The following is a 72,089-nucleotide window of genomic DNA, read 5'->3' on the forward strand; positions in this document are numbered from 1 at the left end:
CATGGAAGTGGTATGCTATCCCTTCAATATACTACTGGGTTTGATTTGCTAATAAATAATTATTCAGCTAATTTGTTTATTAATATTCAATGTTCTTTCAAAAATAAGTTAAGGGTATTTTATTTCTATTATCTTGGATTTTTTATTTTACTAATTTTACCTTTTATGTTTACTAATTACCTTCTCCTACTTTCTTTGTTTTATTTTGTTCTCTTTCTAGTTTCTTAAATTGACCACTTATTTCATTTGTTTTCAGACTTTTTCAAAAATAATGAAAGCATTTAAGGCTATACGTTGCCATTTGAGTATCATGCGACCTGTATGCATAGGCTTAGGTATGAAATCATTTCCTAATTGTTCCATTGTTTAATTTTGCTTTGTTTTTAAAATTCAGTTTTCTTTGATTTTTTTTTAAGTTTCTTTATTTTTGACAGAAAGAGAGAGAGGGAGAGAGACAAAGCATGAGCAGGGGAGGGGCAGAGAGAGAGGGAGACAGAATCCAAAGCAGGCTCCAGGCTCTGAGCTGTCAGCACAGAGCCCGATGCGAAGCTGGAAGTCATGAACCGTGAGATCATAACCTGAGCCGAGGTCTAATGCTCAACTGACTGAGCCACTCAGGTGCCCCTAAAATTCAGTTTTAATATTCCTGATTGCTTAAGGTTTGTTTTCTTGTTTTGCTTTGTTTTTCTGCAGGGTGGGGGTGGTGGTGGTGGTGCCTGGTCTCTGGAAATAACATATTTCAAAATTTATTGAGGCTGTCTTTCTGATCAACTATATGACCAATCTTTGTAAATGTGCCTTAAATATAAGAGTAGAAGGTATGTAGGAAATGAAATTTCAGTTACTCATGGGTTTTCCAAGAAACCTCCCTATTCCCTGAAGGGCATCCATGATGTGTTTGACTCCATTACCTTCCACTGGCGTCTCCATCATCAGCCAGGTCTGTACCACTTCCTTCATTATGATATCTCACTTGATCTTGCTCCTTCAGTCCATTTTATCCTTATTACATATTTTAGTTTGCCATTTCTTCTACTCTCTTTACTTTTGTAGGCTTGGTCATGCGTCTACACTCAGAACCGCCACTGCACATGTACAAGCTATCTGTCATTTCTGAGGGACTCAGTGTGTCCTCGAAGTTGTGACTTTTAGAAGTCTGAGGAAACAAGTCTTACACAGAAGATACAGATAATCTGATAAACAGGCACCAGGAGATGAGTTTATAATTTAAGTCCCCTTGTTATAAAACGAAACCATGTCTTTTCTTCAGAGATGACGGGAGGGAATGAAGTCACATGGGCTTCTCCAGAAGGCAGACCTGGGTTCAAATTGCAGCTCCCACTGACTGGCTGTGCCACTGGGGCAAGTTTCTTTCCCTCCCGGAGCCTCACTTTCTTCACTCACTCACTGCTTCATTTACCGAAGCACTATTATTTGGGTATCCACTATGTAGTAGTGGCTGGGGAGGCAGGGCTGAGCGAGCACAAACACAGTCCCTTACAGACAACAATGTCTGTTCCATAGGTGTTGGTGTGTGAATTCAATGGGGTCATTCAAATAAAGGGTCGGGCACAGAACATATTGGTATTGTTATTATTAACCTTAAATTAAATGTGATTCAGATGCCCAATTAGAGCAGCCAGACTAGGAACTTGGTCTTATTTGTTGAAGATCTCCAGCTTTATGAGGAGTGCTTGCAGTGCTTACGCTGCACTGTTTTTTTTGGCCTACAGCAATCCCACCACCACCTCATTCAGCTTGGTTAACTCTGTGTGTCTGAGCAAATCATTAGCAAAAAGAAGGAAGGGGCCTGGAGATACCCTCCCCACTCATTCTGGATTCCCCTCGGTTAGCGCATTCTAGGAGAGCTTTCATTCTTCCAAAATTACTGAGTATCTTTCGTACATCGGATGAGATACTAAATGCAGAATAAACAAAACAAACGGATTGTAGTCTTTGTCCTTGAGAAGCCAAGAATATTCCAAACCCACATTCTAAAAATGGACCAGACCCCAGAGTATCCAAGAGTATGCTAAGAAGAGTGTTCTTCAATTAATGTTCAGGATGGTGTTTGGAAAAACCTGGGTCTCATAATTTTTATAAATTCAAATGCAGCTCAGTGTCACTTGGGGATAGAATTTTCCTCGATGTCTTAACCATCTGCTAACCAACTTTCTGCCTCCGTTTGTATTCACTTTTATTTCAGCCGGACATCTCTTAACAGCCTGAGAAGGAAATGTTTCTCAGCTATAAAGAACTTGGAATGTGTTTTTCAAAAGTACATTTTTCAACATTCAAGGAATTTCAAGAAATGTACCATTTGCCTAAGGGCAGGTGATTTAAAAGATCTCTCTTGTGATGGCTTCAAATAAGTTGGTGATTGGAAAGCTGATGCATGAATATAAGGCATTATTATTCCACACTGATGTTTCAGAGGAGGGAACTAGTTAGGGGAATATTTTCCTCCCTAACATTTCATCCCTGCTGAAATAAGTCAAAATACCCAACGTTCTTTGTATTCAGAGGTGACACCGGTACCAGCATGACTCTCAGCTGCTGTCAATTCTGGGCTTCTGGAAGCAATGTCACGGTGCTTTAACTTGCTTTTCAGTTTGCTCAGCATGTCTTTGAAGCATCGCCTCTATTCGTCTCTTCCACAGCTCACTGTTCAGCCAAATTGCACTATTTCAGCAGGAACTCAACTAAATACTTAAAAGCTAGTGGGCAACCCTCCTCCTTGTTGAGGATTTATGCCCGTGTTTTTCAAACGGAGATCCTCAGGCAAACAGCAGCCACATCGCCTGGGGCGCTTGTTACATTACACCTTCTGGACCTCATCCCCAGACCAATACCTTCAGAAATTCAGAGTGGGAGATCAGGTAACCTGTGTTTTAAACAAATGCCCCTGGTGATTCCTATACACTGATGGTTAAGTTATAGGAATTGAGGGCTTTTACAGTCACTGACTCCATTTTGGTTGAGGCTTGTGTGTGTGTGTGTGTGTGTGTGTGTGTGTGTGTATAATGCTTATTTATTTATTTTGAGAGAGAGAGAGAGAGAGAGAGAGAGAGAGAGAGAGAGAGACAACAGGAGATGGGCAGAGAGAGAGGAGAGAGAGAATCCCAGGCAGGCTCTGTGCCTTTAGCATAGAGCCCTATGCAAGGCCTGAGCTCATGAACTGCAAGATCATGACCTAAGCTGAAACCAAGAGCCGGACACTTAGCCAGCTTAACCAACTGAGCCACCCAGGCGCCCCGAGGCTTGTGCCTTTCTTTACACACAAGGGCATCAGCGATCTGCAGAAGCTTAGTCCCAGAAGTACACCTGAACATCAGAAAAAGCAAGTGTGTTCATATAATTCAAATCTTCCCAGAAAACTCTGTCCTTTAGATATATTATGGCTTATATTTTAAAAATATCCACGTGCCATCAAGTATACCTGTCTAAGTGGCTAGACAGAAAACAAAGCAAATTCAAAACATTAACATGCTCTGAAAGATGAGGAGCTTGAATAGCAGGAGTTGAATTATAACCTTCCAAGCCCTGTTGGCTGAAACACAGGCAAGAGGTCTTTTGGGTATTTATTAAGGAAGTAAGAAGTGCGACACCTTCCCAGACAGGTTGCCCCAGCCCTGCTGAGGGCAGGTTGCCTTCCCCGCTCTGGCCACCTAGATGCAGTCCCACTGGCTCAGAACTCCATTTCCATCTCTATTGTTTCTACAAGCACAGATAGCATTTCTGCACATTTTTTTTAACTTTTGATTGTGAAATGATTTGTAGGAAATTGCACAAAAGCAAATGTACAGGGAGGTTCCATATACCCTGTCTTCTGTCTCTCCAAAAGTAATATTTTGTACAACTATTGCAAAATACCGAAGCCAGAAAAATGACGTCGGTCATCGGTACAATCCACAGAGTTAATTCAGATTTCACCAGTTTTACGTGCACTGTGTGTGTGTGTGTGTGTGTGTGTGTGTGTGTGTAGTTCTGTTCAATGTTATCATATGAGTGGATTAGTATAGGCATTCTCGTAACTAAACTATAGAACTGTTGGATCGCCGCAGGCCCCCTCATGCTGCCCCTTCACGGCCATGCCCAGCCCCTTCCACCACCCCTAATCCCTAGCAACAGCAAATCCATTTTCCATCTCTATAATCTCCCACAATTATTTTTTAATAGCATTTTAATAGCCTTGAGGCAACGTCTAACCACGCTAAGCTTCTTGCCTGGACCGTCCAAGTTATCTCTCAAGGTACCAATGACTGTTTTTGTTAGTGCTCTGGTTACAAAGTTACATAAATGTTTAGTGATCTGACTATAATCCTAATATTCCTAAAAGCAACATTTTGCATGTACAATTTTGCTGAATGTGTGTTTTTCAGCACTATCTATTCCATGTCACAGCAAAAATATCTGTATAATGGCTCCAACATAATAGGTTATTTTTTACCCACAGCGGAACGTAAGGAAGATGTTCTTTCTGGCAAGTGCTTCTCCAACTGGCAATCAAGTCACCCAGACTCTTTTCATCTTGTGACTCTGCCACTTTGATGGTTAATTTTGTGTGTCAACTGGACCTGGCTGGAGTGGCCAGATATTTGGTAAACATTATTTCTGGGTGGGTCTGCGAGGGTGTTCCTGGGTGAGGTTAACATTTGAATCAGAAGACTGGCTAAAGCACGTTGCCCTCCTCAAGTGGGTCAGTCATATCTAGTCTGTATCCAATCCAAAATAAGAGGGTGAGGAAGAAAGAATTCTTTCTGCCTGACTGTCTTTGAGCTGGAACATCGGTCTCCTCCTGTCTTTGGCCTTGGACTTGGGCAGGAACTACACCATTGGCTTTCCAGGTCTCCACTTTGCCAACCACAGATCTCGGACTTCTCGGCCACCATAATCATGTGAACCGATTCCTTATAGTAAATCTCTTTCTCTCTGTATATCCTATTAGTTCTGTTTCTCTGGAGAACCTTGACGAATACAGCCACCTTCCACAATGTATTTGCTGTTCCGACTCTCCAGTGGCTGGAGGCAGAGGGATGGGAAGCCACAGCTGCTTCTTCGAGCTTGGACGAGGAGACGGCATGTTCAAGTTCACAGACATTCCATCCACTACAACTCAGACATATGGCCACACCCAACTGCAACACGGGCTGAAAAAAGGTGTCTAGACAAAAAGTTATCACTCCTTAACGTCCAAAAAGGGAGGTTCTCATAGGGGGAAAAGAGGGCAGAGGAAATGGCGTTGGAGTAGGCAAAAAAGTGTCTGAAATAAGTATGAGTACTAAGATGAGGCTACAAATTTTCATCGCAGAATTATTTGTAACAGTGAAAATATTTTAACAACCTAAATAAGCCATAATAGAAGATTGGTTAAATACTCTAGAATGGATTCATATAACAGAAAAAAAAAATGATGTTGAAGATGGTATTTTAGAAGAATACAAGGTTTAGAATTACATTGAAAATGTCTACAATGCATTGTTAAGTGTAAAAAGCAGAAAACGAAACATTATACAATGTGTTCCCTTTTATAAAAAATTCTTTTTAATGTTTATTTTTGAGAGAGAGAGAGAGAGAGAGAGAGAGAGACAGTGTGTGAGTGGGGGAGGGGCAGAGAGAGAGAGGGAGACACAGAATCTAAAGCAGGCTCACAGAGCCCCATGCAAGGCTCAACCCCACAAACCACCAGATCATGACCTGAGCTGAAGTTGAACGTTTAACTGACTGAGCCACCCAGGCGCCCCTACAATGTGTTCCCTTTTTTGTAAAGCAGCAACAACAAAACCAGTAGATATGTGCACAAAAGAGAGGCTGGATGGACATATGCCACAATTTTAACAAGTGGTTATCCCTCTGTGGGAAATTATAGCTGATTCTTGTTTGTTTATTGTTATTATTTTTAACGTTTATTTTTGAGAGAGAGAGAGATAGAGCACAAGCAGGGGAGGAGCAGAGAGAGAGAGGGAGACACAGAATCCAAAACAGGCGCCAGGCCCTGAGCTGTCAGCACAGAGCCCAACGCGGGGCTCGAACTCATCAACTGTGAGATCATGACCTGAGCCGAAGTTGGATGCTTAACCGACTGAGCCACCTAGGTGCCCCTGTTTTTACTTTTTTTTTAATCTGTATTTTCTAAATTTTTAGAAATATAAAAAAAATGTGTCATACTTGAAATAATAATTATAAGAAGTTATTTTTTAAAAAGGGAATTAATATAGGTGACCATGAAACAAGGATAAAAGGGACAAGGTCACAAATGTGAACTGGTGACCTGGCTTTGAATCTTTGCTCTACCACTTACCAGTTTGTGAGCTTGGATGAGTTATCAACCTTTCTAAGTCTTGATTTCATCCCTAAAATTGGAACACTGGTGATAAAACATACTGCCCTCGCTGGCTTCTTGTGATGCTTAAATAAAATATTGTTCTCGTAGCTCAGTACCTGGCGCACAGTAAGTCCTCGCAAGGCTTCACCATCATTATCACGATGTTATTAGCAACCATAGTATAGTGTCTTGGGGCAACTTCGGTTCATGGGGTACCATGGCGGTGTTTGAATGCTCTCTCCACTCTGGGGCCAAATGCCCATCTTCATAAATAAAGCCCTGTTTTCCCCACATTGACACTACTCTTCTTTCATCTCAGTTTTGTACTGTTCTTGTTCGTAAACTTTCAAACGGGTTCTTTGTTATTACCACCCAACCTAAACTCTAATCTCGTTTTTAAAAAATCACAAATTACAGGGGTGCCTGGGTGGCTCAGTCGGTTAAGCATTCACCTCTTCATTTTGGCCGAGGTCGTGAGGCCTCTCAAAAATAAAGAAAGAAACATTAAAAGAATCAGAATTGACAATCTTCATTATTTCATTTTAATAGAAGATCATACCATCAATCAGTTGCCACTGAGGGTTACTTCTAAAGAATTGGGGTTTGAAGCAGTCGCATTGACTGCATTCTACAGAACATGTCTCTCCCACCACCACCACATGCATACATATCACCATTCTCAGTGTCTCCTTTGACAGAGGTAACGCTTCCAGTTGTCATCAGCCCCCCTCACTCACTCCTCTCCCTCCCCCCAACCAGGCCTTTCTTCCTTCTCTGTGGAGAGCCTGCCCTGGGTTGGCACTGGTTGTGGATAAATCTGGCTAACTCTGGATGATGTATAGGAAGCCCGTTTGGCAATGTCTCTGACGTAGACCTTATCACTGACTAAGATGACATTTTGGCCTCTGTCTGCCATATCATTTGTCTTTTTTCTTAATTGGTTCAAAACCTGGGTGAGGAAAGCAGTTTTATTTATTGGGCCCTACTCAAAGTTCCCAAGAAAGCACACACACCTATTTGTTTGTTTTTCTTTGTTTTTATTAAAGCTATGGTAGGAAGCAGGTAGGAAAGAGGGTACACTGAAGCATCTAAAGTAGTAAAATATCTAGGGGTGTCTGGATGGCTCTTGGTTAAGCGTCTGACTTGTGATTTCGGCTCAGGTTATAATCTTGCGGTCTGTGAGTTCAAGTCCTGCGTTTGGCTCTGTGCTGACTGCCGGGAGCCTACTTGGGATCCTCTTTCCACTCCCCTGCCCTTCCCCTACTCTCTCTCAAAATAAATAAATAAACTTTAAAAAGTTAAAAAAAAAAAAAAGGAAGTAAAAAAATCTGAGTAGAATAGGAGAGACCAGGCGAATGAGTACTCAATGTGGATTCAGTTTGCATTTTTAGGATAGGACAGTTGCTTCTCAAATTTTATCACTAGGAGATGTCGCTGAAATTCATATTCTGATTCAACAGGTCTGGAGTGGAGCCCGAGTTCCATACTTCCAATAAGCTCCAGGTGATGCTGCCTCCAGCCCACAGACAACACTTGAGTAGCAAAGGTGGAGGATATTATGAATTGCTACCTTCCACACTCAATAAGCACTTATCAACTTACTTATTTTGAAGCATATTTAGATTAATAATTATTTTACCTAACCTAGTAATTACGATGTGTCTCCAATTTGCTAAGTGCACTTCTATCTGGATAGCATGTCATATCCTTCACGTGCCCCCACCTCTTATTGGCTCCACATTATCAGCAAGCTTTTGCCACATGAACACACCAGCCCAAAACTCAGTAGCTTAAAACAACAACCATGTCTTTTGCTCACAGTCCTGTGGGTTATAATTTGGGTTGGGCCCGGCTGAGGATTCTTTGGCTGGTCTTGACTGGGCTCGCTCTTGCATCTATGGCCAGCAGCAGGGCACTCGGTTGCTGTCCCCGACAGTGCTGTTGACTGGGGCAGTGGAGAGGACTGGGCCACGTTTCTTATCATCATCCAACTGGATAGGGCAGGCTCGTTCACATGGTGGCAGAAAGATTTCACGGGCAGCATCAGGGTAAGCCCAAATGTGCTTTTCATGCCTCTACCTGAATCACATTGTTACCATCCATCTCACTGGTCAAAGCAAGTTGCATGACCAAATTCAGCATCCGTGTGCCAGAGTTACCTAGGGTGTGGTTGCTGGGAGGCAGAAGCATTTGTAGCTGCTTTTGCAATCCAACTATTCAAGCTCAAATTGGCCTTTAGGCTTTCCCCAGAAAGGCCTATAAGGCTTGTTTTTATCCCTACGCTATTGCTTTTTCTCTTCCCTTCTCCTGGAACACTATTTTTGGACAGAGCCTTAGTCCACTTTGAAATGCTACCTCCTACTTAAGCTTGATGTCTAAATTGAATGGGGTCGTCAATCATACAGCACGTCTCATTCAGACTATTACAGTTACCTATATATACATGGTATTCTCCTCTACTAGATATTTCTTTTTTTTTTTCAATATATGAAATTTATTGTCAAATTAGTGTCCATACAACACCCAGTGCTCATCCCAAAAGGTGCTCTCCTCAATACCCATCACCCAACCTCCCCTCCCTCCCACCCCCCATCAACCCTCAGTTTGTTCTCAGTTTTTAACAGTCTCTTATGCTTTGGCTCCCTCCCACTCTAACCTCTTTTTATTTTTTTCCTTCCCCTCCCCCATGGGTTTCTGTTAAGTTTCTCAGGATCCACATAAGAGTGAAACCATATGGTATCTGTCTTTCTCTGTATGGCTTATTTCACTTAGCATCACACTCTCCAGTTCCATCCACGTTGCTACAAAGGGCCATATTTCGTTCTTTCTCATTGCCACGTAGTACTCCATTGTGTATATAAACCACAATTTCTTTATCCATTCATCAGTTGATGGACATTTAGGCTCTTTCCATAATTTGGCTATTGTTGAGAGTGCTGCTATAAACATTGGGGTACAAGTGCCCCTATGCATCAGTACTCCTGCATCCCTTGGGTAAATTCCTAGCAGTGCTATTGCTGGGTCATAGGGTAGATCTATTTTTAATTTTTTGAGGAACCTCCACACTGTTTTCCAGAGTGGCTGCACCAATTTGCATTCCCACCTCTACTAGATATTTCTAAAGGGTTTTTGGTTGTGGCTTGCTCATGTTTGTATTTCCAGCAAAAAATATCAATTGCTACAATTTACTGACTTTAGTTACTTTGTATATTTTTCATCCCACACAAAGGAGGTATTCATATTGGCTCCTTAGGAAAGTGAAACAGAGAGGTGAAATAATTTGTTTAAGACCACAGAGCCAGGAAGCCTCTGAACCCGTATCTCTGAAATCCAAGAGCTTGGTCTTTTCAACTAGTCCCCTAATTTAATGAGAATACATGGTGTTTTGAATAAGCCACATGCAGACAATCAAGAATTGACCAAAGAGAGTATGTTTGGGGTGCCTGGGTGACTCAGTAGGTTAAGCATCCGACTCTTGATTTCAATTCAGGTCATGATCTTATGGTTCGTGGGTTTGAGCCCTGTATCAGGCTCCATGCCAACAGTGTGAAGCCTGCTTGGGATTCTCTCTCTCTTTCTCTCTCTCTCTCCCTCTCTCAAAATAAATAAACTGAAAAAAAAAAACTTATCGGAGTGCATGTTTGTCTTTGTGGGAATGCAAGTCAGGCTCTAAGGACAGAAGAAGAGTCTCAGGGTTAGCGGGCTTTCATAGAGTCAAGCTCAGATTTTGACTCAGGTCTATAGGTTTACAAATGGTCCTCAGTTCTCTGTGGCATGGTTCTCAGGTTCTATAGAACTGAATCATTTATAAAATGACTTCAGACCTATGAGGCTTGAGAAAAGTCTAGAATGCTAACTTGTGAGTGTTCTGGGAGATAGAGAAGTGACAAGCACACCAGCAGAGGTGTCACAGGCTCAGCATGATCTTTTATCAATAGGGTAACCAAGAAAAGTAAGGTTGTAGAATATATTTCTTTTCTGCCTCTTTCCAAAAATGATTTGAGTCCATTGCAAAGGGAGTGGCTATTTTTAAGTAATACAGTCACCAGTGAGGCATGCTGAGTCACACTCGATGAAAAGGCTGAATCTGCCAAGATTCAAAATGGGAAGACTTATATTGAGTCATCAATGCTCCATCTTTCTTGGGCAATACTAGAAAAGCTCTCTTCCCATTTACAACATTCCATAAGAAAGTCAGTATTGATTGGGCTTCACTTTCTTGGTTTGGGATTGTGAGGTCTGCCCTATTCGGATTATTCTGACTTTGATATCCCCTTCCAGCATTACAGCTGCAGTTTGGGGCAGCTGTAATGTCATAGGGGATGTCAAGGCTTTAGGCTTAGTTATTTGGAGAAAGGACATTTAGTCAGTCTTTCCGTAGGTGTGAATAAAGCAGGAAAATAATATTACCAGGTGTCGTGAGTGATGCTTTCAAATGTTTTCTCACTTGCAGAAAAATGTGGCACATAATTGAGATTGTGAAGGAAAGAAATGCAAACACCTAGAGCAGCAGTTAGGATTGAGTGCAGGAAGCAGACATGACTCTAGATAATTTAACTATGAAGGAGCTTAGCATAGGGAATAAGATGTTTACAAAATCGTTGGGAGGTCTAGAGATGTGGGCTCTGGACTGGGCTTCTAGAACTGACTCCCAGCATACTTCAGAACTGACCCACCAGGGGCTCTACCACCTGCCAAGACCACCATGAGGACTATGATGTCAAGAACCCATCGCCGAGACTGTTACTCGTATCAGGAAGACGCATTTCCTCTGGACACCCAGGGAACAGACTCTAAAAGGCAAACAAACAAACAAACAAACAAACAAAAACAACCCTCATATCTCCACTGCCTTGCTCGCTAATAACACAGTTGAAAGAAGCAAGAATACGCCCTCCACCTTCCAACTCTTGTGCAAGTATGTCTAATGGGCTACATGTAATTTGCTTCTAGAACGCTAGTTGGGAGGGAGTTGGGAGAATGTAGTTTGTAGTTCTCCCACCCCTGGTAAGGTCCATGAGAAGGAAGCCGAGTGAGCAAGTCCACACTTGGGCTCAAATGGCTTACTCACTACCATGGCCGTGACTAGCTGTAAGGGCAGAGATCACAGTCTCACATTTGCCGAGTGCTCCTCCGCGCTGGGTGCCGGGCTGAGCCCCTATCATCCCTCATTGCCTTCCCCCTACTATTATTGTGCCCCTTTCACAGAGGAGCAAGCTGGGGCCCAGAGACGCTGGGTAATTTGCCCAAACTTATAGAGAGAAAGAAAGAGAGCCACTCTGGACTCCATTGGCCTGATTCCAGAGCCGCCTTCCCCAGCACTCCCTGACCACTTGCCTTTATCAGGGCTCCACCACCGCCCTCTCTCTGTGTCAAAGGCCTGGGAAAGTCTTCCTCACTCTTTTTCAAGTGTCAGCAAGCCCCAGGCTCTGGGCCGGTTCACAGGCTCCTGACAAGTTTCCTGCAGCTTTTCTCTTGCTCCGTCTTTTACAGGGGATTATATCCATCTCTGCAGTGTTAGTGCTCAGAGACCGCCTTCTCTACCCCCCTCTCCTCCCTCCAGAGAGGAAACTGCTCCACTCATCCCAGGGAAGGTCTTAAATTACCTTCTGCTACATCCACATCTACTTTCATTCCATCTCTCTCCATCTGAAATAGACAAGATGAAGGCGAGACCAAGCTTTCTGAATCCTGAGTCTCAGCAAAATGTAATTACTACTTTTTTTTTTTTTTTTCTAATCACAGGAGACTTCTCTGAGCAACCTAGTTACTGATTCTACTCTTCCCCCACTTCCTCCTTCCAAGTGCTCTTTGAAGCTTGGCATTGGCGTGGAAGTTATTTTGCTTCAAATTGCTTAAGAGGCCTCATTAATGAGGTTGATGACAGCCAGATCCTGCCATGCTTAAGACACTTGTCATTTCTCCTACCCAAACATTTTAGAACACATGTGAACGGAATGACAAAGGGGTATGGTCGTTATTTGTTATTTCCATCTCCCAATGGAAAATAGCTCCTGCACAATTTAAAATGCCCTCATAAAATGCGCCTGGGTGGCTCAGTCGGTTAGGTGTCCGACTTTGGCTCAGGTCATGATCTCACAGTCTGTGGGTTCGAGCCCCGCATTGGGCTCTGTGCTGACAGCTCAAAACCTGGAGCCTGCTTCCAATTCTGTCTCCCTCTCTCTGCCCCTCCCCCACTCATGCTCTGTCTCTGTCTCTCTCTCTCTCAGAAATAAACATTAAAAAAATAAAAAAAAAATAAAATGCCCTCATAATCTGACATGTCACCTATTTGTCCCTGACTCCCTGCTCTCTCCTCTCTCCACACCTGGGTTCATTAAGCAACCACCAAATGATATGCAATGTTTGGGACTCATTCTTATCATTTCTCCATTCAAAAATGTTTGTGAATGCTTACCATGTGCCAGGCACTGTGCTAAGTGCTAGAAGAGTAGGTGAATAGTCAGAGTTCTTATCTTCCAGAAGCTTCTATCTCAAACACTACACAAGCAATCAATTCATAAAAGAATTTCCAGTGAATATATATAGGATTCCTGCTTAGATAAGACACTCAGGGAAGGCTTCTCAGAGGAGGGGACATTTATACTAGAAGGAAACTAGAAGCCAGCCATGCAAAATGAAGAGGGGAAGATCTTTTAAGGCAGTAGGCACAGCATGTGGATAGATACTGACGTGGGAAAAGAAGAACTTAGTGTGTTTCAGGGTCTGTAGGGAGGTCAGTGAGGTGGGAGCCCACCCAGTGAGGGAGGAAAGTGCTTGGTGTCGGGGCGGGGGGGGGGGGGCCCGACCTTGCAGGGTTTTACCGGTCAGTCTGGATTGCATGCTCGGTGTGATGGGAAAACGAAAGGGGAAGCACATGATTTGATATTTACTTAAAAGATAATTCTCACTGCTGAGTAGGGACTGGAGAAAGGTAAGGGGTGATAAGCCAAAGTGGAAGCAGAGAGGCCACTGCATTTGTCCAGGGGGGGTTGACAGAGGTCTGGTCTAGGTGCTGGTGGGAGAGGTGGAGAGAAAGGGGCAGGGCGAGGCGTGAGGAGACTGCTTCTGGGTGAGGTGTGAGTGGTGCTGGAGTGGAGGAGTCTATGATGCTTTCTGCACTTTTAGCATCAAGGACTCCTGGCACCAATATGCTGGGGGACTCTTTGGGTCATGGGATTTAATGGGCTTTATGACTTAGTACACTTCTGGGCAAGTTGTCCTCTCTCCCCTTCTGGCTCTATTCTTCTTATTCCATCCATGTCCCCGTGGAGAGAACCCTGATACTACATACTGACAGTGCGGAGGAGTGGGGGAGATCACAGTCTCCAGAGTCAGAAGCCTGGTCACAATCCTGGCTATTTCCCTTGACCAATGGTGCCATCCCACCGGGCCCTTCTGATGCCCAGCTCCTTCAGTTGTAAAACGGAGTGACGATAATCATACCAGCATCGTCGTGCTGCTGGCAGGACTGGATGAGTGATAGCAGGTAAAGTTAGAGCAGTGCCTGGGACACAGGCTTGGTATGAGTGCTTATTAGTGTGAATCAGAGGACAAGGTGCTTTTGAGCTGCCTTTATTTCACTCTATCACCTCCCTTACAACAGGATTTAGTGCTTTAAGGCATCCCCCAAATAGACCCAAACCTACAGTGGATTAATAAGAAAGACTCACTATTTCATAGGGAGAAGTAGATGGGGGTTTCCTCTAGAACATACAGCATTTCACTTCAAATCCGCCATTGGAAGTCTGGCCTCTTCTCCCACTGCCTGGCCACCTTCTGCACATCAATCTCCACCCACACAGCCTTCTTGGAGTTTCTTTGGCCTTTGGACCTGGACTCCCCTCATTTCACAGAAACCACTACTGGTTTTGCTAGTCCCCTCTTTGTTTTCTATTTCCCTAGTCTCTGGTCTTTATTATTTCTTTCCTTGTATATCCTTTGGATTTATTTTCTGTTCATTCACTAACTTCTGAGATAAAAATCCTAGCTCAGAAAATTTTAGCCTTTTTTTCCTTTTCTACTCTATGTTTTTTCCCCTATTGCCCCCACCCCTACTATATACTTTTTTTTAAGTTTATTTTGAGAGAGAGAGAGAGAGGGAGAGACGGAGAGAGTGTGTGTGTGTACGAGTAGGGGAGGGGCAGAGAGAAAGAGGGAGAGAGAGAATATCAAGCAGGCTCCACAATCAGAGTGGAGTCCAATGGGAGCTCGATCCCATGACCGTGAGATCATGACTTAAGCTGAAATCAAGACTCAGTCGCTTAACTGACTGAGCCACCCAGGTGCCTCCTACTATATACTTTTAAAGTTTCCTCCTAAGTATGGTTTTAGGTGTTTCCTGTAAGTCTTGATATGTGGCATTTTTATTACCATTGAGTTCAAAATACTTTCTAACTTCTACTGTAATATTTTCTTTGATGTATGGATTATGCTTCATTTCCAAATAAGTCTTGTTTTTGTTATCGATTCTTAGCTTAGTTGCATCAAGTCAGAGCATGATTTCACAGCTTTGAAAGTTGTTGTGACTTGTTTCAAGACCCCGGATTCAGTCAATTCTGGTAAATGTTCCATGTGAGCTTGAAAAGAATGTGTGATTTCCAGTTGGGTACGGCATTCTATGAATGTACATTAGGTCAAATTACTAAACATAGTGTTTCTGTATCTTTACCAATTTTGGGGCTAACTTGTTCTATTGGTTCTTAAAAACTGTTCTATAATATCTCAGTATTTCTGTAAAATTGTCTATTTTTCCTTTCAACAGTTTTGACTTTATGTGTTTTGAAACTATGTTATTAAGTATATACAAATTTAGAATTATTCTACCTTCTGGGTGATTTGGATCTTTTATCTTTATGAAGTATTCCTTTTTATGCCATTTGTCTTAAAGTCTACTTGTCTAATATTAATAATCTGTGCTTACTTTCTTTTTGTTAATATTTGCACATTATATCTTTTCTCATTCTTTTTCTTTCAACTTTTAATCTTTTCATAGCTTTTTGTTTTAGGTGCATTCTCAGCAAAGAGCATGTAATTGTTTTTGTCATTAAAAATCTAGTCTGATAATCATCATCTTCTAAAAGGAATATTCAGCTCACTCATATTTAATACTGATTTCTACATGTCCTACTCATTTCTTTTTCTCTCTTTCCTACCTCATTTTGAACTGATAATTTTTATTAATCCTCTTTTCCCTTGTATTAGTTTGGAAATTATATAATCTTTTACTATTTCTCTATTGGTTATCCTAGAGATTACAAAATAAATTCTATATTTACAAAAATCTAATGTCAGTTGGTACTTTTACTCTCTTTTGAGACAATAGAAGTACCTTTGGAACAGAATTTCCCAAATTTTAATGTGTATATAAATCACAGAGTGTCATAGACTCTATGTCTAAAGTTCTCTTTTGGCCAGCAAAGGAGCAGATGCAGGATTAAAGAGAGAGATGGCTAGTGTCTGGGAAAAGACAAGCCCTGAATAAGGGTCCTTGCCTGTTTTTATTAGGATCAGAAGGCTTACAAACATGGTGATGGACACGCACAAAGGGACAATGAATCTGTGAACATTAACTTGTGGTCGTGAGGGAAAGGGGGTCTTGAGGATATTTGTGGTTAGGGGTTTGGGTTAATACAAAACAAAATCCGGGCGCCAGGCAGTTGGGAGGAGGGTTGTTTACAGCAGACATGAGGCAGCACCTATGTTTACCTTAGCTAGCCTCAGGGATGAGACAGGTAGGGGAAATAACCTCAGGGTTGACAAGGCACCTTTTCTTTTGTTAATCATTTCCACTCTGGGCTGCTTTGCCTGCAGCGCAGTGGTCCACAGTCCAATTCACCAATTTACCTAACCTGGCCCTATTCTCCTATGAAAGGAGCTTTTCTGCTATAGTACTAAATTTGGGGTGCGTTCACCCTGAATATTTAATCTTGTTATTTCTATGTATTGGGCACCTTTGCACTGTTTCTATTTCAGGCTTTTGCCTCTCTCTATTTTGGGGTGCCTTTGCACCTCCCTATTCCTGGCACCTTTGTGCCTCCCTATTCTCAGGGTGTCTTTGCACCCCGCTATTCTTGGAGTGTCAATCTGGTTTACCCAAGCTTGGGTGTGAACATTTTATGACTTTGTATTTCTTTATGACTTGTCAACCCATTGGTGTAACCCCGGGGGATTCCTAAGTTTATCTCCCACAACAGAAGACCCTGTTAAAATAGGAATTCTGATTTAGTAAGTCTGAGAAGAAGTCCATGATTCTGCCTTCTAATAACCTCCATGGGCCACTCTATGAGTACAAAGCCTTTATAACACTTAACTCTATTTACTAAGTCGCTCTATAATTAAATGCCAATCATGTACTTTGACTCTATACATATATAAACCCTTCAACACATTACTGTAGTTTTTTTATATAGACAATATTAACCTACATTTACCACAATAACTTGCCATTTTTGTTGCTTTTTACCCCTTTTTGCATTTGATATTCCACCTGAAACCACTTTCCTTTTGCTTAAGAATACCCTTTAGGGCTTCCTTTTATGGTATTCTATTGGTGAGAATTCTCTGTTTTCATCTGAAAATGTCTCTTTCATTTTTTAAAAGTAAACTTTTTTGTAATTTTGGAATAATTTTAGAATTACAGAGATAAAACAGAAGGTTCTCATATGTTCACCCAGGTTCCCCTAATGATACCATAATACATTTGTCAAAACTAAGAAGCCAACTTGACACATACTCTTGACCACACTTCAGACTTTATTTGGCTTTCTCTAGTTTTCTAATTAATATCTTCTTTCCACTTCAAGATCCAATCTAGGATACCACAAGTGATTAAATCATTTGAATGTCATGTACAACTGATATGAGAAGGGCACTGCATCTCTATGGGATTCTCCAAAACCAATAACCCTAGTCTAACCATGAGAAAATATCAAACTACAGGTGAGGAACATTCTAGAAAATACCTGACCAGTATTCCTCAAAATTGTCACAGTCATGGAAAACAGGAATAAACTGAGACATTATAATAGACTGAAGGAAATGAAGGAGACATGATGACTGAATACAATGTGCTATCCTGGACTGGCACATTGAAAAAGGCAAAGCAAAGATTAACTATTTTGAAGCAACTTAACTTTAGGTAGAATTATGCCAAAATGATATTTGGGTTAGGTACTACTGGGAAGCAAGGGACAAACATTTTATTGATTGTCCTTAAGTCTTGAAAAAAATGATAACCCTTCCCTGTTTGGTAAGTAGAACTTTCTGCATTCTGCTCCAATTATTTTTTCTGTGTCATTGGACTTTGAAGGTCATAGAATGTCAGGTATGATGGCAAGAACTTTATCTGGAGTATGCATAAATTATACTGAGGAGGGCAAAGGTATATCTTGACAGACACAATTTGATTATGAATAGAAGAGTGCTCTGGAACTTTAACAGTTCCTCTGTTGAGCAGTTAATATTACAATTACATCTGTGGAGTAAGTCTCTCCTTATCAGATTCGCAGGGGTGCTATCACAGAGCAGAAAGGAGTGCTTTTCATTCAAGAGAGTAAGTGCTACAGTTAAGGGCTGGGAGTTACAAAAAGTCTGTGGGTTGTCTGAAAGACCTATCTGTATTTCTGTCTGAAAGAATTGTGCACATGTTTAGTCTGAGAAAGACTTTGAGCAAGTGAGGAGTTTAATGTAGTAAGAGCAGCACCTGTCTACCAGGAATTGATTAGGTTTACCAACTGTATTTATTCAACTTGAGCATTTAAGGGTAAGTCAGGATATTGGGAGCTTTTTCCTTCTTTAGAGTACCCTTTTTGATCAGGATTGAGGGTTTTCCTTTGTCCCGGGTTTTCTTTTATGAGAAAGGACATTCTGTTTTGCCAGTGTCCCTTCTATTTATACTGTCTACAGCGTCCTTGTCCAAAATCGTTGCTTGGAAGGTGTATCACCTAGCTGTTGGTTCGGCAAGATCATAGTTTATTTTAGACTCTGTCTCATTTTGATTCTAAACCCTTTTTAAAATATACCAACAGGTGTTTAGGCAAAGGTGCTATTCCCTATTCTAATTTCTATTTTTGAATTAGGCTTGTTTCAGGCTTAACTCCATTGACAGAATGAGATAAAAGGGCTGCTTTTACACTGACACCTTTGTTGACTCCCGAATGTTGTCAGAGGTATTTTCTAGTCTAGCACAAAAAAAAATACCTTATACTTTTACCTTTTTTCTTGGTTTCATGATTAAATTATAGTCTGATTAATTTTTATTGGAAATGTTTAGGGGTATGGCTTATAAGAGGCTTTGCCCTACTTTTCAGGATGTTTTTAAACCCTAGATTTATTGTGGATAAAAGAGAGCCTGTAGACCCCTTTCTGCATCAATCCAATTAGTTTTTGTTATCCAAGATTTAGCATCCGAGGTTCTGACCAACACGTATACAAGCTGATGTAGGTTAGGTAGCCCTGAATCATATGTACCCAAAAGCATTGTAAATTCTTCTAGGAATAGTTGCTGGTTTTGTTGGGGGTCTTGTAAGGAGGTCTTTAACTATAGCTCTTAATTCATCTTAATTCATCATCCAAAGTTTAAATTCTACACTTGCCTGCTTATCTGGCTCATAAGATATGGATCTTCAGAGGCATGTGATATTTTGTGGCGTTAGGAGGCTGTTGGGCAAACATGGGGGGGGGGGTCTGCTCAAGAGGAAGAGAATGGCATAGTTGACAGAAGCGAGGAAAGACAGAGATGAGAAGGGTAAAGAAGTAGAGGGGTATTGGATATAGGGGGGCCACTGGAAGACAAGGACAGGAAGGATTTACTAGGAAATGAGTCTAGTTTCTTGTTGCCTAAGTTTGTCAAATTGCTCACGAGCTTTGGTCAAAGAATGTTTAAGTGAAATAAATTTTGAACCAGAATTTCTTTTGGAGGCTTCTGCATACCAGTTAAAAACTGCAGTCCATTGACCTGAGAAATCTTAATTCCCCTTTTTTCTAGGTTGCCTATCAACACCAAATTTATCCAAGTCAAATGTCCTGCAGCGTGGCCACGGAAGGCCCAGATCCTCATTGCTGAAGTTATGCCACTAAGAGAGACAGCCACCAGAAGTAGGATTGTAATGACACCACATATAAGAAGCAGCAGTTTTTCCTGGCGGGGAAGTGGATTTAGGCTTAGACAAACCCAGGAGAGCTGGCAATGGTTGGTTGAAAGTGATGCTTATGCTCTTTGTGTCTCAGGCCTCCCACCTGAGGGTTGGCCCCTCCAAACACAGACCTGACAATCTGTGCCCCCCCCCGCAGCAGGTAGAAAATTAGAGTGAGCCCCCTCTCTAAATTAAAGGCAAATTCTCAAGACCAAAAATCAAGATGGAAGGAGTGCCTCACTCAGTTTTATTGGTGAGCCACAGTGATGTTTGTCCAAATGGATGGCCCTCTGGTGAGAACTTCAAACTCACTGGTCTCTGAGGCTGGTTTGAACAGCAGGCTTATAGGGCCTATGGCTGTGTTCTACCCTATGATTCTCCTTTTTATGACAAACAGCATTTTCAGGTAGCACAATACAAAATAAAAATATAAAAGACAGCCAAAAAAGAATGAAAAGGAATGGCCTGATTCCACCAAGGATAGAATAAGTACAATAAATAGCTGAGGAACTCCATGCAAAGATAGCAGAGTTCAGATCCAGCACTGACTTACAACGATGGCACAGACTTGACAGGCCACAAGCAGCAAGGCACAAGGGTCCTCTGCGTGTACTACATCTGGTCAAAGGCTGGGGGCCACAGTGATGGACAGTGCAGACCATGTCTCAGTGGAGTCTCCAGGAAAACTGTGGTAAGGAACAAAGACCACCCAAATAATAAACAGAGACTATTCATTCAGAGTTTCCTATAGCAAGGGAGTTAGTCACCATCACTCACATTTGGAGACTCAATGGCAGGCAGAAGGGTGGAAAAGTTTTATGGTGAAAAAAATGGGAAGGGTTCAGGTATGCTCTGATTGGGAGTTGTTAGCAAGGGGAAGATGGAGGTAGGCTAATTAGAAAAGGGCATCTTATGTCATTGGTTTAGGGAGCATACTTTGCTTTCTCTGGTTAGTCCTGAGTTGGAAGCAAGTGAAAAAATTGGGAAGCTGGAAGTCATTGACTGAGTCCTAACTGTTCTGGTGAGATTGCTGCAGGGGTTTTGGTTTGGCTTCCTGGGCTACTTACTGCAGAGATTATGGGTCGGGGTTCTTAGGACATCAGACAAGGTCTAGTCCTTGTCCATTTGTACAACCAGTCCATCAAGGCAAAGATGGCATTGAGAGATTACATCTCATTTAGTCAAGACAATGGTCTCCTCCATGTTCCTATTTTACAAATGGGGAAAGTAAATCTCAGGGAGTACAAGTAATGTACCCAAAGTCAAACAACTAGTGACACAAGCAAAATTCAGACTATGAATGTTGGATCTATTTTTAACTATGTTACATCTTGTAAAGACAATTAAATTATTCTGATGTTGTTGCTATTAAAAATATTAGATGCCTGGGCACCTGGGTGGCTCAGTCAGTTGAGCATCCAACTCTTGATTTCAGCTCAGGTCATGATCTCAGGGTTGTGGGATCGGGGCCCACGTTTGGCTCTGCACCGAGTATGGAGCCTGCTTGGGATTCTCTCTCTCTCTCCCTCTCTCCCCCACTTGCACAGGCGCTTTCTCTCTAAAGAAAAAAAAAGAAAGAAAGAAAGAAAGAAAGAAAGAAAGAAAGAAAGAAAGAAAGAAAAAATTAAAAAAATGTTAGATGTTCAATACTCATTGGATGTGTGAATGGATGAAGATAATATTGGAATACCTCTTTTGAAATTGCTTCCACAGCCTGCAGTTTTTGAATAATTTCTATGAAGGCATACCTTGATGATGGATTTAGTTTCTGGAAACAAACATTTTTCCAAATTAAGACTGGTAAGTAAGGTGAGAGAAACTGCTGGCTCAAAAACCTAGAGTGTCCACTCAATAATGAGATGGATCTTGTACTTACATGTGATTGACAAGATAGCTTTGAAGGCTTTTCCAAAGAAGTTGCAAAAATAGTTGTATTTTGGGAATAAGAACTGAACTCTTCAAAAGTTTGAAGGCTGATGTTTACTTTAAAAAATGAGCTAAATTCTCATTATTTTTGTGGCCTATATTTCTGTGTAATTTTACAAAGTTTTTAAACCGTCTATCGTTCAGATAAATTTGAATTTGTGGCCCACCTATTTTGTGTTTAGTTCTGTGCTTTGAACACAGATATCCCATATAGCTTTCCTCAAACCGGAGTTCGCAATCTAGGTGAGGAAAACAGAAAATTAACAATGGAAATGCAGCTTGACAAGTACCAGGCTGACAAATGGTAGGATGCCCTGGGAACATGTAGTAGGAACAGTGGTGAGTTGGTACGTACTAAACAACTAATTCCTGGGCAGGAGCACGGAGGTCAGGGCCTGATGTGTAGCAGTTGTTGATTTCCATGGTGATTTCCACTCTACCATGGCCAATTCCAAACTCCCATCATGATGCCCCTAAACAGGGAGTTGGAAAGAGATGTGCGGTGGTACACCATTATGTTGTGTTTCCACCACACGGGTATAATAGAGGTAAATAATCTCAGAAGCGCACTTTAAACAACAAAATGTAGTAAAAATAAGCAGGAAGTGATAACGTTTGTGTATTCATCACTTTTGCTTTTAATATAATTTAAAGTGGCTGTATTGAAAAACCAGCTCACAAAATTACCGCACATTTAACAATCAGGTTTTGCAAGCGAGTATGAACCAATTCAAGTGGACTCGAGCGATGTCAGGAATTACTGTAGGCTCACCTAAGAAGAGTGCAAGGAAGTTGAAAGCAGGGATCCTATCTTTTCATTCCTATGTATCCCATACCTAGCCCTGGGTTGTTTAATGGTCAAAGCAATTCATTAAATCAACATGAAAATTTTTGTAGTCCCTACTATATATTCTGGGCACTGTTCTAGGCGCTTGGGGAGGTATGGCAGCGAAAACCAAGTCCCTAGACTTTAGGAAGTTTATATCCATGGGTATGTGGGCGTGGGTGTGGGGTATACAAAAAAAAAAAAAAAGTAAAATCAGTTGGTGGGTGACAAGTATTGGGGCTTTCTGTAGTGCAAAGGACGGAAGGAACGGGACACGGTTATTTCGTAGCGGGCTGTCAAGGCAATAATAGGAAATGTTGGGACGTGCAAAAAGGATGAAAGGTTCTGCAATATGAGAAACACTGTGTAAGGCTGAAGCACAGACTGCGCAACTCTCACCATTCAACGGAGTTGGAACACATAAGATCCGAAAGTTTTTCTGCAGAGAAGTTCACATAGCTCCCCTGTACTTTCCTCGGCCCCTCTGCACAAGGGCAAACTCTTCCTTTAAGCCCGTCTCAGGAGCCCGCCACACGCGCAGACGTCTGCGCATGCTCAAGTCCACGCTTGCTAGTGCACCATCTATGCGGATTGCGCATGTGCGAAAGCGAGACGCGCTTTTTGTCCCAAGGCCTTGCCGTACCGTCCAGGCGGCGAGTTGCGTCCCGGTTCAGTAGTGGGTGCAGGGTGTGTCGAGTGTTCTCTTGCTGCGGTCGCCACCGCCGAAATGAACCGCGAGAGCTTCGCGGCGGGTGAGCGGCTGGTGTCGCCGGCTTACGTGCGGCAGGGTTGTGAGGCCCGCCGCTCGCATGAGCACCTCGTACGGCTGCTTCTGGAGAAGGTACCGAGCTGTCGGGTCCCTCTCCAGCCGCAGCGTCCCCCCAGCCCCCCCCCCCCCCCCAGCCTCCGGTTCCGCCCAGCGCCCCGGTAGTGCTGCGTCCTGCCCACCCGCTTCTCTTTGCTGGTTGAGACCTGTCCGCGGCAGTCTGTCGCAGCTTGGCAAGCATTGTGCTGACTTGCTGCGCTCAGCTCCTTCTCAGCCTCACCAAAGTCAGCAAAACCCAGAGAGTGTTGTGAAGGGAGCGTGCGGGAGTCGGGATTTTGAGTCTGGTTGTTTTCTAACTTCGGGATGTGGAAGTCCCAGTTGCTACTGTTTTGTCGGCGAAAAGGGCAAGGTTGGAATCTTCCGTCTTCCACTACTCCCAAGGACTCACGGAACACTTTGTTTCTAAACCACGACATACTAACTCGAGCCAAGAGCTGCCCCCGAACTTCACAGGTCTCGTTCCTACCAGTATGCCGAATTTTAATTTCACTGACGTTTGACAATCCCTAGTTTCAGCAGCCTGGTTGGAACAGTCCTCGTTGAGGATAAGGTTTATTGGTTTTCAGTTACTTTAACTCATTGAAACATCAAACCTGAGTAGATCTCATCGTATTCATTTATTATCACTTCTGGCAATCTGTAGAGAATTGTAATGCAGTGTAACGAATGTTTTGCCTATTCGAGGTTTCTGCATAGTGCGGAATTTACGTCTGAAGTTTAGAAAGCAAGGAGTATGGCAAAATACACATTACAAAGTTTAAAAAATGTTTTGAAGTAAGGTCCTGGGGGATGGTTTTCTTCAATATACTTGTTTTGTTTTGTTTAAAGGGCAAGTGTCCAGAGGATGGTTGGGATGAAAGTACACTTGAACTCTTTTTGCATGAACTTGCGATCATGGACAGCAACAACTTCCTGGGTAATTGTGGTGTTGGTGAAAGAGAAGGGAGAGTGGCATCTGCATTAGTTGCTCGGCGTCATTACAGGTATATTTTTAAAGTAGAAGACATTCCCCCCCCCCCCTTTTTTTTGTGAAAAACAATGGTGGTAATAGTAACATATTAAATTATACAATGTCCATTGGTAACCTACTTCTCCCCTATTCAAATGGACATAGAAACTAGATGCAACAGGGAGATGGAAACAATTTGAGTATGTGTTTTTCAGGACAGTGGGATGACAGTGGTGGCTATTCTGTCAGGTTCTGGGTGGTGAACAATACTGCCTATACGTTCTGTTAATAACGTTTAATGTAATAAGCCTGTTTGGTTGTAAGAGTTTAAATATGTTAAGGTTGTTTATAGTTTGCTGGGTTTTTGGGTTTTTTTTTTTAATTTCTTTAATGTTTATTTTTGAGAGAGAGAGAGAGACCATGAGCAGGGGAGGGGCAGAGAAAGAGGGAGACACAAAATCTGAAGCAGGCTCCAAGTTCTGAGCTGTCAGCACAGAGCCCAACACAGGGCTTGATCTCATGGACCGTGAGATCATGACCTGAGCTGAAGTTGGCTGCCCAACCGACTGAGCCATCCGGGTGCCCCAGTTTGCTGTTTCTTTTCTAACATTGCAAGTTTGGTTTTGTTTTTTTTTTAAGAGAATGATACGTAGGTAGAACTTTAAAATGTTGTTCATCTGTATCTAAAATGAGTTATTTTATAAATACCTTGCTTTGTTGCAGTAGATGCAGGAAAGATACATTAAATTTGATTTTAGATTATTAAGTCACCTTTTTCTTTTGCGATATTTTAGAGAGCTTTTTATCAATTCTGTTAACCATTTAATTGGTAGTATTTCCAAATATGATCATTTCTCTGTTCTTCAAAGTTTCCATGAAATATAGGTAAACTAGTAAACACTCCTGTCTTGAAATTTGCAGTGATGAAACTCTTCTGCAGATAGTAGAATTTTATTTCAATCAAAACCATTGCAGTCGGAACTAATAATAATAATGAATCTATAACTTGGATGAAAAATTCATGGTCAAAATGGGCTGATAACATGATTTATAATATTTGTAAAAAAATGCTTTCTACATTAGGTTTCAGGGATAATGAAGTATAACACTAGTGTTCTGTGATAATCCCAGTGTGAAGGATTTCTGATCTTAACTATAAAGTACAAACAGACTTTTGATTCTGAAGAATATTCAGAGGTATCTCTCACGTGTATGACATCATCTAATATACAATGAGTAGATTTGCACACTATTTTAAGGAGTATACACAGTTGACCCTTGACCAATATAGGTTTGAAATGTGCAGGTCCACTCACATGTGGATTTTTTTTTTTTGATGAATATAGTACAGTACTTGTAAATGCATTTGCTGTTCCTTATGATATTCTTAATAACATGATCTTTTCTCTACTTTACCTTATTGTTGGAAAACAGTATATAATACACATACAGGATATGTGTCACTTGGTAGGGCTTCCAGTCAACAGTAGGCTATTAGTAATTAAGTTTTGGGGGAATCAAAGTTATTTGTGAATTTTTGACTGTGTGGGCCACCCCCCAAACTCCTGCCTTCAGGGGTCACCTGTAGTATTTTTAAAATTAAGGTGATATTTGAAATAGCAGCTCATGCCCATGGGAACTTAGTCCACTGCTCTGGTTAAGGAAATGGAAAGAAAGAAGAGAATCTGATGTTACATATATTCTGGTTTTCTATTGATGCCAACATATACCTCGAAACTTAGTGGCTGAAAACAATCATTTATTATTATCTCTCAAAGTTCTGGGGGTTAACTGGGCTCAGCAGGAAGATTATTGCTTTCTGTCTCTCATACAGTTGTAGTCAGATGTTGGCTGAGCATTTAGTCATTAGGTTCAACTGGACAGTTTATCTAAGTTGACTCACTTAGATGGCTGAGAGATCAGATGGCCTCTCCAGGTGGCATGGGCCTCTCCAGGTGGCATGGGCCTCTCCCAGCATGGCCGCTGGATTATGAGAGGGAACGCCCACAAAAGCAAGCCCTTCAAGAGGTCAGGTGAAGCTTTAAGGCTTCTTTGACCTAGATCAGAAATTCCAGACCATCACTTCTTGCTAGATTCTTCCTGGCCGAGCAGTTCACTAAGGCCAGTGCAGATTCAATGCAGAGGAATTTGATTCTCTCTCTTGGTGTTGACAATAGTGTGTAGCATAGGGAGAAAAGGAATTGATGGTGGCCATCTTGGGAGACTAGCTACCACAGTATAAATGATGAATTTGTTTCAACTTAACTAGGATATTTTTACATTGTTAATAGTGTATGAAAAATATCTACAATAGTCAAGTGTTGCCTGTTGTTTTGATTATTGTGTCTATATACTTATACAGTGGATTACTTAGAACACTGAATATTTTTGTCCAGTTGTTGGCCCATTTTTTGCTTAGGTTCATTCATGGAATTGGACGATCGGGTGATATTTCTGCTGTGCAACCAAAAGCTGCAGGTTCTAGCCTTTTGAACAAAATTACCAATTCTTTGGTCCTGGACATCATAAAGTCGGCTGGTATGTACTATGTTAATCATAATACTTTTGGCTGACCAGACATACACCCTTTTGCCTAATATCTTTTATTAATGCCTCTTTCCAAATAGGTTATAAATGGCTTTTGAAAAGATACATATATATATATTTTAAAACCCTTTAGAAAAAGATGGAAAATCAGAACCATAAGCCAGGAGGATGAATTTGGCAGTGAGCCTCCTGAGACCAAGGACAGAAGAAGCACTAAGTCTATAACTCTTACTATTTAATTGAAGAAGTATATCATTTCTTCAAGAAGGGTGCTGGTTTTTCAGTGGAATAACTAATTTCTCTTTTACTTCTTATTTTTAGGTGTCCATACAGTGACCAACTGCTTTGTAGTTCCTATGGCAACTGGTATGAGTCTAACCTTGTGTTTCTTAACATTACGACACAGAAGACCAAAGGCAAAATATATTATATGGCCGAGAATAGACCAGAAGTCCTGCTTTAAATCCATGATCACTGCAGGTAAAGGAAGAGGAGTGGCATATATAATGCAGAAGATTCAGACTGTTTATATAGAGATAGATGAGTGAGAAAGAAACTAAGCGTGTTCCTATTCCTTCCTTTTATTGTCATAAAATACACATAACAAGATTTACCATTTTAATCATTTTTAAAGGTATAGTTCTCTGACATTAAATACATTCACATTGTTGTGCAACCATTGCGTAACACCAGCTCCAGAACTTTTTCATCCTCTTAAACTGAGTCTCTACCCATTAAACAATAACTGCTCCCTCCACACTACCCCCAGTTCCTAACAATCACCTTTCTACTTTCTGTCTCTATGAATCTGACTACTCTGGGTCCTTCATGTAAGTGGAATCAGAGTATTCGTCCTTTTGAGACTGGCTTATTTCACACAGCATAGTATCTTTTTTTTTTTTTTTTTTTTTAAACTAAATTTTTTTTTTTTAACGTTTTATTTATTTTTGAGACAGAGAGAGACAGAGCATGAACGGGGGAGGGGCAGAGAGAGAGGGAGACACAGAATCAGAAGCAGGCTCCAGGCTCTGAGCCATCAGCCCAGAGCCCGACGCGGGGCTCGAACTCACGGACTGCGAGATCGTGACCTGAGCCGAAGTCGGATGCCCAACCGACTGAGCCACCCAGGCGCCCCTAGCATAGTATCTTTAAAGTTCATCCATGTTGTAGCACGTATCAGAATTTCTTTCCTTTTTTAAGGCTAATATTCCACTGTGTATATATACATATATATATATGCATAGATACACGTATATATATTTCACATTTCGTTTGTTCATTCATTCATTCATTCATTGATGGACACTTGGGTTGCTTTCACTTTTTGGCTCTTGTGAATAATGCTGCTATGAATATGGGTGCTTAAGTACCTGTTTGAGTCTCTGCTTTGAATTCTTTGGGGTGTATACTCAGAAGTGGAATTGCTGTATCATATGTCCCCATTTTAAAGAATATGATTACCCGTCTCACAAGATTGTTTTGAGTATTAAATAGGATGGCATATGAAATGCCCAACAGCAATCCTTGGAGCATAGACCGTGCTTCAGGAATGGTTGTTGCATATACATAAGTGGAATACACATAAATTATTAGCATGAATCAAAGTGTAAGGATACAGGGGTACCTGGGTGGCTCAGTTGGTTGAATGTCTGACTCTTGATTTTGGCTCAGGTCATGATCTCATGGTTCAGTTCATGGGATTGAGCGTCAGACTCCACACAGCCTGCTTGGGATTCTCTCTCCCCCTTACTCTCTGCCCCTTCCCTGCTTGCACTCACGTGCACACGTGCACACACTTTCTTTCTGTCTCTAAGTCAAGAAAGAAAGAAAGAAAAAGTGTAAGGATATAGACATTATGAAGTATAAATGAGGCAGAAACTCTACTTTGGTATTTTAGTATTTGGCTTGATTAATTCAAGTCGAAATTGAGAATTTGAGGTTAATTTTGAATGGCCTCAGTGTGTTGTATGAAATGAACTGTATTAGGCTATAATTAAACTGTGTAAGTAATCCTAAAGAAACTCATGTAAAGGGATTCATAGTAAGGACATATAGCAGAAACTGATAGACTTTTAAAAAATATACCGATTTATTTTAAGTGGCGTAAAGTTGTTAAGTCTGTTGTTTATTTATATCATGTTAACCAAAGAACTAATAACCAAACTTCTGGGAAAGATTGCCATGTTGAAAAACTGGAAACTTTTCCAAAAGATGTTAGGATTTGTACTACAATTTATAGTTTATCCTTTCTTAGGATAGCCTAATTCTTAGTAAATAAGATAGTTGTATCCTCAAAAAAAATTTTCATTTTAAAAAGTTTTAAAAGCAAAAATAAGATCGTGTCTAGAGAATTTGAGAGATAATAGAAAATCAGCTGTAATTAGGAAGCTACTTATTTAAGTAAAGTTTTGTGTGTTTGTTTTGATAGCTGTGAAAATACAGGTATAAAACCTGGACATCTCTGCACCAACATAATTGAATTGATTTTATAGTGGCCAGGTTTTTATATTTCTGTAGATAGAATGCAGACAACTTGATATGGATTTTAGAACACAAAACTACTTGCTCATAACTGTGCTTTAATTTGTTGTGTGGTCTTGTGAAAGCCACTCAATTTTCCTAAACTTCAACACCCTTATCTTTGACACGAGTGAGATCAGCTAAATGGTTTCTAAATCTCTTACAGCTCTTAAATCCATGAATCTAGTCTGCTGTGGATTTGCTATTTGGGAAGACTCAAGATGTAACTGCATAATAACTTTATGTGTAAAATTTCCCAAGTTTAGTTTCTATCCAGTTTGTAAGATTTAAGCACTTAGATTTTACTTTTACCCTAAGTACTTACTAATATTACAAAATAATTTAGTTATCTAAATACTTTACATGTTGGGATGAGCACTGGGTGTTGTATGGAAACCAATTTGACAATAAATTTCATATGAAAAAAATAAATGCTTCATACATTATTTAGTGTATATGTTGCACATACAACTCTTAATGTTCATGGATCTCTAAATATTCACCATACAAGATTACATAGTTATTATTTGGGTAGACCTTTGAGCATATGCTAGTTAAGTGTACTAATTCAATTGACAATTGGGAAAGTTTTTGTATGTAAGTTATAGAAGACCCTTGTAAACTATGAGATGGGTCAGTGATCATTAGGCTACTAAAATGCATTACTTTTCCCTTAGTAGAATACTAAGTTGATTGTGATTTGTCTTGGTACTTGAATTGTATTAGTTTTTTGTTCATTCCTGACATAAGGTGAACTTAGAATGAAATGTTGCCAGAGAATGAGTAGATTTACTTTTCTGTGGTCTGAAATTGTATGTACTGTGATCCTTTTATCAATGACTCTGTAATTACTTTTATAGGTGTCTATTTGACATTTGTTTTCCTTCCCAGAAATAGGCATATCTTTCTAGGCATATCTGAGTGTTAAATAGTTTTGTGGTCCTAATTGTGGTCTAGGGGTCCTTCACATTATTTTGACCTGCCTTTGACTCATACCAGTATTGAGCCAGGTCTTTATCACTAGGGGAGGGTTCACTGACCAAATCAAATATTTAGAGTTCTTATGCAGAATGGCACTGTTTCCTAGAGTCCCAGGATTTTTCTTACTTTCGTTTACCTAACACTTTGATCTCGGATTGGCTTGGTTAGGTTTTGAACCCGTGGTGATAGAGAACGTGTTAGAAGGTGACGAGCTGCGCACAGACCTGGAAGCAGTGGAGGCTAAAGTCCGGGAACTTGGGCCTGATCACATTCTGTGCGTTCATTCTACTACCTCCTGTTTTGCTCCAAGGGTGCCTGATAGGTAAATAATTTGTAAATACTGTCCTGTAGATGTTGATTGGTCTTTTTAAGTGAAATGCAGACCTACTAATTGTCAAACATGCTTAAGTAACACGTGGCAGTAAATAGGTGAATGGACCGGTGGAGAAACGACAGTGGTTTGGGAAAATGAAAATTTGGGTAGAGAAGTTGGGAAAACAACTAGTAGCAAGTGGACCTGAGCAGACAAAAAACATCTCTGTTTTCTTGTTTGTTCCTGTTTCTAATCTCTGTGTATCTTTTCCTCATTGTTTTGTAGAAGTTTCTAAGCATAATGTTGGATTTACTTGTTTTCATTGCTATCTCCATTTCTTTGATCTTACAGTAAGTTTTCCTATGTAAGAACTATCAGTATTAACAGATTTTTAAATAGAAAATTTTAGGATTATTTATTGCCTTTTGAATTCTTTTAATTGGAAGATTAACTCACAAGTACACTCAAGTGTTCACAGTGGATGTCTTTGCATTTTGAGAAAAATGCATACATTTAAGAAAAGCAAGGACACTTAGGTCACTCTGTTGTTAAGCATCTGGCTTCCGCTCAGGTCATGATCTCACAGTGTGTGATTTCGAGTCCCACATCCCCACATCGGCTGAGCTGGAGCCTCGCTTCAGGAGAGCATTGCTGCTCTCTTTCTCTCTTCTCTCCCCCTCCCTCTCCCTCTCCCCCTCCCCCTCCCTCTCCCTCTCCCCCTCCCCCTCCCTCTCCCTCTCCCTCTCCCCCTCCCCCCCCTCTCCCTCTCCCTCTCTCCCCCTCCCCCTCCCTCTCCCTCTCCCTCTCCCCCTCCCCCTCCCTCTCCCCCTCCCCCCCCCCCTTGCTCACTTGCACCTTTCTTCTCTCAAGAGAAAAGGGAAGAAAAGAATAAAGAAAAGCAGAAAGGGAAAAAGCAAATGTTTACTCTTTAAAGGGTGTCCACAAATGTTTATTCTGGAAATGTAATAGGCCTGAGTATAGTAATACAGAGTCCTAGTTTTGACAGCAGCTGTTTCATTTGAACATTTTGAACTGATGTGCTAATAATTGGTGAAAACTATATTGACTTGGACTATTTTTTTTAGGTTGAGTTGTATATACTTTAGTTTTAATTCATGGAATCACATACTTCAGCAGTAATGAATGTATGTTAATTTTTATCATTTTACTATTATTATTACTATTTATTATTATAGGCATGTTTTAAGAGACAATTTTAAGAGCATGCTTTTGAAAATTTACCTTGTTATGTTACTCTGTGGATTCTATTTTAAGATTATGTTACATATGCTTTTGTTGTTTATTCATTACTTACCAATCAGATTTTAAATTTGTATTGAAATATTAAATAAACATCTCTATTGTTCTTCATTGATGATATTGCTATCTGGAAGAATTTTAACGTGATAGAAATAAATCCCATTTCTAAAAACAGCACTTGGATATTTGTGATAGATTTTTTTAATGTTTATTTTTGAGAGAGAGAGAGACAGAGTGCGAGCGGGGGAGGGCAGAGAGAGAGAGAGGGAGACACAGAATCCAAAGCAGGCTCCAGGCTCTGAGCTGTTAGCACAGAGCCCAATGCGGGGCTTGAACTCACGAACTGTGAGATCATGCCCTGAGCCGAAGTCAGATGCTGAACCAACTGAGCCACCTAGGGGCCCCTATGTTAGATTATTTATGCTTGAGGATAGTTTTGTTTCATTTTGACTTTTTTTTGATGTTTACAGTATGCTTGGTGTAGGGTTAAGTATTTTACATGTATTATCTCTTTTGGAAACAAATCACGAAAGTTTTTTATCAGTGAGCAAAATTCTCATGTGCCATTATTTTTAGTTGTGTTATAGAATGACTGTTTCTGGTATGGGTGAACTTTAGGAAAATGGTAATACACAGTTGTAGTAATATGTTTGAACTTCTGATTTTATTAAATTTAAAATATGATTTTATTTCATTGCATTAAGCTTAATTCCTTTATAGTCTTAATTTGAATAGTTGTATATATACGTTGTCTTTATTAATTCATTTGACAGAGTATTGTGGGGCAAAATCAGTCAAAGGAAATGTAATAAAAAAGGATACCATTTTTTCTATTTGACAAGCTGATCTTCAGTTGGCTGCTAAGTTAGAATACAATTTGATTCACCTGTAAGATTTTTTGTCTCTCCTTGCCTTTCATTAAATACCTTTATACACGCTCTAAACATGAGCAGACTTCCTCAATTCTGAGTATTTAAAACTACTCACAAGTGATTCTTTTTTCTTTTTAAAATAGTACTTTATGTTGTTATAGTATCTTACGGTCAAGGAAGTTTGTTATTAAGGAATGCTTTCATTAGAACACAAACACATAAAAGTGCATTTTGTGAAGAAAATACTTGGGTATATCCCAGAAGGTCTAGTTTGTTAAAAACGACGTCTGATTAATTTAAGTAGTAGAAAGGTTCCTGTGTCAATTTGTGAGCTTTATGAAAATGAATGATAAAATGACTCTTTAATTCATAATACTTTAAGGAAGTAGATTGAAAACTTCGGACGAATGAACAGAATAATGTCAGTCCTATCTGTACTTTAAAAACATATTAACGCGTATCTACTAAAAAAGAAAACGTATTTGGCAAAAGTAAGTAAAAAAACTATGTAATAGATATTTGAAATACATCCGTGTGGGAAAGAACTTTTACTGAATAAAAGTGCTTTGCTTCTAGATTCTTTATATTGTAAAAAGAACATTTTTTAAAAATTTAACTTTATTAAATCATAGGATTTAGTCTTAGCTTCACAGCACGTGAAGACATTTCTATTAAGAGATCACCTCCATCACAAGTAGTAGTTAGTTTCTCAGAGGAACATCATTTATTACATTCTAATTGAAATTTATTACCTTACTTTACATAGAGTTAGACTCTCAAATTGTTTTAATATAAGGAGTGTCAAATGAAAAAGTAACAGTGAATTTAAAACTGGCAGCTATTTAAAAGATTCTTTAGTTTCCAAGTTGTTGGAAAATGTTATTTTGGTACTGAAACGTTTTAATGTTCTGTATTTTTTAATACATTAAAGTCTACTTGAAAATGTATTTTTTACTTTATGAGATGTTAAATGTGAGATTTCTTAAGATTTCAAGATATGCTAATTATTTTGCAGATATTAGCTTTAGTATAATAAGCAACCAAAAGCATTTAAAAATGAGCATACCACCTTGTAAGGGGTCATTATAATCTGCTTCTTGCTTTATATATATATAGGAAATTTTAAAGCGATTTAAAAGCTACCATCTATGTAAGTTTTTATAAATACCCGTTTCTCATTTATTGGTAACATTATTTTAAAAGCTTTTTTAGATTTATCCTAAAGTGCCTGCTGCTGAATTTTATGCTAAAATTCTGATATAGAAATCTCAATTTTCCCATTTTTTTCCTAGTGTACATTAAGAATAACTATTAAATTAGAAAAGTTTTCACACTGTAATTTATAAAAGCACAGTAAAAATATGTCTTTCTGTTGAATATTTATGTCTGTAGATTAGAAGAACTGGCTGTGATTTGTGCTGATTACGGCATTCCGCATGTAGTCAACAATGCGTACGGGGTGCAGTCTTCCAAATGTATGCACCTCATCCAGCAGGTAAGAGAGTTTAGAAAGATGCGTCAAGAAACAATGATTTTAACGTATTACAGGATTGTTACTTTGGTTTTCTTACAACTTAACGTAGTAAAATCAACTCTGTAGCATCTTCAACTCATGGCGGGTTAGAAATTAGCATTTTATAGCCACACAGTAAAAATCATTCTTCTTTAATGGTAATCGGACTACTAGCTTTGGTCAAGACCAACACAGAAATACTTCAGTAGCTTATTTTTTGTGACTTTCTGAGAACGTTTCATTACCAGTATTCTCATTTTTCTAATCTACTGGATTATTGTCTTTTTTAAGCTATATTGATGATTGATTCCATATTTAACATTTAAGGAACCACTGTACCTCATTATCCTAGGCTGGAAATGGCCTCACTTATAAACATTTTAGTGTATAGCTATGGAATTGGCAGGGTTTAAAACACGTGACGATTTTGTTTTTACAAGCATCAACTAGATCCTGGTCATCTGTTTTAGATTCAGGTTTTGAAAATGTGTCTGGGCATCCCATCCCGCTCGGAATAAGAATCTCGCCGTGACCTGCAAGGCTTTGTGTCTTCAGGCCTCTGCACCTTCTCCAGTTTCATTTACTTGTGCTCTCCCTCCCATCCGCTGTCTCTGGGCCTAGTTGCCTTTTTTTCTGTGCCTCCCGTGTGCCACATGTGTGTGCACTGCCCTGTTTTTACTCTTGCTCCTTCCTCTCACTGGATTCCTCTTCCAGAGAGTTACTTGGTGTCTTACCTCTCTTGAAGTCCGTGAGACTCTCTTAGACTCTCTGTCTAAAATAACAGGGTCCTGTGTCTTGCCTGCATTTTCTGTCTCCTTTTTTGTGTTTTTACCAGAAACATTGATCTTAAGGTACACATTTTTCCACATTATAACATCCCTGAAATTGGGGTGTCTTAGAATCAGTGGTGTCTGATTAACATTGTAATGTTAATTGGTAATGTTTTTTCTGACCTAGTAGTGTGGAAAATTTGGATGCTTCTTAAAATTGATGACCTCTTGCTCTGTTTTTCATAGCGCTTCTCACCATTTGATAAGATATTTATTTTTTTATTGTCTAGTTATTGGTAGTAACCAGAATTAAGGTTCTGTTAGGGAAGAGACTTTGTGACTTTGTTTTGTTCGCTGTTATGTCTTCAGTATTTAAGACGGTCTCTGGTACATAGTTGATACTCAATAACTGGTTACTGAAAAAATTGGATGAGTAAATGAAGTATTATATCTACTACAACGATTATTTATACTGTATGAGGATGTGGATAGGCGTTATCCATGTATGGTGTAAGTTACATAATTTGTACGCATAATGTTGTGAATCACATACTCAGTTTTGGCACATGTGGTTTGTGTTACGTGGGCAAGACTTAACTCACAGATTATCTGTGATCTTCTCCAGTGTGGTGGTGAATGCTTCTTAGCCAAGTAGATCCTATCTGGAAAAAAAAATTTTCTTGGAGCATGCTGGTATCATCTCTCATATAAATGTGGTTTATATGATGGTATTAGCTGATCTGCTTAATTTTTTTTTAATTTTTAATGTTTATTTATTTTTGAGAGATACAGTCCGAGTGCAAGGGGGGCGGGGGTAGGGCAGAGAGAGGGAGACACAGAATCCAAAGCAGGCTCCAGGCTCTGAGCTGTCAGCACACAGCCTGATATGGGGCTTGAACTCACAAACCGTGAGATCGTGACCTGAGCCAAAGTCGGATGCCACTGACTGAGCCACCCAGGCGCCCCTGCTTAATTTTTTTACTCAAAGGTTGTACCAGTTAGGATGCAATTGGCTGCAAGTAAAAGACACCCAACTCAAATTAGCCTAACCAGTGAGGAAATCCATAAGTTTACATAACGCAAGAAGTCCAGAGCTGGAGTGGGTGGTAGGCATGTTATGTCAAGGAAGACCATGCACCATTTCTTCCATATCTTTTTGCATTATTCCCGAACTTTTAAAGAACGTTTTCATCACAATTCTAGACTAGATTATCTCCAATGTGAATGGTAGCGGAGAAAAGCTGTATAATTCTCTACACTGGAAATCTTGAAAAACATTTTATTTCAGTGATTTGTTTTTATGTCTCCTCTCCCTTTCCCCTTTTCCTCTTTAAGTTTTATCAGCCTCAATTCTTTTGAAAGTTAAGCACGTCAGCATTACTAAAAGTTCAGAAGACTGAGGAAGGAGTAGAATATCACTCATAAACCTGTACACTAACAAATACCCTTAATAGTTTGTGTCCACTTTCTTCTCATTTTTATATGTATATTCCTTTTTTACAATAGTGACAGTCGTTGTGTACATTTAGCGTTAACTTTTTTAAACTTAGTGCAAAAAATATTTAATTTTCATAGATTACATTTCCGTATTCTCCACATGCCTGTGAAATCTTCATAAAGATCATTTCAGTGATTCCAAAACATTCACTCAGATATTATATATTTAACCCAGAAGTGCTTAGTGTTGTGGTGCCCATGGTATAATTTTGAATACTGGAAAATTTGGCGGCATAACTGGAGAGATTAAGACATAGACAGTGCGTTCCAGGATGTGATGTAGAAGGTGCCCGTGGAAGTGTGCTTCATGAATGCCTGCCTTTGTCGTCCCCTCTCTTCCTTGGTGAGGTGAAAATCTTAACCAGAAAATAACACTTTAAGATGGGTGGGTGAGTGGTTTTTAAACACAGCTGTTGTATTGTCGCAGATACTGTATTACCTTCTAAAATTAGCAGTTCTTAAAAAAAAAAAAAACAACAGTACTCAAACATTTGAATTTTCCCAAATTGGCCCTCACAAAGAGAGGTGTTGGTACTGTGGCTTTAAACTAAATAAATATTTGGGTCTTTTTGAGTGCCACTGCTGTTTCATGATGTTCTAGAAAATTAAAGTTAGCTTTCATTCATCTCAATAGTTCTTAGTGATATATGTACCATTTACTGAGTACCCACCATGCGTCAGGCATCCTCCTGGACTTTTAAAGTTTATTAGCTCAATCCTAACCAACTAAGGTGTACTTGTTATTTCTGTTCTATAAATGAAGAAGCAAACTTAGAAGGATTAAGTGACTTGCCCAAGGTCCAGTAGCTACAAAATGGCCCATGTAGTTCAGTGAGGCTTCAAAGCCCCATGTTTTCCTTTAAAAAAACAGCATGCTGAAACTGTAAACACTTCCTTGAGAAGACAGCAGTGTAGTAATCAAACCGTCAGTGAAGAAAGAGCTATAGCTACAGCGTGTCAGCTTATTTATTTATTTTTATTTTAAAGACCCTGCCCCAGGGTGACTTAATCCTCAGCACAGAAAGCATTCTGGTATGCACGTGTCATTGAAGTCAGCTCTGAACAACCTGTGCTTCTGTTTCTATGCTAAACTGACTCATTTAGAAGACTGATGGAATATGGATAGTAGGACGGATTAATGGAGAAGGATGTGGTAGAGTCACAAAAATACATAGGATTAATCTTTTTAGAGTCAGCATGGATTGTAAGGCTCCCGAAGTGTGGGAAGCAGTGGCTTCGCTTATTAAGAATTTGAGAAAAGGGGCGCCTGGGTGGCTCAGTCGGTTGAGCGTCCGACTTCGGCTCAGGTCACGATCTTGTGGTCTGTGAGTTCGAGCCCCGCGTCGGGCTCTGGGCTGATGGCTCAGAGTCTGGAGCTTGCTTCCGATTCTGTGTCTCCCTCTCTCTCTGCCCCTCCCCTGTTCATGCTCTGTCTCTCTCTGTCTCAAAAATAAATAAATGTTAAAAAAAAAATTAAAAAAAAAAGAATTTGAGAAACACCTTGGATCCTCTGTCTCCTTCTCTCTCTGCCCTTTTGCCCTGCTTTCAAAAATAAGTAAACATTAAAAAACAAAAGAACTTAGGAAAAGTAGGTATTATACTACTTATTCACAGACCTAATTCTCAGTTCATTCAACACACATTTACAGGGTTTCCCTCTGTGTGCCAGGCATCAGGTTAGGCACTGGGGATACAGGGGCGAATACAACAAAATCCTTATCTTCACGGAGCAGAAGCAGACAGTAAACAATAAGTACGACGGGCCTTGATAAATGCTCTGGATCGGGAAGGGGGTATCAGATTAGATGGAGCGATCCAGAAAGTTCTCCCCAGGAAGTAACGTGAGCAGAGCCCCGAGTGATGGGAAGGAGTAGGCCACGCAGCTCTTTAGAGTCCAGACAGGAGATAACAGCAAGGGCCAGGACTCTGAGGCAGGAGTGTGCTTGGGGTATGCAAAGAACAAGGAGGCCAGTATGGCTGGACCAGGGCAAATGAGGGCGGCAGTGGTAGTAAAGGGAAGTGAGGTGTGTTAGCATTTGGGATTTTATCCTTGGTATGGTCGTCAGCCATGGGAGGGTTTTGAGCAGGGGAGTGACGTGTGATTTACGTTTTTTGACCATCGTTGTGGCTACTGTGTGAGTAATAGACTGTAGGGAGGCAAGAGTGGAGGGCTGCTGCAGAGCTCACATGAAATAAGTTGGTGGCTCAGGCCAGGATGGTAGCCATTAAGGTGTTCAGAAATGGTTAGATTCACATGTATTTTGAGAGTGGCTCTTACAGGCTGTACTGATGAATCAGATGTGAGGTGTGAGGAAATGAGAATTCAGAGCCCAAGGCTTCAGCTTGGGCAGTTGGAAGAGTGGAAATGCCATGGGAATAAGAGTTTATTTTATAAACCTGGGCTCTTCCTCCAGATTACCTAGGTTTTAGTCCCTGTTGTATCTTTGATTACCTTGGTGACTTCTAGTGAGGTGCTTTAACTGCCTGGATTTGAATCCCAGCTGTGCTGTTAATATTAAGTACACTCCTGACCTTGGGCAGCTCGCTTTAGTTTTATTGTCCCTTAATTTTCTCATCTGTAAAATAGCAATTATAGTAGCATCTACCTCATATGGTTATTACAAGGGTTAAGGATGTGAAGTGCTTAGAACAGTACCTGACGCACAGTAGGTTCTCGATAAATACTGGCAGAAATTATTATGTGAACAAGTATCTGTTTTATTTGCTATCGTTGTCCCTAGAACCTTGGACAATGTTTGGCAGCTGATAGTGCCCAGATATTTCTTTTGTGAATAAACAAGGAAATGAATGAGCTGGTAATTGACAACCCTTTCCTTCATAGAACATGCTCGTATGATTCCCGTTTTATTTAAAAACCCTTTCAGCCTTCTGGTATTTTTTTCCTCCTCATTGATATCCTCTGACTTCAGTGAGTGGGTCTAGCTTGCTTTTTTATCTTTTTTGCTAAGCAATTTATCAAACCATACTTGATGGATATTAACTAAACTTACTATGGTAATCACTTCATAATGTATGCATATATCAAATCATCGTGTCGTACACCTCAAACTTCTACATACTGTGTCAATTATATCTCACTAAAGCTGGCATTTTTTCACTTAAAAATTTGAAAAAAAACCATACTTCACTTCCACATTTTTTTGCAAAGTTTCATCTTTTAAAAATATTTAGATATACACTGAATATTTAGATATGTGTTCTGTTTCTTTGATAAAACCATCTGTTTTTCGGGAGCCTGTTTGTCTTCTTGCCATGGAGTGTGGTAGTGCCTTTTATGCTCTCTGGGTTTTAGCGGTGAGGGGATTCTAGCAAAGTCTGATGCAGTGATGGTTCTCTTACACTCCTGTACCTGATTTAGGCTCACGTTTCTCTCAGGAAGCCTTGGACAGTACTGAAGTGTTAATAAAAGACAACTCTTAACTGTTCCTCTTTATTTTTACCTTCTACTACTTTGTGTGCTGTTCAGTTATTCTATTAGTCTTTGTATGCTTCTCTCTGTTTTCCTGTGATACAGTGAGATTTTCTTTGATCATAGTTTGTGAGGAAATTAGAAGAGTAGTAGGGAAAGGTTGAGATTGAAACAATCGTGCAGTAGCTTCCGAAGTAGTCTGCTTCCCTTTCCTGCTTTTGTGTTTCTGCCGATTGCCTGGATCTGGTCTCTTAGATTAGGCCAGCTATCTGCTCCTTCTATTCTCCCTGAGATATGGATGTGGAGGGAAAGTGTGAAGATGAAGGTCAAATGTGGTTATATTAATAAGAATGTAGATTGTGAATACAGATTGAAAATCTGCCACTACAGATAAAGAAAAAAAACTATCTTAGTTGAAATTTAGATAGTATCTCTATTTTTAAGAGGAGAAAATTGAAGCACATCAGATAGAAGGTCACAGACTATGTTGGATGGGGACTAGAACTTAGTTTTTACATTTCTAGTAGGTAAGTATTCCTTTTTTCACTAGAATATTAGATTTTCACTTGAAGTTCATTTGCAGTGGAATAAGATCACCTAAGATTATGACATTAGGAAACACGAGTTCTTTAGAAACATTGCCAAGAGTATACAAAAAAGATGCCATTAGTTGATATGAAAAATAAATTTTCTCTCATGTTGTCTGAATGGTGGTAGGAGCACAGATTGTCGCTTAAAGTGGTCATGCAGGTAGTAGATTATCCAAGCATCAAAGAGAAGTACAGTACTTAAATGTATAGCTGATCGATTGGCAACATGGGTGGCTAACGTCTATTAGATTGTGGTGGCCACTCTTGTTTAAAGTTAGTTAATAGTTGCAGGACCCACTGTTGGCATTTCTTGTCAAACGGAAGATCACAGATGAGAGACAAGGGAAGAACCTACCGTCGTATCCAACATTAAGGTGCAAAGCTGAGTTCGCACCCGAACTACCACGGAAACGCTGCCTTCCTCCCCAGGGTGGTGTGAGGATTTAATGATTTGTTTGCATGAAAGCAGGTGGTAAACTATAAAGTGCTCTTTCACGTAAAAGGAGCAGCATTTAAAACTCATTTAATACTTAAAAATCCTTTATTGGCACTGTTACAAAGAAAATTAGAATATCTGATCTGACATTTCATGCATTGTTTAATGGTATTTACTTGTTAATAGCAGTTGTCGTCTCTTTTTCTAGAAGCCAATCTGTAATACTGCGTGTTACTTCATTCCAGGGGGCTCGAGTTGGTAGAATAGATGCTTTCGTACAGAGCTTGGACAAAAATTTCATGGTTCCAGTAGGTGGCGCTATAATTGCTGGCTTTAATGATTCCTTCATTCAGGAAATCAGCAAGATGTATCCAGGTAAATAAATCAGTTGCTCTTCAGAAAAAGTAACTAACAAACAAAAATTCCATTTGTACCTAGGCCACTATAATAAATTTTAATTTCCCTGCCCTGAATGTGACTTGTTCATCTTATTTCAGGAAGAGCTTCTGCTTCACCTTCTTTAGATGTCCTTATTACTTTATTATCACTTGGATCAAATGGCTATAAGAAGCTATTAAAAGAAAGAAAGGTAAGTTTTCCACTTCGGTACAAAATCATACCCTTGACTAAAATCCTTCCGTATTACTGGTGTTTTTGCCTTTTGGTCTGCCACTTGGAAGGCATAGCTAGCTAGTGCGGTCCTAGAGCATTTACTTTGCTCTGGAATCACCCCAGGGGGTTTTCAGTGAATCGTTCTCTCCTGTCTGTCCAGATATGGTGAGAGATCTTGGACGAGTGAGTTTGCTTTTGTGTTTTTTGAGAAACTCCTACATCAGAGATTCTTATTAGTTCAGTAAAAATCAGTTCATTTATCACTTAAAGATAGAGGCCCTTGAAAAACAAACATACAGGTTTGTTTCCTCTTAGTTTTTGGAAGTCTGAAGACTTGTATAGGTGTGAGATGTCAGTCACAGGAGAAAGAACCAGGTCACAAGTTAGCTAGCTTCTCATTCTAAAATAATAAATTCATCCCTTGTCATTACTGCAATGCTGAACTCATTGGTTATGTTGGCTGTGAAAAGAAAAGTGACATTTGTGCTTAAAAACTAGACTTTGTCTCCAACACTAAAAACTAGCTTTAATTAATTCAGGACAACTCCAGAATTGTAGACAGAGACAGTGTTGGCAGGGCGGGTCAGACTAAAATGTTTTATTCATCTCCCATCTGGGAGAGCTAGCGGCCCCTGGGACAGTTTTTGTATCTGTGTAACTTCCCAACCATCAGTAGCAGTTGTAGTCCCTTAGATTATTAATAGCACTTCACGTATTTTAAGATACTTTATGTATGTTTTGTGGTAGATCCTCTCAACAGCCTTATGAATATGCAACAGAAGTTGAAAAATTTTGTTCCCTGTTTTACTCTAGTCCTCGCACCGCCCCCCCCGCCCCCCAAAAAACAGTCCATAGGAGAGTAATTGTTTATATTGTGAGGACCTCTCTTAATACTTATGTGATATGGAAAAAGACGCTCAACATCACACGTATGAAAACCACGGTGAGGTACCACTGCACACCTCGCAGAAGGAAGCTGACAGTACTAGATGCTGGCAAACCTCTCAAGCAAGTAGATCGCTCAGACATTGCTGATAGGAACACAAATGGTACAGCAACTTTGGAAAACACTTTCGCAGTTTTTTATAAAGTTAAACATATGCTACCATATAAACTAGCCAGCCCACTCCTAGTGCTTTACTCAAGGGAAATGAAAATTTATGTCTGTACAAAAACCTATACGTGAATGTCTGTAGTGATTCTATTCAGTATTGCCAAACCCTGGAAACAACCCAAATGTCTGTCATCTGGTATATAAACAAACTGTGGTATATAATACTCAGCAATAAAAAGGAACAAATTACTGATATGTGCAACAAAATAATGGCTCTCAAAATAATGGCCTTATATTAAATGAGATAAGCCATGCTCAAAAGATACATATTAAATGGTTTCATTTGTATGCCATCCTGGAAAAGGCAAAAAACATATCAGGACGGAGAAGAGATCAGTGGTTGTCAGAGTCTTGGGTTAAGCGAGGGGACTCATGGGGTAGTAAACTGTTCTGTATCTTGAGAGTGGGAGTGTTTTCATAACTGTATAGGTTTGTCCAAACTCATAGACGTGAACCCCTGAAAACTGGGCCTCCGAAACTTTACTGTATATAAATTATGCTTCAATAAACCTAACAAACATTTCCAAATGATTTGACTAAAACTCCAGTTTGATCAACTCCCCGAAGTGATCATCACGGTAATAGATTGTTGTAGTTAAGAGAAGACCTCAACAAATCTCCCAAGGAGCCTTTTCCGTATGACAGATGAGACCTGTTTATAGATGAGCAAAACTATCACCTGTTTGTATTGTTCATATGAGAGTTTAGGTGTATTAAGTGCCCGTGGGTCTTAGCTCTCCTACAACTGGTTGTTTTGCTATGGAAAAGCCATTTGAACTTGCAGATTTTTTGTGAGGCGTTTCTGTCATCCTCATTTTTACGGGAGACAGAAGGATAAATAATGTGTCTGAGGTAAACTGTGGGCCATGGGTTTAACGCTAGGCAATTGGGCCTCTGATCCTCTATCTTAACCTCTAAACTCTGCTGCTTTTTTCCTATATGGATAAATAATCTAGCCTGGTAGCTGTGTAGTTATCTTACATAGCTATAAATCTGAAGACTTATGTCTACCAATACGCAAAGGAGGCAAAGGCAATGAATGAATTTAGCAACCCTGGCCAAAAAAGCTCAGTTGTATTTTAGAAAGGATGTAAGGTATTTTGTTTGTACAGAATCGCTGTTGATGGGGAGCTGCCCCTCCCTGACTCCAGGTGATCCCAGTGGGACTGTCAGTTACAGTGTTCTTTCCTCCTTTTGTCGGAGCGGTGGGCATATGACCCGGCTAGCTTGGTTCACAGGTGGGCATGTGGAGGTCGACTCCTTCCAGCAGACTTGATAGAGTCTTGAGAGAGAGGGGGTTTGCTGCTTTGCAGATAGTAAACTGTAAGCATATGATCTTATTACTCACCTGCCATACTTCTGGCCTCACCAAGAAAGCCTTCTTGGGACTAGAAAATCTAAGAGGGAAAACAGAACTAAGAATCATCTGAGTTTCTGGATCCAGCCATGCCTCCTTGTAGACTTGGCTGTAGATGAACCAACAAATTCCCTTTTTCGTTTTAAACTACATTTCTGACACTGATACTCGTGATTCCTCTTATGCCCCTGAGTCCTTCCTAATGTTTCCCAACGTTCATTTTCTCCTTTTCCCTTCCACTGCTACCGCTCCCTAGCTCAGGCCCTTACCATATCACCCCTGGATGGCTACAGGAATTTACTAATTCTCCTTCTAATCTGTAGCCTACTCTCATTTGCTGTGTTGTAAATGAGTGTGCCAGGTTAATACTTTAAAGTTTTCCAAGTTATTCTGCTTTGAGTTCTGGTTGCCTGCAAGACAAAGCTTACCCTGCCATCATGATCCTTTATAGTCTGGCCCCCACATTATGTTGGCAGTATTGGACCTTGCTTGTTCATTTATTCAGGCAAAGAAATGTTTATGCTTAGGCCCTAAGGTTAAATTCACCAGTGAGACTCGCGTAGTCTCTACCCTCATGGAAGTTATAGTTGGGGGAAATCTAGATGTTAAATAAATAATTACAAATCTGTTTGGCTTTATGTAAGGACAAGCAGAAGATATGAGAGCATGTTTCACCCAACCCAGCTGGGGCACCTAACCCAGTTTTGGGAGGGTTGGGGAAAGCCTCCCTGACGAAGTGGCATCTGTTCTATGAAGGTACAACTTGTGCATTTATTAGACTCTTATGGTGTCATCATAAACTAGACTGGATGGCTAAACTACCTGTACAACTCTTACAGGGTATTTTTTTAAAAGTTTTTATTTATTTATTTTGAGAGAGAGAGTACAAGCAGGGAAGAGACAGAAAGAGAGGGGGAGAGAGAGATAGGGAGGGACGGAGGGAGGGAAAGAGAGAGAGAGAGAGAGAGAGTGAGTGTCCCAAGCAGGCTTCACACTGTCAGCGCCTGATGTGGGACTTGATCTCAGGGACCTGTGAGATCATGACCTGAGCCAAAAATCAAGAGTCAGGCACTCAACCAATTGAGCCACCTAAGTGCCCTACTTACAGGATATTCTAGACTGGGTCTAGAGAGCAAAGTCCTATGCAGTTCCAAGAGAGTTTGTTCTAGATCACTTCATAAAATTAACTTTCCTTTATGATAAATTCAGATTCAGTAAGTCTGGAGTGGGGCTAAGACAACTGCATTTTTACATTTGATCTTAGCCAAAAGGCCAAGAAGCGATAGGACAACTGCATTTTTAAGAAACTTCCCTGATAAATCTGATGCGCATCCTAGTTTGAAACCCATTATTTTGGAGGCACACAGGTCACTTGTATCTATAACAGAAACTTGGAGAAGAAACATAACTTTTTAGCATTTTAGTACATAGGTAGATAATATTTTATGGAGTTTGAGATGGACTATATAAATATCCCAAAATATCAAAGGTTTAAAAATATAACTTGTTAGTTATCTGTTTCTGATCTCTTTAGTTGTCCTAGTTATAGTCCTTTCTTGTATTGTTGTTGCTCTTTGCCTTCTAATGGTCCCTCTGCAGATTTGGCTAAAAATTCATTTTTGGAAATATAAGATCTCTGAGAAGACTATTACATCAAGTTTTAAGTTAGACATTTAAAGATTATTGTTTATCATATAGATAGAAACTTTTAAAAAATTTTTAAAAATTTATGTTTATTTATTTTTGAGAGAGAGAGAGAGAGAGAGAGAGAGAGAAAGAGAGTGGGGGGAGGGGCAGAAAGAGAGAGGGAGGCACAGAATCTGAAGCAGGCACCAAGCTCCGAGCTGTCAGCACAGAGCCCGACACAGGGCTTGAACCCATGAACCATGAGATCAGGACCTGAGCTGAAGTCAGATGCTTAACCAACTGAGCCAGCCAGACACCCTGAAACCTTAACAATTTTTATATGCTGTTATAGTATCAAATAAGGGTACTGTTCAGTAGTTCCTATTTCTGTTCTTCAATTGAAACTATATATGATAATAGCTAATAAAATTATGTATTTGCTGTAATAAACTAATATCAGTCTTGAGTGATTTTGTAGTTAAGTTTATTTAGCTAGCATATTAAACTGATTATCTGAGTGCATACCCCCCAGAAATCACCATCAGGGGTGTGAAATGAGACTTGGTCCTTCTGGACGGGGAGTCTGGGAGACTAGTGTCCAGCCTGGAGCTTGCATTCATCCCTCTGGGCTTAGCATCCTTTGCTTGAGGCGCTGGATGCTCTTCAGATGTTGGTTGAATGAACTAACGGGAGGTATTAGGGAACACCTAGGTTTACTTTGGCATGGTCATCTCTTGTTTTACGCGGAGTAAGTATCTTCCAGTTAGAGAGCAAATAATTTTTGATACTGACGTTATGAACTAGATGTTCTCATAGGAATATTTCTCAGTATTTCTCAATACTCACCATAACTTGTGAAAAGGAACGAGTTAAAATGGTGATAACCTGCTGTGTGTAACAGGTGCTATGTCAGGCTACTCCTCTTCCAGAATTATTTCCTTACCGTAGGAGTTTGGAATTGTTGATCTTACAGGGGCTCTGTCATCTTTTCGGAATCTAAGAATTTCTGTGATGCCATGGTTCTTCTGACTTCTGACATTTAGGGTTTGACTTTAAATTTTTCACTTACATTTAGATGATTCCAAACACCCATGCGCGTGTACAGTTTGCTCAGCATAGAAAATCCACCTGCCTTGAGAGTGACCTGTAGGAATATGTAGCTTAACAAGTGAATAGATCCAGCAGGTAGCCCTGCTCTGCTTCTCATTGGGACTTTGTTCTTTGTTAATCATCGAACAAATATTTTATGAGACTAATTTTATGTCTAGTGATATTTACAAGTTGGATGGCTCCATCTCAGATGTCAAGAAGTACTTGTCTTTGTAACATCCGGAACTTTTTTCTTTTCCTTTTATCTGGATGGAATAGAGTGGAATGCACAGGACGACAAGAATAGGATTATAGCTATGGGGTGTTGGCATGTGTTTATGGAGTCCTGCCAGCTGATGTTAGTTATTTTAACCAGAAAGCTCTTTTAGGAGGGAAAAGTAGGTGGGTGGAAAGTTGGCATTTTTATGAATGTTTGCTGTATGTTAGGAGCTCTGCTAGGTTTATCATATTCATTATTTCATGTACAACTTAAAGCAAGTTTACGAGGTAGGTATTATCCCCATCTTACAGATAAAGTTGAGGCTCAAAGAAGTTAGGTACTTCTCCAAAGAGCACAAGAAGTGCCAAAACTGCCACTGAAACCCAGGTCTGTGTGATTCTAACGCCTCTGCGCTTTGTGTCTTAACCACTCCCTTCCCACTGCTTCCAGTCGCTTGTCCAGCACTGGGGGCATGGTTTCCTGCTCTGTGCTAGGCATCAGAGCCATAAAAATGATGATCTCGGGACCCTCTCTTCTTCGCTACTGGAGGTATGTAAAAACCTCAAAGACTAATGTTTAAAATTCTTCGTGTAGAATTTCTTAGAGACTACCTGTAGTAGTAATCTTCAAAGTATTAAAGTACTCCTTTGAGAACCCTGTCATTGTGAGTGAATAAAAGTTTACTCTTTAACAACTTCATTCAACAGGCAGGGCTCTCACTGAAAAATCTGGATGTCCTCCATGAGCCCTAATTGCATGTATGTGGCATAAATATTGTTTTTTTGTTGGATTTGTTGCAGAAGTCAGGGCCTCTTTTGTTTAAATGGACTTGCTTTTGAACTGTGAAAATTTAATCGTGATAGTTTATCGGTTCGGCTCTGGAGAAGCTGAGGCAAAGTTATTTTGCTTCAGCCGGAGCTATTTATATACCATCACTGAGAGCTCCTTTTTATATTATCGGTGTTATTGCGTACTAAAAAAGGAGTGTTAAAAGAAAACTTAGGATTTTTTTTTTTTATTCTGTGCCCTTATTCACCACAATGATATTTTTAGAGGTTATTTCATCTAGTGTATCTCTTCAGAAAGCATTTTATCTTTTCACAGTAGAGGCAGACAAGAACTCAGCTTGAAGCCATTCCTTCTCAAGCCTTCTTTTTTGAAGTGTGAAAGGATCAGAGAGACTGGCACTCGGCGTGTGAATTGAACCTGTGCCCTTAGCCCCTTCCTGATCAACATTCTGCTTCACTGAGGGGAGAGATGGCCATGAATTTAACTGAAGAACCCTTTGAGAAAGGGGTTAAAATTTAAGACACCATTTCTATGGGTTTCTCTCTGCAAAAAGAAGGATCAGTCTTAGAAGTTTCTCCTGACTTCTCTTTGCTTCCAGAGAAGGCCAGCATTCTGCTTAGCTTTCCTTCTAGAAGAGTGCTTTGCCGAACAGGGCACGTGCATAATCATTCGTCGTTGCAAGTATCTGCTGAGTGGGCCAAGGGTGGATGAGGAGTGACAGCGGAAGGGCCGCTCCAGTGGCCAGCGCTTGCTAGCTGGGCTTGGAAGACCAGCTAAGTTCTGAAAGAACATCAGACATACAGCTTCAGATGCTGTTCTCTAACAGAGCTAAGCTTGGGAACCTGAGTAGATTTGCAGTCCCAGAAGTGGAGTAGTTGAATTTCCACCAGAGTGTCAGATCTCAGGCCTGGTTATGGAGCCTCCACAGAGGAGTTTGAAAGCAGGGCGTTAGCCTGAGATGTAGGGCCTGCTGAGGGCACCCAGGTCCTTGCCGCTGGCCACGGCCAGAGCAGCGTGTTGCATTCCGTGCTGGCATGTGCACACGGGGACCTCCGTGTGCATGGGTCTGTACGTGCGGTCTGTTGTCACCTATCTTTTCATGGTACCATGGATGTGTTAGACCACTTGTTACGTTTCCCTTTCGATCTATTACCTACTTTGTAAGACATATTATAATAATTTTTGAAGCTCTGTTTTCATCTTATCTTGTAACAAGAAACAGTATGTTTTGAAAACATTACATAAGATATTTTCCCTTAAAATTCAGTGAATTATGCACATTTGGGAGTTATGGGGAGGGATAGGCTAAACGTTGGGCTTTACAGCTGCAAATCAATTTACAAAAGGCCATGTGAAAGATAATGCTTAATATAATTCAGCTTCCCTTCCATTAACATCTTGAACTATGGTGTAAAGTTTTGTATTTTTATTCTAGAAATATAGCTGACATTAGCATTCAGGTATGCAGTTCAGTTTATCTCTAGTGAAGAGTCTTTTAAAATTAAGTTAAATACAGCACAAAAGACATAGAAAATCAATAATATTTCATTTCTTTTAAGTAAGATCTTTCTATATACATTTGCTTTGGGTACTTATAAATTTCTCCCTTTACAGAAGTATTTTATAATAAATGTCAGTTATAGATTTAACTGTGGCAAAAAAATAGTGCAGGTTTTGTAGTACCTTTAATATATCAGGAAAAAACTGCTTAGCTAAGTAGTAGTGTAGGAAATAGTGGTACAGCCTTCCAAATGATATTTTTTAAATGTAGTGATATTAATGGGAGAACATTGAGGGCCTTAACCTGTCAGATATTGTAGGACTCAGTGTATTGCACGTTAAGATATTTAAGCTTCTTTGCTTATTGGATTACCTATCATAACCCTTTACACGAAATATTTGCAGATGGATGTGAACTTGACTCACAGATGTTTTCTTTTTTGTGTAATTACTCCCATACTCGTTATATGTAAGATTTAGTTACCTTAGCATTATGTTTGTAGTCTAAAGATGTACCTTAGCATTATGTTTGTAGTCTAAAGTTTTAGGTAAAACTGATTTCTAGTGATATTAGCAATCAGTAGAACTGGTTAAAAGTGATTTGTTAAAGTATTAGAAATTGAGTATTAGGAGAATCTCAGTTTTTTAATAGCCATGTATGCATCAGTAAGTTTAAAAGCACCCTCTAGGGGTGTTACTAGGGAAACATTTCCTCTTTTTTTGGAAATAGCTAAGTTCAAATAAATACATATTAATTACTCGTCAGGCTTCTTAGTTTACGAGTGTGTTCACATTGGTGATTCTTGTGGTAGCCATACTGGATAGAATAATATTTTACATTTGTCCTCATCACTGAAGTAAGTATTTTGCTGTTACTCTTAGGGTGGAAGATGTAGGAGGCTAATAAAAGGCATTTCCTAGCTATCAGATTTGTTTCTGCTTATGAGAAATTGAATTTGAGACTAAGAGAGTTAGACAGACAGTTGCAAATTAAGACTTCGGTGTATAATATAGATGATGAAAAATCAGCAGTTAACATCTAAATTAAAATGTGACTGCTTTTTTCTTTTTTAAGCAATACAGAGCATTTGGATTAGTGACCTAGTTACTTTATAGTAGATGAAAATATATAAATGAAATCCAGAAATTCTACTGTTCATTACTACTGGTATAGTACTAAAAGATTAGGAATTGTTCCAGTTGTCAGAAAAACTCTTGATCTTTGCATTCCATTTGATTCTCTTACTGTTTCACCTTCTGAAATGAGTATCAGAATAGTAGTTTAAGAAGGAGGGGCCAAGAAATCTTTATATGTCTGAGAAAAGTTGCCTAAACAGCTCTTTACAGTTTGCAAGTGGTGAGGACATTTGCCTCCTTAATTACTTCTCTATTTTTTTTGTTGTTTATTTTTGAGAGACGGAGAGAGAGACAGAGAGAGAGAGAGAGAGAGCACAAGTGGGTGAAGGGCAAAGAGAGAGGAAGACACAGAATCCAAAGCAGGCTCCAGGCTCTGAGCTGTCAGCACAGAGCCTGACGTGGGGCTCAAACTCATGAACTGCTAGATCATGACCTGAGCTGAAGTTGGACGCTTAACTGACTGAGCCACCCAGGCGTCCCTACTCTATTTTTTTAATGAAAGAGAAAGGTTTATTACATCTAACAGTAACATTTCCTCATAACTTCATTAGATATGACCAATATGGATGTTAAGTTTTCTAATATAAAAAAGTCAGTTTATTTTAGTGATCTAAGATTTCACAATTCTGACATGCTGAGACAATTGATCTTATATAATAGCCTAAAAATTTAAGAATGACTACTAGTTTAAAATTTTTTTTCAGGTCAGAGCACAAAATATACTGTGTAAAAAAATGTTTGTGGTCTTAAGTAGACTCATTAATAATTAACAAACTTGGTAGGACTTTTCTTCTTCTTAATCTTAACAGAAGATGGATTGAGTAGAATCAGACTATTCAACCCTTACCTTAGAGAAAACTGAAGCACTTTTTGCAGCCTTCGAAGTAGGACAAGTATCATTTCCTGCTGTCTACACCTGGTACTTTGTTGGCCCTTGGCCCTTTAGTGTATCCGTAGAGTTTATATGTTTTGACTGTGACTAGAGGAGGTCAGGGCAAATGGGCTTCTTCAGGAAAGACTTATTTGGTCAGATTTTTATTTCAACACTTTATAAAGGGCTTACTAGAAGAAAGTATAATTTTAGGTCAAACAGTTGCCAATTTAAGATTTATTTATTTTATTAGACTTTATTAAACTGCTTACATACATGTGCACATGGAACTATACTTATAAAATATTTTTATTTTATTTTCTACTCCTAGGTATACATTATTTTCCAGAGTAGGACCAAGAACACAATTTTTTTTGTTTTGAGTTGCTATGTTCTTTTGAGTTGAGGGAGTTGTTAATATTGAGTTTGTGCAATTTGAAGGAAATGCATTTTAAACTACTTTTTCCTATGTTACGTACATACTAAAAGTACGGCATGTTTTTCTTGGTGTTTGGAAAACAGTAGTGAAGAACACAAAGTCCCTGCTTTCAAGTTTTCCCATTTGAGTAGGTAGTCACAGGAAGTATTCATTTAAGCTAATAAATAAGGTAATTTCAGATTGTGATAAGTATAGTGAAGAAACCAAAATAGGTAGTGGTTGTAGGAGGGAGACCGGGAGGACTTTAATAGGCAAATAATAAAGGGAGGGCTTATCGAACGTTCTGGGAGAAGCACTGTCTTGTGTCTAGAGGAAGCAGGCGCAAAGGTTCTTATACCAGAATGAGCTTGCTGTGTTTGGTGGTTGCAAAGAAGGCTGATGTGGCTGTCACTATACTAAATGGGGGAATGACAGTTGCTGAGTTGGGCACATTGGCTGGGCTAGATCATTTGGGGCCTTAATAGGTGAAGAGTTTGGGTTTTCAGTACTTACAGACGGGAATCATTGAGAAGGACATGATCTGATTTATGCTTTTCAAAGACTGCTCTGGCCTCTGCATGTAGAACAGATTGTAGAGGGGCAGGAAAGTCAACAGAGAAATCATTTGGAATCTACTGCTGCGGTCCAGGGGACAGGGTGATGGCAGCTTGGACCAGAGTGGTAGCCCTGGAGGTTCGGAAGAGAGGACGGATTTGTGATAGCTCCATAATATCCCCAAAGCAGGAAATCTGCCGGTCCTTTGCCTTCTTCACCTAAATCCTGTGGTTTCTGATAATTGTGGCGGCTTTGAATCTCACTATATTGTATCAAAGGAAAGAATTGGCTCCCAGGGCACAGAAATGAGTTAATTTACAGCACAGATACCACACCAAACAGATTTTGTTTTATTAAATCTGGCAAGTTTCAGTAAGCATTCATTTGATTTTCTTTAAATGTAACATTTTGGGGACACCTGGCTGGCTCAGTCAATAGAATGTGCAACTCTTGATCTTGAGGTTGTGAGTTTGAGCCCCATGTTGGGTGTGGAGATTACTTAAAAATCTTTAAAAAAAAATAAATGTAACATTTTGTTGTTGCAGGAAATGTTTTCATATTTGTCCAGCCAACTAAAGAAGCTGTCAGAAACCTACAATGAAAGACTGTTGCATACACCTCACAATCCCATATCTTTAGGTAATATATTTTTCTTAAGAAAAAAAAAAATCAGTGCTTCATAACCATCCTCAGCAGGGACCTGGTATTTCTAGAAAGAGTATGAATTCTTTCTGGTTACAATGATATTTCTAAATTCATTACATTATTAATTTGTAAATTGAAAAGGTTTAGTTAGCCTTTAGAAATGCTTTAATGTATTCCTGAGATGAAAAACCATACACTGGAAAGAATCCAAATCAATATTAGAATATACAGAAAAAGATACTTTGACTCCTGCTTCTAACCAAAATAATTTAGTCACTAGTAAGAACTCTATAAAAATGTTCACCATTTAACAAAACACCGTAATATTAAAAATTAAATCTATATTGTTTTTAATGCTGTGATTGTTTTCCTGATTGTCTTTATGTTAGAGAACTCCACATATTTATGATAATTTCCTTTGTAAAAGGACTATATATTTTTGTTATGTAGTACAAAGGCTACTAACAGGTTAATATGAACGTTGACTTTTATGCATTTAGCTTTTAAGCTTCATAATTCTCCCTTTTGCAAATATATATATAGTGGAATGTTTCATATTTCATGCATATCTGAGGAAAGTTAGGAAACAATCATTTGTAACTGAAGCCTTTTGCAGGAGTTGGCTTCCATGAAAAATATATAATATATATTAAATATTTAAAAATATATTAAATATATATATTAATATATAACAAATTATATATGCCACCAATATATAATAAAACCCATCCCATTTAGTCCTTTGCTGGTTTATATTACAGAAGATGATATGGTATGATTTTGAATCACAACTCTGCTATGTACTAACCTCTCACCTCCTTTCCCCTATCTATGTAAAATAGAGACAGTGATCCCTCACATGCAAAATTGTTAAAGAATGGTTGAGATTGTAAAGTATCTAGTGTGGGAAGTCAAGTCCTCAGGAAATAGTAGCTAGTAGTGGTGGTGAGAACATAGTTTACTCATGTAACCTCAGAAAGATTATTCTCATTTATATATGCAGAAGTTGATCTTACATAACCTTATGTATGTGCTGAAAATATCCCACATTCCCATTTTATAAGTTCTTAAAACATGGTTGAATTTGAATAAACTGCCATATTGATCATGTCATCGTTCCATCTATTTAATTGGAATGTTCACTCTTCAGAAGGGTGATCCGGAAATTCTGTTCTGATTCTGAGTATGTTCGTTTACATTAACAAATTTTTGTCTGCATTTATTAAGATTTATTAAGTGCATTAACGTGAAATCATGCCCCTTGACAATGAATAAAAAGTAATATCTCCATGCCAGTTACAAAAAGACGAAGAATGTAGGATTCCTTTTGTATGAGGTACTTAGAGTAGTCAGAATCCTAGAGACAGAAAATGGAATGGTGGCTGCTGGGGGTCTGGAGGGGAGGGGAGAATGGAGGTACAGTGTCCCAGCCTCGCAAGATGGAAGGAGTGACGAGGATGGGTGGTGGGGATGGTTGCACAACAGTGTGGGTGTGTTCAACACCGCGGAGCTGAACACTCAAAAATGGTTAAGATGATAACATTTTATGTTATGTGTCCTTTAACAGACACACACGCACACACACCTAAGTCAGGTCTCCCTCATTAAGTACTTTTTTTCTGAGTGATTGTGTGCTGGTGAACCAAAGTACACTGGGATCCTTTGTTCTCTTTCAGCCATGACACTTAAGACACTAGGTGACGACGAAGACAAAGCTGTCACTCAGCTTGGCTCAATGCTGTTCACCAGACAGGTGTCTGGAGCCAGGTGAGTGTGTCTGAAAGAGGCTGGATTTATTTGGCTTTTCCAAGCTGCCTGTAGAAAAGTACCTTTCCTTAACAACAGTCCCCCGTGTATATGCTGAGGTGCATCTGAGGATTCGTCATGAGTGAAAGGATGAAGAGATGGAAAATGTGTGGTGCTATGAAAGCTCGCCTGTGGAAGGCCCACGCCGGAAACAGCCTCAGGGGGATCGGGATCTTGTCTGTTTCCTAGAGCTACAGAAACAAAGTTACATCGCCTGTCTCTATATGTTTTTACCTTTATTTTCCTTTGTTAGATAATCTTCAGTGGTGTCACGTCAGGGTATTAGAGATAAGTCATCTTCATTACTAAATTTAGATGAAAACATTTTTAAGGAGAAGCCCATTTCCTGAACTAAAAAGGTTATGCAATTCTTGTCTAAGTGCTACCTTTGAAAAGTGTACTTTTTTCTCTTATAGATACACGGCTTAAAAATGAATTTCATTTTTCATTTTATATTTGATGAGGTCAGAGAAAAATGACTTGAAAAGAAATATCTTGCCCTAAGTACTCTTCTTTACATGCTTCTATGAAAGCATTTCTCTCTTGACTACCAGAGATTAGAGATTTCACATCAAAGGACAACTTTTTAAGAGAGAAAAACTTAGATTAATTCAGCTTTTACCTTGATGAACTCTGTCTATACACAGCATAGTTTTGACACTTCTAAAGTGGTTTTCTTAGCCTTGCTTTTAGTGTCGCCAGTATTTGTCTTTTTGTTTAGATTGACCTTAATTGACTTATTTTTTTGAAAGAAATACTGGTAGAAATCTGCTTATATCAAGTTCACTAATGAAATCTAGCTTAAGAAATGCACGTGCCATTGCTGAATATACCGATTGCTGACCACCATCCACTGTGAGTGGGTGCATAGTTTTTTCTGGATCTTTGCTTTACAGCTCTCCATTGCACAGCACAGATCATATGGGTGTGATTTTAGTTTGTTGATTTTTTGAGGCAATACACAATTAACCAAAGTGGTTTGACTTACAAATTTCAGTATTTCATTAAGGTAGGTATATGTGAAGTCAGATTCCATAGTTGGTACCAAGACAGAAATCATTTTCTTTTTTCTCTTTGAAGAAGGTACAAAGGTATTTGCAGGTATTAAAGAGGTTATGGCTCTTTAATAGAAGATGAGTGAGCAGTAGTCTCCAGGCAGTACTTTTCTATGTAAAATAGCAACGTATTGCATAATTTTATTTTAAGGCTGCCACAGTGTATTTTCATAGGTCATGATTTATGACTGTTTTTAAACTTCTCAATAAGTAGATACAAGGCTTAGTAACACAGATATCTTTTGTTTATGAGTGATATTCTGTTAGCATCACCAGACATATTAAATTGCTAAATCTTTTCTCTTTCAGGGTTGTGCCTCTTGGGACTGTGCAAACCGTGAGTGGCTACACTTTCCAAGGCTTTATGTCGCATACAAATAATTATCCTTGTGCTTACCTAAATGCTGCCGCAGCCATTGGAATGAAGACACAGGATGTGGACTTGTTCATAAAGAGACTTGACAAGTGTTTAAAGGCAGTAAGGAAAGAACAAAATAAAGAGAGTCATGTGTCTGGAGTTGACAATTATGACAGAACTGAAAATGTGGATATTGAAGAAATGGCTTTAAAACTAGATAATGTGCTTCTTGACACATACCAGAATTCTTCATGACATGTGAGAGGTTTCTCTTTGATAATTTGAAAGAAGTGACGAGGCTGCAGTACAAATAAGCGGTTTAAAGACAAGACTTTAGGTTTTTGAATTGAGAATTTCGTGGAGAATGTTTGGTGGAGAACTAGAATGTGATCGGAGCTAGTCGCTGTTGACTGTTAGTTTTTTTACTCTTAGACCGCCTCAGTCATTATGATCCTTAACAGATAATACACAATTAACATTTTCCTAATTGTTATCCTATTTGTCAGTTACGCATTAGGATTCCGATAATTCTTACAGGACAGTAAAATTACTTCTTGATTGCTTTCGAAATGTGTAGACTGCTTCCTTCTAACCATTCTCTACCATTCACACACAGATTACTTATGTTTCTGGTCACACGAGAAGGTAGAAAGATTTGATGCTACTATTTACAAGACGTTGATGTGTCTAAGTCACAGTATGCCTGCGAAATGGACATTGCCCAGGGAAGCAGAGTCAAGCTTTAGTTTGCACTCGGTAACAATGTCTCTCCACTGGGGATGATTTGCTTATATCTAAGCAACATCTGGGGACATTTTTGGTTGTCACAACTTGTGGAGTGCAGTCGACATCCAGGGGTTGAGGCCGGGGGTGTACCGTCAACACCATACAATGGACAAGACAGCGTCTCCAGACAGAGAATTATCCAGCCCCGAATCTCAGTAGTACTGAGGTCAAGAAATCCTACTCGAAAGTAAACGAACTCCTCAAGTAAAGAAGTTTGCCATAGCAACTTTAATTATTCAGTAGTGCTTCAAAGAAGAAAGCTCTATAAATGTTATCAAATTATACAGTGTTAGACTCTTTTTTTAAAGCGTATTTATTTATTTTGAGAGAGAAAGAGAGAAAGCATGAGTGTAGGACGGGCAGAGAGAGAGAGGGAGAGAGAGAGAATCCCAAGTAGGCTCCAAGCTGTCAGTGCAAAGCCCAACAGGGGCTTGAAGCCACAAACTGTGAGATCGTGACCTGAGCTGAGGTCAAGAGCCAGATGCTTAGCTGACTGAGCCACCCAGGCACCTGTACGGTGTCAGACTCGTAAGCAATAACCAGGGTTACCGGTTGTAAACATGAGATTATATGGCACTTGTTCATTTCCCCATTTGGGCAAGTGAAACTTTATTCCACTGTTTCTGCTTTAAGCGGCCTTTGTATGTTGTTTATTTCGTTCAGGTGTTGTACACAGCCATTATCAGGAGCGGTTAACCTGGGAATCTGGGGACGTATTTTTGCTGGGGAGATGAAAATGTTGTAGGAGGATAAACAGGTGTGTTCTCCCCTCCCTGCCCACACGCTCAGTTTCTGAGTCTGCTATTCCAGACTTACCGGCTATCACAGTTACTTGTGTTGTTTATTGTTAAGAACTAGACTATGGTCTCAAAGCCCGAGGGATTAGTGAAGTCTCCGAACACCAAAATGCCAAAGCCATGTTTCTCAAGACCTGCCCTGTGGAGCCGTGTTCCTAGGAGGTGCTCACGGGGATAAATGTTCAGAGGCAGATAATCTGGGGCCCTTGCAAACCTGCCTCTCGGCACATGAAAGGCTCAAAGAATCGGTTGGAAACCAGCTTGAGTGTGTCCTTATCCGAAGATGAAACCCCTATTTTCAGCTAGACGCCTACTGACATCCCACTGAACGTGCTTTTGAGAACACTGCAGTCGAGAATGCTGCCTTTGTTTCCGGGTTGTCTTCTTCCCTGTTGATTTGGTAGAGTGTAAACTGCGGTAAACACGAGCTCAGAGGGACGCCACTCCCATCAACGCGGAAGTTAAAGTACTTTGACGCTAGCTTGACAACCTTGGAAGTCAAGGCTGTGGAGATAAAGTACTCAATTATAAATATTGTAAAGGTTACTTTTAAATTATTGTATCCTTGGGGTTCAAATATTTTAGCTATAGCTCCAATAATACATTTCAGAGGAGTAAATCCTGGATTAAAAGCTTGTGTGAGGCTTTTTTTTGTGTGAATTTGGGACCGAGTTGTAGAACCAATCAAGCTGAAGAGCCCCAGCGGAGCCTCTGGGGTCCACGAGACGGGATGAAGAGATGTTGCAAATGTACGTGCTGGCGGCACGGCTTAACTGGACACGTGAGCCAAGGTTGTTTTATAGAACAAGTGATCTGTATTGTGTGCTCATCATTTAGCTGGAGAAGGCCAGAGCCGAGAGACCAGCAAATGTTTTCTCATCTGCAGTGTATCAGCACTTCTTGGGCTTCAGCTGCTGAATAGATAATAATTCTAATTGAAGATAAATTACATGAACCCACATGTGAATGATAGATGTGTTGTAACATTTCATTCCTGGTGCATAAAATCAGCTGCAGTTTTTATTATTAGTTCTTTCTTTTCGGAGGTTTTGGAATAACAGCCCTATTCCTGCTGGTTTAAATCTGACCTTGAGGTCCTGGAATTCACAAGAGTTTTTGAAGGGGTGTCGTAGGTTTCCTTTGCTCCCAGCCAAGCATCATTTTCACTCACTCTCGCCCATTTTCACGTGTAAGTGTAAAAAAGTATACACGTACAATTATTTATTTTAAATTATTGGTACCATTGGGTAAGCCTCATAATTGGCCTAGTTACCCTTGAACTGTGGCAGAGGGGCATCGGCTGATAGATTTTCCAATCATGACCCAGCTGCCCTTATTAAGGCTCTCAGGTAGAGTTTTTGGAGTTTGGTTCTTAAAGTCACTGGACTGTGGTAGTCTTCCCAGAAAAGAAAATTGAGTAACACAGAATATTCTTTAGGTCACTACACAATGTGTTACTTATACGCACAGCAGGGAAAGGTATTTTAAAATCCAGCTCTCAATTTGGCTCCTATGTCCTCTGTTGATGAATTCTTGCTCTATCAGGGAATGATATGTGATACCAGCCTTAGGAACTCGGTGTTCAACTATAAATCTTTCTATTTAGCTTTTTGTATTAGTTGAATGAAGTTATAGAGTGTGAATTATTGACTACAGTTCTGTTCAGCCAGTAGGCACTTGATAGACACAATGGTAAATTTAAATATAAATTAATTTTTTTCTGGTATTTCTCCCCAGCACCCCAAAACACTCTCATTGAGGCCTAAGCTCTTGGATGTGTTTTTATTTTTAGACTATATACCTATGATAGGTGTAAAATTTAAATTAAATAAAGGCAAATTTTTTTAACCAGTGATATTGCTTTATTGAATTAGTAGCTCATCACGAGAATCAAATTCTTGTGTTCTTTCGAAGAGGAAAATAGCCAACATTTGACAATAACAACAGCAAACTCTGATGAGTATCATTCAGATTACACTTGAGTTTTCTCTTCCCATTTACTAATTTCTCCCAAGCCCTTCAATGGTTTTGTTATGTTTTTGCATTCGTGAGGCCGACTTTATTTTGCAACTAAAAATTAATCCAGTGTGTGTACACAGAAGTTTGGTCATTGCAGAAGTTTGATATCCTCTGAATAATTTGATAAAAACCATGAATATGCTGTTAGCAGTTAAAAAATTCCTGTAAATAACTTCCTTGTGTGTCACATCGTGTTGGTTATATGTCTCTTATGGCCATTGTTGATGTACAGGTCTGAGACTTCCCCACTGTGTCCTTTTGTGCCTTTCTTGTTTTCCTGCTCCTTGTAGCCATATGGTGTGTGTATACACGTAAGATGATGAGTTCAAGGCTGCCGAGTATATCTTTGTAATATTCCACCTAATATTCAGTTCGATCTAAGGCCTTAGGCAAAAATCTGGAAATGTTTATGTTATGCTGTCTTGTTTTTATCAAGTGGTGTCAACTTGAACTTTTAGAGACATGTGAGGAAAAGCTATGTTTGACTGTATAATTGCAAGGGGATTTTACCTACTAGAAGTGAAGTGATGTCAGCCTGCTACCCTGTACGTTTTACCAAAAGAAAAATGTTTCAAAAAATATTTTTGGTGTAGACTGTTTAAAAATAGAAATGAATTATATAATTTATTACATGAAATAAATTTTTAATAAGTCATTGACAGTGCATTATTTTACCTAATCATTGCTATAGATAAAATCTGGAAGTACAGATAACCGATACCAATTACTTGCTCATTTTTTTGATTCAGTCATCAGTATCAGTCAGCAAGAAAAGTCATACTTACAATGAGAATCATGAGTCATGGGGGTGGGGGCTAGGTTTTTGTTGTTTTTTTTAAAGAGGAAGGCGATGACACTCCAACCTTTTGCAGAGGATTTATTGCCCATAGAAAGCTGGATGCATACAAGTACAGAATCTTTTCTAAACGAAGCACTTTTATTTGAAAAGAAATAAAATAGTATTACTTCCTTCTTCAGGTTTCATTTTTAAATTGTGATGTTTGAATTCTGCAGGTACTTCTAATTTGATTTGGAGCTGGACCTCTGCACGGGTACTTATTAGCCATGTGAGCTCACATTTAACTTCTGAATATCAGTCCTGTCATATGTGAAATGGGTACAATCTTACAGGATTGAGGGTTAAGTAAGATGGTAATATACGTAAAGATTTAACTCAGTGCCTGAAATAGCACTTTCTGTTAATAACTGCTATGATGCTCAGCATAAAATTAGTTTGTACTAGATTTAAATTATATTCATTTTCTAGTGAATGTATTAGAACTTTTTTTGAGGGGGAGTCATCAATGAATTTTGCCCATTCTCCAGTGGAAATTAAAAAGTATGTAGTTGATTTTTACATGATCTTCTTTTTAAAAAAATTTTTTTTTTTTACATTTATTTATTTTTGAGAGAGAGAGAATGAGACACAGGATCCAAAGCAGGCTCCAGGCTCTGAGCTGTCAGTACAGGGCTGACCCAGGCCTGACCCAGCACGCAGGACTCAAACCCATAAGCCGGGAGATCATTACCTGAGTCGAAGTCAGATGCTTAACTGACTGAGCCACCCAGGCACCCCTGACCGTCTCTTTTTTTTTTTTTTTTTTCTTCAGAGTGTTTCTATTTTGGTTTTTATGAATTTCTTTTTGTTTTGCATTTACACTTAGGAATTATTTTTAAGAACCACATTTAAGATGCTTGTACTATTTTATGCACCTGAACTCGGATCACAGCTCAAGAGAGATGTTAAGAGTAACCGTTCATGCCACAGTGACTTCCACATCAGTTGCATTGTCTGACTAAAGTGTTTGGAATAGCCAGCAGCTCATTATATTTAGCCCTGTTCTTAGATGACTGCACATTCAGTAGAATGACTGACGAAGGCTCCCAAATTTACATCTTTAGTAGACCTCTTTCCTCAGCTCCACACTCCTATGAAACTGCCTAATCATCTCTTGGGTATCTGTTAGACATTCGTCTTCCTCATGCCAAGGTGATGTCCTTGATCTTTTCCCCCCAAACCCTGTTCCACTCACAGCCTTCTCCTCCTCAGTTGAATACACTTCTGTTCTTTCAATTACTCAGGCCAAAAAAACCTCTTCCTCACATCCTACATCTCATCCATCAAGAAATCATTTTGGATCTACCTTCTAAAGTTATCCACAATCAAACCCCCTGCTCACCTCCTCCCCCGCTACCAGCCGCATCTGAACCATCGGCGTTTCTTGTCGGGATTCTCGCAGTATTTCCCCCTGCTCCCCGCCCTCCTCAAAAGCCTCCCTGCTTTCTCTCCATGCCCCTTTGCAGTCCGTTGTGAATCCCACATCCAAGGTGATCCTTTTAAGGCCTGTATCCTATCAGCTATCTGCTCAGACTCCGATCCCATATGGCCGAGTACAAGCCAAAGTCCCTGCTGTCCCCAAAGGTTCAACGGCATGTGGCCATCCTACCCTCCCTCCTTTATCTGACTCGTTTCTTCCTGTTCTTCACCTTGGCCTCCTCCGCTCCAGCCGAACTGGCCATCTTGCTCTTCCTCAAGCACCGCAGGCACCCTCTGCCTTAGGGCCTTGGCTCCCTCTATTCCCCCTGCCTGGGAACTCCTCAGCCCAGACGCCCGGCTAAAGGCCTCACCTCCTTCGTTTTTTTTAATCAAAATTTTCCTTTCCAGTGACGTCTACTCGGACTATCCTTTTTAACACTATAGTTCTCTCCCCCGCTCTAACAGTGTCTCAAGATTGTCTTAAAATTGAGAGTGAAGCCTCAACTGTGCTGTGCTTATGAGCATCCCCTGGGGTTCTCGTTAAAATGCAGATTTGAAATGAGTAGGTCTGGAGTAAGGCCAGCATTTCTAACAAACTCCTAGGTGATACTGTTGGCACATGGACCACACAGGAGCAAGAGTCCAGCACGCTAAGTAGTTTAGGTATTTATTGTGCCCTATTGTTTGTCTCTCTCCCTCTGGTTAGAACATCAGCTCCACCAGAGCGCGATCTTTGTTTTGCCCACTCATGTATCCCAAGCATCTAAAAAGTACCTGGAACGTGACAGACACTCAAATATTTGTCGTAGGAACGATTCAATAGGCACTGGTGAATATTTACATAACCATATGTGCAGTCTCATCATGTCTGATTGGAACTATTCTGTGGTTTTCCACTATCAGAATGGGGCTCGACACCGAGGTACTGCTGCTCAGACCTCCTTCAAGAAAAGACTTCCTACCCAGCTTGCCGGGGAGCGTGCTTAGCCTCCCTGCTGTGAGCTCCTTCAAGGTTTGGCTCAAAGCTCAGTTGTGGAGCCAAAGTCACACCCTTTGGGCAAATTCTGAGCAAGGCAGTGGTACAAGGGCCCGGCTTTTTGTCTAACGTAGGATTCCTCTAAGGGGCTGTCTTTGCTTCAGCGTCTCCCACAGGGCTGGCTGGACTTCATGGGGCCTGCATCGCAGCCTGATGGCTCCCCCGGCTCCCGCCTCCTTCTCCCCCTTGTCTCCGACAGGCATTATTACTTCCCATAAACCTTCTGTATTCTTAAGTACAAAAGGTAGGTGCTTATCTCAGCCCGTGCTTCCCAGAGACTCCAACCTCAGACACCTGTGGCCTACGGGGTGGGCTATACTCCCCTGCCCACCATTCCAGTCGGCTTCATCACCCACCCCTCTTGTCTCTTGCTCTAAACAGGCCAAACCCCGAGGGCACCCGCTTACTACCGTTTAAGTAATACCAATCCACAGTATGATTCCTCATTAGCTTAATTGATCTTTCGCGTGTTGGCCATCACAGAGTCTTATTTTAATGTGGCATCATTTGTTAGCTGTTTCATAGTTTAAAATACTAATTAATGTTTTTGAGTATGCGGCAAGGCTTAATAATTTAGCTCAACTTTGAGAAGTGGTCCATACTCTGTGAGAGAAGGAAATCATCCAATGACCAACCTCCAGGAAGAGTTTGTGTTCAAGGCGCAAAGGGACCGTGAAGTCATTAAGACGCAGACCTCACCTGGGCTGAGGGGCCTTGCACAAGCCACTTTTGACTCGTCTGTAAAATAGGGGCAACAATATCTAAAAGGGTTAATAAAGATCCTCTTAATCACGTGTGTGAAGTACCTAGCAGAGAGTCTGATATATGGCAAGGGCTCAGATAGTCGCTATTTTTACATGGCGGTTAGCAAGAACTGGGCGGTATCTGCAGTAAAGTAACACCAGAAACAATCTTTTTAATATGCAGCCGTGTTCATCAGCCTGATCTTTATTAAATCCTATTAGGTCAGATGAAAAAAAGAACACAGAGACTGGAACTGTATTCAGAGTTCTTGGTTCAAGTGGCCTTTTTCCTCATGGCCCGGCTGCCTCCCCTCCGTGCCCTCTGACCCTTCTTGACTTGCCACTGTTGGATTCATTGCTCTGCCATAAGTCTATTTCCTCCTGGTAAAATGCAGGTACACCGAGAAATCAGATAACTATATTTATACTTACCAGCTAGTGACATCTTAATGTAGATGAGTTTATCACGTTTCCCTAGGAGTGGGTTATTTAAAACAAAAAACAAAAACACTTTTTATTATAGAAAATTCCAAGCGTATACAAAAGCAGAGAGAACTGTGTAATGAAGCCTCGTATCCATCACACTCTTCGACACTTACAAACTCAAGTGCAGTTTGTGTCCCCTACACCACCCTATTCTAAACTAAATCTCAGGCATCTCTAAAGTAAAGGACTCATTTTTTTAACTCACAATACCATTATCACTCTTTAAAAAAATTAATATGAATACCTTGATATCAAATACACTGTCAGTGTCCATTTTTCTAATTACCTTTTTTTTTTTTTTCTTTTTTTACGGTTGAGTCAGGATCCAAATAAGATTTCCTAGGGGTAGATTTTAGTGGAAATGGGGAAAAGGTGAGAAGTAACACAAGGAACAGTGAAAATGTGACCAGCACAGAGAGAGGAGAGTCAAAACATGTGAGGTGGTGTTTTTCTAACAACTTTTCCACCGACTAATGATACTGGATTCGTGGAGGATAGTCGTGTTCTGCATGGGATCCTACAGATGTCCCAGGACGCTGGAGAAGTCACAGTTTTACCTGCTGGTTAACCTAAGAAATGGACTTCAGTCTGAACTCGTGTACAATTTCAATGCCCACTTCCTTCATATAACGCTGTGAATTAGAACCCCAAAGTGCATTAGGCCTACGAGGCAGTGGGGGTAATTGTTCTAGCTATAGAGAGGGAACCCTTACTCTAAATGAATGTATCGAAGGCTCATCGAGCCATTATGTTGGTTCCATTCGGCCAGGCTTAATGAGCAGTGGAAACTAGAGTGCCATCTCAAAGCCAGTGTTCAGAGGAAAAGGGAGGCAGAGAGGGCCCCCTGGGACTGATCAGAGCAGTCAGTGTGATCCTCCTGTGGCAGGAGTCAGCCTGATGTGTCTCCTGGATCACATCAGAAAGACAAAGGAACTCTTAGGAAGTATTTGGAGTTTTTGACCAGATAAAAAGCTGAGAGAGCTATTCTGCACTCCCCGCTCCAAAAAAAATTTGGTGAAGGCAATAGATGGGTCCTTTACACCATAAATGCAGGAAGTACTTGCACTAAGAAAGCTGTCAGGGGGCAAAACAAACAAACAAGCAGTCAAAACAAAACAAAGCAAAACAAAGCAAAGCCAAACAAAGCCAAAACCTCTCCTTGCAGAAGTTAAGGGGGAAATGGGTGATCCAAAGGCCCAGGAACGCCCTGGTCTAATGGAACACCACCACCCCAACCCCCTTCAGCTTTCCCCAGTAAGAAAACAGGTTCTGAGAATGAGGACCCAAAGTCACACAGCTAATTAAGGTCAGAACTGAGGCTGAAGCCTCCAGCGGACCCATGACAGGGCAGGGGCAGGTCTGAAGGAGGTGAAGAAGCCCTTTGCAAGATAAAAAGTTGATCCAGAGACCATTTTCACAGCTTTGGGGTAAATTTTCTCTTGCCTGTAAAATGCATCAAGTTCTCTCTGTTCCTTCAATTTCCCACACCTGCTGTTCCCATGTCCAATTTATGACCTACTTGCCATTGCCTGGTGACTCAATTTTCCGGGGTGATTGTGGGAGGTTTCGATGGCGGAGAGAGAGAGAGAGAGAGAGGAGCCTTTTGCACAGTGACCCCTGTAACTTTTCTGGAAGGCCAGTAAAAAAAATATTCTTTAGTTTTAATCTACTAATTGGAAGCAAATGGACCTTTTGACATTAGGAAATACAGCATTTTTGGTTTGCATTTATGATCATTGTCTCTGTCGCATTGATTCCTATCTATCTGCAATAAGAGTATTTGGGGTTGGTTTATAACTTGGTGTATGCTGTTCCTCGGGAAAAAAAGGAAAAAAAGAAAAACTCACAACCAACCAAGCTGCTTCTATCGCCATCCCCACGGAGCCCAGCGCTTCCTAGGCATGAAATTGACTGACGCACACAAAGGCAGCAGGTGTGGGGCCACATGCCACTTGCCGCCTTTTTTTCAGTGTGTGTTTATAATCAGTAAATGGCTGTGGATGTTTAAATGGTTCCCTAATACTGGTGGAGAGCGGATGCCATTATAACTTGAACTTGTATTGCCACGCAGATGGTGGAAATAAACATCCAATTCCGCACACAGTTTTGTTTGTCTCTCACTTTTAAAAGATCGGCTGAGTGTCAGGCGTGCACCGTGCCAGCAGGGGGATCCAGGCGGGGGGCATAGGAGAGCAGGGCTGCCGTTGGGTTCCAGCCTGGCTTTCGTGCTCAGAGCCAACAGGACAGCAGGTTTTCTGTTAGTGGGAGGGGGCTCACTGCAGCCACGGACCCCCCCACCCCCACCCCGGAGTTACCAGGCGGCAGATCCAACTATCCCTTCGGACTCAAGACCTGGCTCATACCCCTGCCCTCCTATATTACAAAACTTTTCGAACCTAACCATACCTCCTGAGACTCCTGCTGCACTTTCTTCTCCACCTTTCATTTCCTAGACACCTTGAAGAATGGGGTCGATTCAGCACAGTGGTGATGGCACCAGATTCGATTTCGCCCTCCTCACCTCCCCTGCTTGGACCTCGGATTGCCTCCTTTCTGGGGAAGCATTGATCTACTTCCCGAATTTTCCTCCTTTTGCTCCGCACATGGGAGGACCTTGGTAAATATTTGTTGAACAAATGATCAACTAACTTGCTAAACACTAGAGACATAACCAATAGGGTTGAAGGGTAGCCTATTCTAGAAATATTTGTTTTAACAACTTTGGAATAAAGATAGAAGTGAAGTTCTTGCAATTTTGCAAACAAGAAAACAGAAGAGCAGGGCATGTTTGGGGGCAAGGATGTCTTCCTAGCACCTTAAGAGCCGCTGAGGAGGAAGCCCATTCCTTGGGAAGAAGGGTGGACCTGGGAAGCCCCCCACCCCCGCCCCCTGCGGCAGCCCAAGCCGTTTCAGGGCCGAGGCACTGGCCTCAAAAATGAATGTTTGAGGGTGGATTCCACTGTGCAAGGCCAAAGAAACCACCACATGAGCCAGGGGGCTAGGGTTTATGCCAAAGGCCATTTCTAGCAGGTTTGGTCTGTTTTATTAATGAATCATGCCAAAGCAAAGTAGAATTCCCCTCCACCCCCTTCCCCTGCACTTACTGGCTTCGTTCCCTCATACCAACCTCCTTTTCCTGAACCAAATAATGCAGTAATCCCTCCCATTTCTATAGAGTGCTTTCCAGATTACAAAATGCTTTCATATACATTATCATGTTTTCATCCACTGACAGCCTTCGGAGCCAGGCAGGGTGTGGTGATGATCCTTATTCTGCGGTGAAACCCAAGAGGCGTTTGATGACTTAGATGTCTTGTCTGGCCTCACTCCGAGGGGTAGGGCTTTAGAAACCCTAGCGCTCGGGCTGTGACTCAGGCCTTCGGAGGTTTCGTGGAAACTTTGGAACAAGGGTTTCAAACAGGATCCTGCTTTAGAACAGGGACAGGCAAACTTTTCTTGTCAAGAACCGGGTAGTAAATATTTTAGGCTTTGCAGGCCATACGGCCTCTGCCGCAATTACTCGAAAGCAGCCACAGACAATATGTAAATGATGGGCATGGCTGCGTTCCAGTAACACTTTATTTATGGACACTGAAATTTGAATTTCAGATAATTTTCATGAGTTGTGAAATATTCGCCTTCTTTTGATTTTTTTTCCCCCAGTCATTTAAAAGTGTAAAACCTATTCTTAGCTCGTGAGCTGTACAAAAATAAGGAGGCTGGTTGGGTTTTGCTCTGGGCCATGGTGTGCGATTCACGTTTAGAGCTGGTCCTGCCGTTTATGAAGTGGGGCCGATGATCCAGATAAGCCTCAGTGTCCTCAACTACAAGATGGAAAAGGTGATGATTTCTCCCTGCAGCAACTGGAGGGTGAAATGTAACGGCTGTGAAGCACTCAGCATAATGTGCGTCGTAAGTTTGCCCTCGGTACATGCGAGGTGCCACGACCCGATGCTACGTCGGGAATGGTTTGTCCTCCCAAAATATACGTGTCTCTTTCAAACAACCCCAGCCTTTTCCGCACCTGGCGCTAATGAAAAATTGTGCATTGAAGAGAAATCCAGACATGCCCACAGGGCAGAAATCCTTTTTTTTTTTTTTTTAAACCAAAGATACGCTCTTAAAAATCATCTCATCGGTGATAAGAAAGGCCCAAGCTAAACGAGCACGGGCTGCATGTTAGGTCTCCTGACCCGAAATCAGGATAAGGAATTTGTGTTTCCTGGCCTTAGTGTCCTTATCTCTAAAATGGGGGTAATAACAACAGGCTCTACCCCATAGGATTGGGGGTAACGCGTGTCAAATGCATACCATGGTGCTGTGCATGGGGTCAGCACTCTTCCAGAGCCGATGAACTCCCCGTTCTGTACCTCATCGGCGCCCACCTCCAAGCTCAGGTTCTGAACCTGACCTGAGTGTTGGTGTTGGTGGTGGGGGGAGGGGGGTAATTGTCTATCAGCCAAGCGTGCTCCTCTAATTCCTGAGGACTAAGAGGGTGTGAACTTTGGAAAGAGCGTTCCAATCCTATCACCCCAAGAATTCAGACCCAGGCCAGGAGTCATGGTCTACGGGCCTCTGGCATCACCAGGGAAGACTGGGATGGAGGCCAGAAGAAGACGCCTGGGAGCACAGAAAGCTGCTGAAGAGCTGAATCCAGGAAAAAGTCCTGAGTCTGTCTGCTCAGCACGTGGGCGGCTGGCCTAGATTTGCCCAAATCTGGCTCCCTGCTCTCCCCTTTCAGAAGCAGATGCTTGTGGCTTGGCACATGTTTCTGGGATCCTCTAGAGACCCACCTCAGATGATTCTACACTCTGGAGGAAGGAAGGGGGCGGCTCCAGAGGTGAGAGCAGGGCTCTCGGGACCCAGGGTACTAAGAGGAAGCCTGAAGTTCCCCTTTGTCAGCCGGAAGGTCTGCGCCTGCCCAGGTGACCACTGACGCTCCCACTGACCATGAGTAAGGTGACACTTTGCATAGAACCCTCGGTAACCAAGCAGATGAGGTCCTGGGGTGAAGTGCAAGTGAAGGAGGTCAGCTCTTGGCCGTGCCCACTCCATCCGACAGCCTCATTGTTGGTCAGTCGCCTCTTCTGTGCCCAGGGCTTGCTCTGGCCGTGACTTGGGGACCTTACTTATGGGAAGGAGCGGGTATGCTACAGAGCAAAGAGTGACTGCTTCTGCCTTGAGCATTCCTCTCTCCTGAGCCTGCCTCCTACCTTCTGACTCTGACTCAGACAGCAGTCATAGTTTGGTGTATGCAAATTACAGGTCAACTGGCCTTCAGTTCCATGGGATTCCCCAGGGCAATCCCCTTGGAAAGGACTACACCATTTATCTATCTGTCAAACTAAGATTTACTGAGCACTGGCTAGAGACCGCTAGCTTCTTTTCAGTATTTCCACCTCTCCCCTAGAACCCCAACTCTAACCGGGAATAATGGCACCCTTCCAATGAATTCTATTTCCCAGCGTGCTTTGGAGTTAGGTGTAGAAACGTAGAAAGGTCAGGTCGATGAGAGGTAGGCTGAGTTACTGTATGCGACTTCTGGTAAGTTTCCTTAAAAGGGAAGCAATACACATCTCTGGGCTTCCTTGTTCCTAACACAGAATTCAGATGTGATGGCTGGAGCTCAAGAAACTATCTTGAACCACGAAGTGGATACACTAAGCCAGGTAGGGTAGGTAGGTAAGAGCTGGGGCCTCTGATGACAGCTGACAGCTTCACAAAACTTGCCCTGGGCGAGGCACCTCCAGACATTCTTCCCAAGAGGCAGATAAACTGCTACCTTTAAAAATTACTATTGTCCTGGGGCGCCTGGGTGGCTCGGTCCGTTAAGTGCCCTATTTTGGCTCAGGTCATTATCTGGCTTGTGAGCTGAAGCCCCACGTCGGGCTCTGTGCTGACAGCTCGGAGCCTGGAGCCTGCTTCGGATTTGGTGTCTCCTCTCTCGGCCCCTCCACTGTTTGTTCTCTCTCTCTCTCAAAAATAAGTAAACATTAAAAATTTCTAAAAATAATAAAACTACTGTTGTCATGAATCCATTTGGTACACACAGCCAAACCTGCTCTAAGCTGATTCTAGTCCCCACCATATGCCACACATTCTTCCAGGTGGTGGTGACCCCGCAGTGAGACCTGTACACGTGATACATTACCCGAACACTCACATCCGAGTGGAGAAAGAGCTATAAATGAGGAAACACACTAATGCCAGGAAATAATCGTTGCCACGAAGTAAAGAGAACAAGGCAATATTGAGTGTGACAAGGTTCTCAGTCTGTCACAGGTAGCAACCAATTTAATTTTCACGTCAATTCTGTGAAGTAGGGACGATTATTATCCCCATCTTACAGATGGGGAAAACGGAGGCACAGAAAGATCAAGTTGCCTGTGAAAGGCACACGGCCAGGGAGTGGATGAAGCAGCACGCGAATCCTGACCCCCAGTCTCTCGGGTCCACACTCTAGCAGTGCGCCCTGCTGTCTCTTCACAGGCTAGAGAGAGAAAGTGCCATTCCGGAACGGCCACTCGGCTGGTACTGGACCCTCTGATTCCCATCCAGTGGTCTCAATACCAATGTTGTCGCTCCTTGGGCATGGCCTTTTCAGCATGGTGGCTCTGGGGCCTGAGACTTCCTAAGTGATGACCCCCCCCACCCCCACCCACCCAGAGCCAGCAGCCAGAAAGTACCAGGTGGAATCTGCATGACCTTTCTGATCTCAGTTAGCAGTCTCTCTTCCATTGCATTTTACTGGTTACAAGCGAGTCACAAATGCTGGCCCACCTTCAGGGGGAGGGGACATACACCTGCATCTTTCTCTGTAGGAGGGTCAGAGAATTTGTGGACATGTTTTAAAGAGGCACCCATATCAATAAGGCATGCACTTAGTAACAGTCACAATGGGGGCCTCTGGGAAGCACGCAGAATACAGATGTGATGGCTGAGACTCAAGCAATCAGCTTGGACCATGGAGGCTCCACAGAAAGACACCAGGAGCAAAGAGCACAGCACAGACAATAGGGACCATAGGTAGTCAGTCTTTCCAGACCTAAGCTAACATGGATAGGAAGCAGAAGGGGCCTTTGTGCTGTCCTGGGCATCGATTCCAGTGTTCAGAGTTGCCTGGGTCCCATCCCTGACCCTGATGGACCTGGGAGCTGCCAACCATTGCACGAGCTGACTTGGTAAGAGCTGAAGGGCTGTGCCTTGTGCCGATGTGCCCAGGCTCACGGGGTGTCCACAGCAGAGTGGCTGTAGAGGTCTACTGCCCCCAGACAGGCAAGACCACTCACAGATGAGCTGGTGGGAGCATCAGCGACTGCTTCCAAACACTACCAAACACTACCAAAGTAGGTTTTGAGATCAACCTACTTTTATAGGAACTAGCCCCACACCCAGGATGGCCTTCTAAAGAGAGTCCCTGGAGAGTCCCCAAAGCTGTAAAATTGCCTAAGGTTTGGGGAGTAGGAACCAGTGCAGGAGAAGTTGGGGACCTGCTCCAAACATCTTCCAAGCCCTCCACTCCCCCCCACCCCACCTCCCACATACCACCTAGGCAACTATGGGCTACTGGCTCCAAGAATATCACTGGCTGGTTCATGGAACAGCAAAGGTAGGAATAGTTGCTATTTACTAAGGGCCTAGGCTTACTTTTTGTGACCCCCACCTCCACACCATTCCCCTGGCCTTCTCTTCTGCCAGGGAGCTGCCCCCAGCCCCCCTCTTTTGTAGACCACTGTCGGGGCCTTGGGGAAGGCTTCCTGAGACCGGGGGCATCTAAGTGGAGAGTCAGAGGATTTCATTAACTGGGATGTCCTTCGTCCCTCTTTAGTGTTTCACATTCAGTGTATTAGTTAGGGTTGCCGTAACAAAGTGCCACAAAGTAGGCTTGAACAACGGAAATGTATTGTCTCAGGGTTCTGGAAGCTGGAAGTCCAAGATCAAGATGTCAGCTCGGTTGGTACCTTTGGAGGCTGTGAGGGAGAATCTGTTCCGTGCCTCTCTCCCAGATTCTGGTGGTTTACTGGCAACCTTTGGTCTTTCTTGGCTTTTGATACATCGTCCTGATCTCTGTCTTTGTCTTTATGCCTCCTCACGGC

The 72,089-nt window shown here is 40.9% G+C and overlaps 1 protein-coding gene across 1 annotated transcript; it reads left to right on the forward strand.

Moving 5' to 3' along the window:
- The first annotated feature begins 22,624 nt into the window (after positions 1 to 22,624).
- SEPSECS (Sep (O-phosphoserine) tRNA:Sec (selenocysteine) tRNA synthase) lies at positions 22,625 to 56,439 on the forward strand. The gene is made up of 11 exons (XM_042984840.1): positions 22,625 to 23,054; positions 23,868 to 24,022; positions 26,408 to 26,526; positions 26,857 to 27,015; positions 30,205 to 30,358; positions 33,874 to 33,976; positions 40,963 to 41,092; positions 41,215 to 41,306; positions 52,551 to 52,644; positions 54,327 to 54,417; positions 55,821 to 56,439. Exons 1-11 carry the CDS (start codon positions 22,941 to 22,943, stop codon positions 56,122 to 56,124), a joined length of 1,515 nt encoding a protein of 504 aa, XP_042840774.1. The 5' UTR covers positions 22,625 to 22,940; the 3' UTR covers positions 56,125 to 56,439.
- Positions 56,440 to 72,089: the final 15,650 nt, after the last annotated feature.

Source organism: Panthera tigris, chromosome B1 (genome assembly GCF_018350195.1).
Source record: "Panthera tigris isolate Pti1 chromosome B1, P.tigris_Pti1_mat1.1, whole genome shotgun sequence".
NCBI lineage: Eukaryota > Metazoa > Chordata > Mammalia > Carnivora > Felidae > Panthera > Panthera tigris.

Bases quoted from the DNA above. Each gene is read 5' to 3' on its own strand.
- SEPSECS (XM_042984840.1), top strand. From the start codon at position 22,941: ATGAACCGCGAGAGCTTCGCGGCGGGTGAGCGGCTGGTGTCGCCGGCT. The intron at 24,023-26,407 runs GTATATTTTTAA...TTTTTTGCTTAG, and splicing joins GTTGCTCGGCGTCATTACAG to GTTCATTCATGGAATTGGAC. The intron at 27,016-30,204 runs GTAAAGGAAGAG...TGGCTTGGTTAG, and splicing joins TAAATCCATGATCACTGCAG to GTTTTGAACCCGTGGTGATA.